The following is a 72,089-nucleotide window of genomic DNA, read 5'->3' as shown; positions in this document are numbered from 1 at the left end:
TGCTATTTACGCAACTGAGATCACTAGATGTTGCTGTTAACCCAGGAACAGCAATAAACACAGAATACCAATCAGAAGTTAAACCTGCCCTGGTGACTGTGAGAGCCCGCCAATGCAACAGGTCAAGGGCAAAGGAACAAACATGGCTTTTTTTATTGTTCAGTGCTCCATTATCTATACTTTTAAAATATATTTAGTTGTATTGAGATACTATTGATGTACAATAAAGTGTACAGTTTTACAATGATGTCTGCAAGTGTGAAACCACCACCACAATCAAAATTATGAAAATTTCCATCAATCCCAAATGTTTCCTCATGTTTCTTTGAAACTCATCTTCTCTTCGTTATATCTCCAGATAGCAATATATATATAATCTAAATGTCACTATATACTAGTTTGCATTTTCAAATATTTAATGCAAATTGAATCACACAGCCTGGCTTTCAAAAAAAAGCGCAGCATAATGATTTTGAGAATTGTCCATGTTGTATGTATCAATAGTTTATTTATTTTGTTGTGGTGAAAAAAGCATCATGAAAATATGGGTTTCTCAGTTCCACACAACATGAAATATAGCTTTTAACAAAGCTTTTGGGGTTTAGGACATTATTGCCAACTGTGAGAACGTTTTACAGCAGAAGTCTAGAACTTCATCAGTTTACATAGCTGAATAGTTTGTATTGCTCTGTAATATTTTTTCTTCTAAAGTTTCTAATATTCTGTTAAAATGTATCTTTAGCTCCAGAAGATTAATTTGGGAATTTTAATTTGTGATCTTTTGCTTCTGTCATCTTCAAACTAATACTTTCCTTCACCTTCTTAAACAGATGTAGTATACATTTAATAGCTTTCTTAATGTTTTGGCTACTACCTCTATAATCTCCATTATTTTTGAATCTGTTTCCAATAATTGATTTCCTTACCATGAGTTGAATATACTGACGTTTTCACGTGTCTGCTAATTTTTTTTTATCAGATGCCAAACATTATGTATTCTGCATGGCTGAATGCTGAATACTCAGTATCCTTATATTGTAGAACTTTGTTGTGGAATTTGGTTATGTGAGTAGAAAATGCTTGATCCTTAAGACGTTTGCTTTTAAGCTTTGCAGATACAACAAAGTCTAGGGCTACCTCCGTGCCACTACTAAGGCAATATCCTTTTCAGAACTTCACTTGATGCTTCTTGTGTAGGAGATATTTCTACTCTGACTTATAAGTACCTGAATTATTTGCAGGTCTTCTTGAGCTCTGAGGATTTCTCTATGTGCTCCTTTTTAGTGGTTGTTTCCCTGGCTCTGTTTCTTTTCATCCATGACCTGTTCACTATTCAGCTAAAGACTTGAGAGGAACTCTCTTTGGATCTCCAGAGTTCTCTCCGTAGTTTTCTCCCCTTTGGTACTCTAGCATGCGATCTCTGGATGTCTGGGCTTATTGAGCTCTGAACTTCGTGTTCTCAACTCTGGGGAACCTCTGGCCTTTTCTAGTGTTTCTACTCTGCATCAGTGTTACCGCTGCCTGTAATCTCTCTGCAGTCGGTTAGCTCAGCCAATTCTGTGGTTCATCCCAGGTACTTCCATTCTCTCAGGAGTAAATGTTCTGTATTATCTATTGTCCACTATGTGAAAACTCTTGTTTCACATGTTTTGTCTAGTTTGTTGGTTATTTAAGGTGCGGTGATAAATATACTCTATTTTACTACATCATGGAGAGAGGTAGAATTCTCAACATTATGTTTGAAAATTAATTTGTGAAAATTTCTCCTCTGTTTAGTGAAATAGACTTTGCAAGAAAGAAAACATTTCACACATATGTTCCTACTTCAAAAAATTTAAACACAGAGATTTTAGTAATGGCTGAATTTATTAAAACATCAGTTTATATTCATCAGTTAAACTTCACAAGATTTGTTAGCAAATTCAACCAAATATCCCTTTAGACAGATGATAATAAACAAATGACAGTTATATATAACATAAATGAATTTCATAACGTTGAACCAAAAAGCTACGTACAAAAGAATTTCTATTGTGTGAGTCCATGCATGCAAATATCAAAAACATGCAAGAGTAATCTATGGTATTAGAAGGTATAATCACAGTTAATTTGTACACACACACAAAAATGTGATGATCACACAGTAAGAAACTTCTTGGGTGCTGGTAATGTATTTCTCAATATACCTTGCAAATATTTTCTCCAGTTATTTTTAGCTTATGTGGATTTGTTATATTTTATTTGTATGAGAAATTTTCATTTATAGCTAGTAAAATTTATAAATATTATATCGTTTTCTATTTTAGCATTGAATTCTTCTAAAATATTTTAGATTCCATTTTTTATAATTGTATTTAAATATTTGCTCCATCATAGCAAAAATCTGTGCTCCAACAACATATGTTTTGAAAGCAGGAGTGAGATATCCTTTCTATTACATGTTTTTTGTTTTGTTTTGTTTTGTTTTTTGCCTATAGAAAGCAGCTACTTGGTTCAAAACTATTTTTTATATCTTAATTTTATAGACAGATTCTTGCTTTCTTGCCCAGACTGGAATGCCTCAGTCTACCAATTCAGATGCTTATCTCCTATGGAAACACCTTCAAAAACACACCCAGAAATAGTTTACCAGCTATCTGAGCATCCCTTAGCCCAGTCAAGTTGACATACAAAGTTAACCATCACAGTGATAAATTAAATGCTTCTGGAGCATTTTACATTGTGTAAACATACAGATATATATGAGGCGATACTATATACATACAGTATGTGGATGTGTATATACAGATCTGCATATATATTATATAGACAAACATACAGATACTATATATATATTTTATATATATATAATTGCCTCATGTGTTATGCTAGTTATGAGTTATGCTAGTTTCCCAGTTTCATTAAGCAGTTCTATTGTACTCTTTGTCTATTTTATTGTATTAGATGACTTTCAGGAAGGATGGTATGTTACTGTGTTAGTTTTAACTAAATATCTAATCAGTTTAAATGAACTTGATTTTACAAAATTATCTTCATTGCTTATAAACGCATGTACTTATGAAAAACCAAAATTCACTTTTAAAAGTTTTTCTTTATCAAAAAATGATCTAAAAAAGGATGGAAATCCAGGAGATAAAAGAAGAAAATTTACAAAGAATCCCAGTGTCTTTTTGAAGGTACAATATGATTTTTTTTAATCAAAAGGCCCTAATTCAAGTTTTGTGAAGTGTTACATGAGGCTTTAGCTGTATGATTCCTGATAAAGTCAGTGATCCTCATGGACTATAATGGGAATCACACAGCTACAACCCCAGGAATCACTTTGCACATTCAGTTATGTCTATAAAACTGTTTAGGCAATTTAGATATTATTTTGCTTCAGTAAGAAGAAATAATTTAGTGTTTTTAAAAGCTTTTAGTCTCCATCGAAAAGCACAGACTAAAACAGTTTAATATAATTTTAAAGAAAGAAATGATCAACATAATTAAATGTTGTGAAAATGTTTTGGCACTACTTAATTTTATATCATGTAATAAAATGAAGAAATGTAGTACAATGACATGAACATTTAAATGAGAATGCAGCATCTGCCATGAATACCTGATCTGGTGACTCCAGAGTCAAAGTACTTTTGGAATTTTATTATTTTCATCATTTGTCATCTTTTCCATGCAAATAACAGTGATCATAAAACAATGGTACATTCCCTTAGAAAATTTAGAGGAGAAAAAGAGAAAAAATAAATCCTGTGTTTAAAATTTATTCATTTATAAATGAAAAATTGGGCATGTTCAGTATCTCATTTATCAAATATCTTTTACTCCTTTTCAATTTTACTGTATTTCTTTCTTTTTATTTTCTCACAACACACACATATGCTCACACCCAAGCACACCTATGCACACACATGAATGACTGTGAAGATACCCAAAAACTTTTATTTCTATATATTTTGGTAGCTAAGAGGGTTTTTCTAAAGCCAGATTGCACAAAAGGAAATCTATCCCAGACCACTTTATACCTAAGTAGGCATCAATAACAGCCTAACCTCTTTGTATCTCAATTTTCTCTAATCTGTAAAATAGGGATACTATTCGATCTATATTGTAGCATTATTATGAAGGATATATGTGTTAACGTGTGGAACAGAGCTTTTACATATTATAAGATCTCTAAATAAAAGCTAATACATTTAGATTATTTACATCCACATTTCAACTAGACATTTTACATTATGCATACTTTGCCTTAGGGTAGTGGTAAGGTATTTAAAAATTTGGACACTAATCATAAGCATCAAATATTGTGCTTGACATTATATTGTGCATTCTGTAAGTGTGCTATAAATTTGTATATATTAATATCCTTATTTTGACATATGAGGAAACAAGTGCATAGTAGTTAAGTGTGTTATCGAAGGTCATGAACTTAGTTACTGGTAGAGCTGTAAATCAGACTTTGATTTTCATGCAGCATATTAATTCATGCCAAAACAATTTTGTATATGTTGGATAGGTGCTGCACAAAAGCTCTGAACAAAGATGACAAGGTCCCTTCTCTGACACTTCTCATGTTGTAGCAAGAAGTGAGAAAAAACAAATATGTTAATAAATACAAAAATATTTTAACAATGATAATTTTCCAAAGAAAATGAAATGAGATAATTTAGAAGAAATAAATAGATAAAGAAGGGTTATTTTAGATTAGAGTTATCAGGAAAAAGCTGTTAGCAGAGTTAACGTCTGAACTGAGAAGTTAATGATGAGAGGGACTTCCCAGTCGATCTAGGGGGGAGAGTGCACGGTCAGGTTCAAGACAATGAGAACTATAAGAATAAAGACCTTGGTGAGAGAAATAGTGGGATTAAGGATGCCATCTTGAGTGAGTGAGTGAATACTAGAGAAGATTATTGGGAGCCCGGTGGAGTAGCTCAGGCTTATAATCCCAGCACTTTAGCAGGCTGAGATGGAAGGATTCCTTCAACCCAGGAGTTCAAGACAAATCTGGGCAACATAGGGAGATCCATCTCTACAGGAAATTAACAACAACAACAAAAAAGATTACTGGGAAGGGAAAGAAAATGATTGGGAATTGAATCAACTATAACAATTTGATTTTGGACAAGTTAAGTATGCAATATCTGAATAGATTATTTAAATGGAAACATCAGATTGGGAATTGAAATGTACGTGTGATGCGTAAAAGCAAAGTTATCTTTGAATGTGTGATGTTAATTTCATTGACGGCACTGAATGAAGGAACTCATACAAAGAAGTGTAGGCGGAGAAAAGAAGAGGACACTGGGCCAAGCTTTGGGGTACTCTAAATTTTAACAATAATTTTTTCAAATGATCCAGCAAAATAGATAGAGATGAAGCAGTTGGATCTAGACAGAAAACAGATCGTATTGTCACAAAAGCTAAATGAAACTTTTTTTTCTCAAAGAGATAAGAGAGATCATGCTTACAAGAAGGAGTTAAATGGTCAAGGATGGTGAACATAGAAGATAGTTTACAACATGGATTTTAGTGGAATGATGTGGTAAGAGGTCTGATTTCTCTGGATTAAGGGAGGACAAGGAAGTAGGAAATTAGAGGGTGTTGTTTGGGACAACTCTTCCAACAGGTATTCTAGAACAGGAGCAGAGATCTGCTTTAGTGGCAAGTAAAGAAAGGTTATGCATTAAATGTGAAAACATATTAGTAAAAGTAATAGACCATGTTAGCTAATAAAAATGATCAAATAGAGAAAGTTAATTTGGTGATGCAGGAGAAAGACAGTAAGTGGAAGAGCGAAATACTTAAGATGATTAGAATATATTGAATGTTGGACACAAAGAGAGGAGTTGGCCTTAGATTAGTTCAGGAATGCATTATTCACTTGAAGAGGAGGAAAAGAAGAGAGTGATAGTCTAGTTACAGTTGTTAGGCTCATTTAAGATGTTTTCTAGCACCAACCACCAATTGTCTGAGACAGCAAGTACGTGCCCTGTGAATTATTAATAGTTGAATTCTGACACTATAATTGGAGTTAGAATCAGACTCAACAAGTCAAGGGCTCGGTATCAAAAGAATACCCCCACTTCAGAGGCCAATCACAAGTCCAGGTCATTTATACTTCTGAATGCCTAGCTATAAAATGAGGGTTCTTGCAATCTCCTCAGCTTCCATAATTTGCTAGAATGGTTCACAGAAATCAGAATAGCATTTTACTTACATTTACTGGTTTCTTATAAAAGATATTATAAAAGATACAGATGCACAGCCAGATGAAAATTATATAGGGTGAAGGTCTGGAAGGATCCCAGTGAGAGAACTTCTGTCCCTTTGAGTTGAGGTGCACCACCTTTCTAGAACATGGATGCATTCACTAACTCAGAAGCACATCAAATCTTGCTGTCCAAGAATTTTTGCAGAGTGTAATCTCCTGCTCTCCACATTCCTTCCCAGAATTGGTAGGTGGGGCAAAAAGTTTCAGCCCTCTCTTCACTTGGTCTTTTTGGTGACCAGCCCCATTTGGGTTTTATCAACGGGCCCCACACTAAGTCACCTTAATGACAAAAACTCAGGTATTATCAAAATGGAATTCTTAGACATAACAAAAGACATTTCTATTACTCAGGAAATTCCCAAGGTTTGGGGTGCTCTGGGCCGGGAACCAGAAGCAAAGACAAAATATATTTCTGATTAATACCATAGCTGATATATTTGCACTATGGGATTACAGAAAAAACATTTAATTATATCCCTTTTGTTAAGAGTAAAGTGAAGTTGTTGAATTCCTTTGGTGGATTAGACGTTGAAGGAGGTAAGAGAATGTACAAAATATTTGTTTAGCCAACTAAGAAAGTAAACATACTCATTGAAGTGAAGCAGAATTCCTGTAAAATGTCAAGTGCATGAGCTAAATCACAGTCTCAGATAATCAGTATTACTTGAATCAGGGATGAAGATAATGTTAAAAATTTCAAGTACTTGGTAATTAAAGGGGCTCAAAAAATTAAAGAGAGATCTAGGACATTGGGGACAACTCCCTAGGTCCTGTCTCTCCACATCAGACATGTGCTATCAGGCCCAGAATAACAAACTGAGTCTCTAATTATGTCTGCAAATCATTTCACACAGAAAGCAGAATTTTAGGGAATGAAATGTATGCATTTTATATTTCACACAATCGTGTAGGTTATGATATTATTCAGAATGTTCCATTTCAGAGATTCTGGGGTTTATTTAGTATAAGAAATCCTTTGGGGAGGGAGCATCTTGGTAAGTTTATTCAATAGATAATGGTCTTTTCTCCTAACAAATATTTACCTGGAAGTTCAGTTGCCAAGGGTCTGGATCTGTGCCTACTTCTCTTCCTTTTCCCTCAAAGGGGTTCCACCACTCTCCCAAAAGGAGCAAGACAAACATAGATCAGCTGTTTTAACTCCTGATTTTTCAGTGCTCATCTTCAATTTGTGCACTTAGTGGTTTTTAAATGAGATAAGTCATTAAGATTTTGCTGTTGTTTGTTTTATAAGAGGAGTAGGGTTAATGGACTTGAAGCTTTGAAAAGGTTTAGAAAATATTAGAATGGGGATAACAGAGAAAACTGCTTAGGAGGTAGTGGTCTAGCAGTGGAGTGATGAAAGCTAAAACTTTAAAAATGGTATAGTTATTGGTAACAAAAAATTTAAGATATGGAAGTGGAAGGTAGAAGTAAAATACACAAGAATACTGTAGAAGGTTAGTGAAAATTGAGAATCTGATTGAAGAGAAAGATATATATATATATTTCACTTAAAACTTAACTGCTATAGAGAAGTTAAAATGGCATGCATTTACATTGAACTCTTGTGAAATATTTTGTGAGTTAAGTGTCTGAAAACTATTGTGTTCAGTGTTATTATTCTAAAGGCATAGACCTTTTAGGGCTGAACCATGTTTTTTGCTAATGAAATCTACCTTTTAATGTTTATTCATAAGGTCCTAATTAATTGTCAAGTGCAATCCATCAAAACAAATTGAGATACATTTGCTGAACATTGTGCAGAATCTGACCTTCACTAAATTTTACCTAGCTAAATCTTCTTTATACTCCTTTGAAAATTCCGTCATTAAACCAAACGTGTTTCCCAATTGGCTTGGATGTAAAGGAAAAACATAATGTGAGGAATTGAATAAGTTTATATTACATATTTAATAATCAACCCTCTTCTACTCAACAGCCAACTCTGGCAGTCCTACAATTACTGAGAATTAATAGTGGGGATAACATTATTTGCTCCCCATAGAACTAGAAGATTTTCTCCCTTTTAATCAGTAAAAAACAAACTAGGTTAGAATCTGTGCATGACACATACATGCATTTCATTCCTGTGACATAACCACACCATCAAAAGAATAGAAAAGAGTATGGGGCTATGTGTTATAATTGGTGAAATATTCCAATAGCAAAAAAGTTACACCGGGCCTACTGAGTTAATAATAAAAATATATCAATTAAGTTGTATGACAAATACCTATTGAACTTAAGAACAGCTTAGGCAATTCTAGTAAAGCAGAAATAATTTTGACCAGTAAAGCATTCTAGATACTACTTTAAGTAGTTTGGCATTAATTGCAGATTAAAGTATGTAATAGTATATTAGGCAGTTCAGATTATTAAAAATGTCCTGTTTTCCCCCAGTGCTGAATTAACCTGTAAAGTATAAACTGCATGTTTACTTGCTTCACCTGTAAATATTCAATATTAAGTACTGAACTAATTATTGATCAGGTATCCTAGGGAAAGAAAAATGATTAAGACAGTAACTATTAATATATTTGTATTTACATAATTTGCAATGTCCTGGGAAAAGAGACAAGTATAATATTAGCAATAGTAACATCTGTAGATCATATCACAGATTTTAATGGAAAAAAAACAGTCATGGCGGAAGCTCAGATCACAGCAAGGTCAACGCTCTTAGAGTCTTGAAGAACTATTTATTTTAGGAAATGGTATCTGTATGTAAGATTAAACTTTGTTAGCAAAATTCCCTGAACCAGTCAAAACATGGAGGGAGTTATACAGTCATGTGCAACATAGTGATAGACTGCATATACAATGTGGTCCCATCAGATTATAGTGGAGCTAAAAAATTCCTATTGCTTAGTGACATAAAAGCCATCATAAAGTCCATCTGAAATAGATTACTCACATGTTTTGTGATGATGCTGGTGTACACAAACCTACTGGGCTGCCAGAGGTGTCAAAATATTGTAAGTACAATTATATAAAATATGTAATACTTGATAATGATAATAAATGATTATGTTAATGGTTTGTGTGTTTACTATCGTTTTTATCACTATTTTACACTGTACTCCTCTATTTATTAAAAAATAAGATAACTGTAAAACTAGGCAGATTCTTCAGGTGGTATTCCAGAAGACATTGTGGCTCCATGCATGTTATTGACCTAAAGGCCTTACAATGAGAAAAGCTGTGGAGGTGGAAGGCAGTGATATTGATGTCCTAACCCTGTGTATGCCTAGGCAAATGCATGTAGTTGTGTCTTAGGTTTCTGCAAAAAAGTTTAAAAAGTAAAAATAAAGAATAAAAAATATTAGAAATAGAAAAAAAGCTTACAGAATAGGGATATAAAAAGGGAAATATTTTGTATAGCTGTAAAAAGTGTTTGTGTTTTTAGCTAAGAGCTATTACAGGAGTCAAAAATTTAAAAAAAATAAAAATGTTTAGTACTTTGGAAGGCTGAGGCGGGTGGATTTCCTGAGCTCAGAAGTTAGAGACAAGCCTGGGCAACATGGTGAAACCCCGTCTCTACTAAAATACAAAAAATTAGACGGGCATGGCGGTGTGTGCCTGTAATCCCACCTACTTAGGAGGCTGAGGCAGAAATGCTTGAACCCAGGAGGCAGAGGTTGCAGTGAGCCTAAATTGCACCACTGCACTCCAGCCTGGGCGACAGCGAGACTACATCTCCAAAAAAATAAAAACAAATAAAAATGTTTTTAATGTTTAATTTTTAAGCAAAAACATTATAGTAAGCTAAGATTAATCAACGAAGAAAAATTTATTTTTAAAATATTTAGAGTAGCCTTAGTGCATAGTGTTCATAAAGTCTACAGTAGTGCCCAGTTATATCCAAGGACTTCACATTCACTCACCGCTCACTATTGACTCACCCAGAGGAACTTCCAGCCCTGCAACCTCCATTCATGGTAAGTTTCCTATACAGAGGTTTTAAAAAAATCTTTTATATCGTATTTTTAGTGTACCTTCTCTATGTTTAGATACACAAATACCATTGTGTTATAGTTGTAATGGTTTGTATCTTCGTGCAATACAACATTGTGTACATTTGGTATCAGTATTCAGTACTGTAACATGCCATACACGTTTGTAGCCTAGGAGCAATAGGCTTTACTCTATAGCCTAGGTGTGTAGTACCATATACCATGAAAACTTGTATAAGTACACTCTATGTTGTTCACACAGTGATGAAATTACCTAAGGATACGTTTCTCAGAACATATCCCTTAACATTGTTAGGCAATGCATGATTTATTTCAGGTTGAGACAATGTGAACTGATTCCCAGAGAGTACATGAAACATTTAGGGTGATAATATTAAGAAGGTGGGTTGGGCCCATAATTTCAAGCATTATGAAATATACTCATTAAATTGCTTTATATCAATTTTAAATATCATCACAAGTCAGAGAGAAATAAGATGCCTACTGAAAATTGTAGACTTTTGTAAGTAGTCAAAATAATGTTTCCTTCTTTTCTAGATATAATAAATGTTATTTATTTTATAAATGATATTATAAAAGTAAAGTATACCTTAAAACATTTAATTAAATATTTACAAATGTGCTTCTCTGTAATGAAACAATAAGATGGTGGGAAAACAGAATTCTACCATTTTTATAGTTAACGCCATTAGGAAAAATGAAATGTGACTAGCAATTGCAGCAAGGCAAGGTATTAAGGGTGCAAGGGATAGCAAAAGAGGGAATTGCTCAAATGTAGAAATAATACTTCCTCATAGAAAATCAAATATTACACTTTTTCAATGTACAGAATATATTACTCTAATATAAAATAATTGTATTCTTTGATTCAAATATCAGAAATAGGTACATTAAATCCTTAAGTTTAGAAATTGAAGGGAAAATTGATCAAGATAATTGATCATTTTGACACTGAAATAAATAGGATTTTAAGGAAATATTCATTCACTAAAGGATTCAGATTCTGAAAGGTATTGATAACTGTTTAAAATAAAATGAATATCTATGAGACAGTTCCAGTGCTAGGTTGGCAATAAAAGGAAGAATTCAATAGAGTAAGATTTATCACCAGAATGAGGAAGATCATTGACAGGAGGGCAATGGAAATATAATTGTGTTAGATGGTGTAATAATAAAAACGTAATAAAAAGGTCAAAGGCTTATAGGCTCATAAAACATTTTGAAAGGTGAACAATTCGTATTCTATTAGCCAGACAAGAAAAAATATATATATGATATAGCTACTTTTCCCCATAGTTTAGGAAAATGTTCTTTGCTAACCCATGCAAAGCTTAAGAGATTTGTACGCTAGAATATTATCCTGCAAACCTATTTCTTCTGTGATAGAAATAAAGGCAACATTGTTTACCAATAGATGTTGATAAAATATAAGAAAGTACTAGCCTACTATAATATTGTATTATAATTTTTATTCTGTATTTTTGATGCATTATCTTGACCACAATGGTGGTTAGCAAGTATTTTCTTTTGTTTTATTACTAGCAGTAAAGAATTTCAGTCCTGGGGCAAATTCACATGGAAATTTATTATAAGGATAACTCCTATATTTAGCTAAATAATTTTAGATATTTAAGGCTAATACTAACAGTAGCATAGAAAGACTATGCACAGTGATGCAACAGGGAAGATCTATTTGGCTTCCCCACTGTCACTTACACACACACACATACAACATTACATGTTCATCATATATACTTTATTTCGTGTTTTATATATTATATTTCATGCATTCAAAGTGACAGAATATGTCAGTAATTAATTCCAAGAATAATAAACTCCTAGAAAGCAATAATACAAAAAAATAAATAACGAGTGAGAACTGGAAAAAAATAAGTCATGGAAAGTAGTTCATAGAAGAAAAAACACCAATTGCCAGAAAAAAAAAAAAACAAAAAAGATATGAAGAAAGCCTAAACCTCTTTGATTATAAGAGACATAAACATCAAAATTTCTTTTCAAGTAAGTTTTTACATGCTGTCCATTGGCAGAAATTCAGTCTGACAACACCAAATATTGGAGAAGATATGGATCAGTAGGATGATTTGGTCATTGTGAACGGATAGGGAGTATTGAACACTTTAAAAACAATAGTGGTACTGTCATCTGTATCAGAGGACAAGGACAATAATGTTTATAGCTTTGATCTGTTGGTGGTAGTTTAAAAACTAATTATCTGAAAACAATCAAAATGTCTTGATAGGAAAAATGTATACATAAGCTGTATTTTCACACAATGGCATATATTAGAGTAGGTGTAATTATGCAATGATATGAAAGAATCCTAGCAACTTAACCATGAGTTGCCAAAAAGAAAGTCCTGAAGTAATAACATGATATTTTATAATGTCCAATCAAAACTAATCTTATATCATTAAATCATACATATATGTGTAATAAAAGTATAAAAATTTAAATAGGAAAGAAATCATGGTATCCTCAAACAGGAAAACCTCTGTGAAGATGGTAGATTGAAGAGTTAGGGAGAAAACCATGAATAGACATAAGAAACAGGTCATTTCATTGTTGTTTGGTTCGAAAGTCAGTTTATTCAACTGAATCATGCTATAGTAAGTTCTTAATTGAATCGTTTATTTTTTAAAATAACAGAAGGCCATATATGGAAAAAAAAAGCTTAATATAATTCAGTGCATCAGGAACAAAAACAATCACCATAATAAAACCTGTGATATAAATTCATATTGTATGTATAATTAGTAGGTAAATAAATAGTGAATAGAAGAGTCAAATTTGTCAACACTATTTTTAAGTTGTTTTAGTCTGTAAAAGTAAAATGTATGAGTAGGCCTCCAACGGTCATGGCTCTACTTTTCTATAAATCAAATTCCTCAAACCTTCTTAACTCCACATTCTGCATATAGAAAATTGACATAATGATGTCAATTTGCACAGTTATTTGGGGAGATTAATTGCAGTTATATGTGTGAAAAAACATGGGGAAGGATATTTCCTCAATAAATATTAACATTAAAACTCCTAATGGTGGCAGACTTTCCCCTCTACTAATATTACCTGGAGATGTTCCATATTAAAATCAGATGTTTTGGACTGGCAGCAGACACCATCTATTATGTAAGCTCATCTTTCTGATCATATCCTCAGAAGAAAATCACAGACAGCCCAGTTGTTTGTAGTGGGGATCATACCACATGTAGTGTTGTGGAAGTTCTTACTTTTTACTCAATATTAATGTTACCAGTATTCACCTAAAATGTTGTATGTCTCTTTAGTTCATTCCATTTTTATTGCTATATTATCAATCATTGTATAATATATCAAGATATGTTTTCACTTTCCTGTTGGTAGGCATTTTGTTTGTTTTCAAGCTTTTTAATATTAATAACATTATTACCATAATAACAATTTCTTGATAATGTCTTCTGTTGTTTCTGTGCAAAACATTCTCTTGAGTGTTTACCTCAAAGAATGCAGGCCAGAAGGTATACACATATTTATCACATAATGTAACTTTTTTCCAATTTTGTTCTGTCCATTTTGACTCCTACCAGAAATGTGTAATAGATATGATTAATTTACATTCTTTCCCTTGTGTGTTTTTCTCATATTTCTTATTTAGCAAATTGAATATGAATAAGATAGTATTGCATTATAGTCTTTATTTGCATTTTCTTGCTTAATAGTAAAGTTGAACCTTTATTTTAAAATCTGTTAGGTATAACTGTTTCACCTGTTAAATTCCTGTTCATTTTTTTCTACCGATTTGTCCATTGGATATGTATGCTTTCAAATTGGTTTTACAGGATTTACGAATATTACTTCTTTGTTGGTTACATACGTTATGAGTATATTCTCCTAGTTATTATCTTATAGTTTTAAGATGTCATTTTATAAAACAAAGTTTTAAATTTTAATGTAGTTAAATGTTTCAATCTTTGGGTCTTGTCTAAGCAATTACTTCTTTCTTGATAAACAAATGCACCTGTATATTCTTAAATTTGTTAAGTTTACACTTGATATATAAAACAGCTATAGTTAATTTTTCACATGCAGTTAGGTACAGATCTAATTTTACATTTTTCATGTCTTTTAATAGATGGCTCATGATCTATATTCCAGTTATTCTATACTCCTTGCTTTGCTCAGTGGTCTTCCAGGACATCTTTTGTAGCAAAGTTTCATATACATAGGGGTCTATTTCTGGGCTTTCTACAGTTTTTACTTTTTATTTTTATTATACCTTAAGTTCTAGGATACATGTGCAGAACATGCAGGTTTGTTACAGAGGTATACATGGTGGTTTGCTGCACCCATCAACCTGTCATCTACATTAGGTATTTCTCCTAATGCTATTCCTCCCCTAACCCCCACACCCCCAACAGTCCCCAGTATGTGATGTTCCCCTCCAAGTGTCCACTTGTTCTCATTGTTCAACTCCTACTTATGAGGGACAACATGTGGTGTTTGGTTTTCTGTTCCTGTGTTAGTTTGCTGAGAATGATGGTTTCCAGCTTCATCCACGTCCCTTCAAAGGACATGACTCATTCTTTGTTATGGCTGCTTAGTATTCTTCTGATACTTTTCCTTCAGCTTATTTTACTACTCTCCATCCCATTTATTCTTTTCATTCACTTTCCTGTATTTCTACAATACTACAATAATTTTTTCAGAAAATGTTAATTTTAACTTTATTTTTTCATAATTAATTAAAAACTTTATTCAATAGTATGATCATTTTAAATATGTCTGCTTGTCTATCAGTTAATAATAAAATTAAATACCACCATCATATTTATATTATTATATCAAATTTGTCCCCTGAGCAGAAACAAAAATATGATCTTATCTATTTTATTTCACAATTTGTTTTTTTCTGAATAATATTATTATTTCTCTATATCTTGCATGATTTTAATGTAGACAGCTTCAAAGTCTAATAGACACTGTTAAATATTTTTAATGCTGTTCCTCCCCAACACACACACAAATATCTTCCTCCAGAAAAAATCTGTCCATCTCCTTGCATCTCAATGGATGAATCTTTGAGCCCCATGCACTTTTATCTTGTTATCATGTCCTGTTCTGTTTTTCGCTTTTGTTAAATTTGGGTTTATCAAGGGCTCTGTGAACTTGAAAGTGGCTTTGCAAACTGCAAGATTTACTTTGCACAGCATTACCTGAAAGCAAAAATATAATATGCTTAAATATCATGGTACATGCTATGTCTATCAACCCACCCATAACAGCACTCTTAAGCCTCCTCTCTAAGTTGCTTTAAGTTATTTAGAAAAAAAATTCTTCAATTTGTATTGCAAAGAATGGGAATGGAGAGAGGATACAGTGCTTGGCTGCTAAGCACTTAAGTTTAGATATGCAATAGGTAGGTGAGATAATTATCTGCAAAAGAGATGATATAGTAAGATAATTATGAGATTGAAACGTTATCCAGATTAGGAGGATACTATTTAAATCAGAGCTTTATAGAGTAGTAAAAGCTTGGCAAGACCTATAATTTTCAAAAGAGTAAATGTTCTTAGAGTTGGTGGGTGCTAAACTTGAGCATCTAAATTTGTACTTGGAAAGACACATTTATAGACCCTATGCAAATCATTTTAAAAATTTATTCAAATTATTCTTTTAAAGTTATTTTAATTTTTTCCAAATACTTGGAGGATTCACATTGAGTTAACCAACTATTGAGCAGAAAGAGTGTAGGAATATCTTTCAGAAGATGTTAAAACATGTTTTGCTTTGTCAGGTAAAGGAAAGTTTTGTGAAAGAATAACATTATTTATTTCTCAATTTCTTCAAAATTTTTAGCAAAAATTCTTAAAACAGGTGTCTATACAAGCTGTCTGCAATTTATTTCTCACCTTTTTTTAATCCAAAATACTCCATTTATCCTCCTCCTACAGCCACTCATATAAAGATGAGCAATGAGCTCGGCATGCCAAATTTAGTGGTCAATTAATGGACTAAACTTATGAGAATTGTTTAATACATTTGATCATCCTTCCTCCTTGAAACACAGGTTTACCAGGGCACCATATATTCCTATGTTTTTTTGTTTGTTTGTTTTTACTCATGTAGTCACTGTATCTTAGATTTGTTGATAGTTTCTTTCCATCACTCTAAACTCTACCATCTGGAGATCTTCATGAAAGACAAGTCTCTAGCTGGCTTTGGCCAACTCAGTTCTTCCTCCTTTCTCACCTGTAGTTCTCAAGAATAACTGTAGAATATGCCTGGAATGCAAAATTCTGAGATGAAAAGACACTAGCTTGAAAAGCCCAACATCTGTTTTAGTCTCTCCTAGAGTAGGATGTCCTTTAATGCTATAGCCCAGTACAGGTTGTCCCCTGGTATAAAACCCAGGGCAGATTATGCTTTTACCACCTCTCAGCTGTGGTGCAAAGTGGGGCATGTACAGACAAAACTTCATCCACAGTGGACAGCTTTCTTAAGTCTTAGGGAATTGGCTTACCATGAACCCTAGGCTTCTGTTGTCCCTTGCTGCCTGTCTGTGAATTAAAAGTTGCTTTGCTTAACTTGTTATGTGAGTGTTCTGTCTCACCAGCCTCATGCAAGTGGATTGATACTCGTGCCTGGAATTTAGAGAGGTGTTTAGAGCCCTGGTATTGACACTGGCACATAGTAAAGGACTTCACATTGAGGGTTCATATTGAAGCCTGTGGTATCTTTAAGAAATTTTAAATCTGATGTTAACAATGGTCAAATTTCTATCTACACTTGTGACTTCTGAAGTCTAGATTTGTACATCCCATGAACCTGCTATTTATGCAGCTTTTTCCCTCTCTGCAAAATCAATACTTTTCTTTCAGTTACTCAGATCCAAACTTTTGATTCTTCCTTGATTCTTTGTTTTCTCTCACAACCCACTTCAAGTTCATCAGCAAATTGTGTAATCACTACTATTGGAATACAAAATAAAGAGGAGAGATTTATTTTAAATAATTGTTTCACATGACTGTTGGAGATGTCTGGAATTCTACTGGCTGGAGGCACAGCGGGGAGTTGATGTTGCAGTTTGAGTCCAAAGGCTGTTGGAAGCAGAATTTCTTCTTTCTCAGTCTCAGTCTGAGTGGTCCTCAGTCTTTTTCTCTTAAGGCCTTCATCTTATTGGATGAGTCCCACCCACATTATGGGAATGTAATGAGCTTTACTCAAAGCCTACTGATTTAAATGTTAACGTCAACTAAAAATACACTCCCAGGTGACATATAGACTTATATTTTACCAAATATCTAGATACCATGGCCTAGCCAAAGTTGAAACATAAAGTTAAACATCACATGAAGAGGGAAAGTTCATCTGCCTTTATTGAATGTCCAAATTTCAACTAGTTAGTACTACAGTGGTCTAGATATACACTCACAGATTATCAGACCCATTCATGGGAAGACTAGAGGTGATGTCACCTCTTTCCTCTCTGAAAATCATTTCACATAAACAGCACATTCATCTGGAACACCGAGAATGAGAATTTCAGACACAGCACAGGACTTGACTTGAAGGCAACATAGGTTGAATATTTTTCAGGCTGAGGATCATTGCCTTTCCCAGAAACAAATTAAGAAAATACAATATGCAGATTTAGATTTCTAAAGATAAACTCAGTGCTCTTTTCTAGTCGCCTGCTCCATTGTTCTAGACTTGATATGAAGATATACATTTTAAAGATGGTTCCAGTTTACAAACCTTTAAGTGCTAGGTTTGGGTAACAGAATGTAAAGAGCTGTAATCATGAGAGAAAAGGTTAAGTCTCTTAAAGGTGATCTCTTTACATTTCTTTTTTGTCTTTTCTTAGTCATGTGTTTTACTAATATCTTGGGAAACTCCTCTCTCTTTGTACCTCCTCCCAACACACACACACACACACACACACAATGTACATTCAGACTGGTGGAAAATAGATGTATATCATACTTTCATTAGGCTTGTAGGAAAGACTTTGCCTTTCCTTCCTTATTTTCTTAGTTATTATACATTGAATTTATCTTCAGTTGTGGCAGAGTAGAATTCAGGAAACTCAGGCAAATGCCACCATTTCTGTCACAATGATGCAGATAATTTATAGGAATTATTAATATGAAACAATTTAGTGATGAGCTATTGATGTAGAAGTTGTGGGAAACACCTGGTAAGAAGAAAAAGTAGAAGCAAACGTGGAAGAATTATTTGGTTAATGAGAGGGAAAATGTAATATTTGCTTGTAAGTTTCCTGCAAAATTGAGATGAGCATAGAGGAATCCTTAAAAGCAGCAACTTGGGGGAAGATATACTGAGAAAACTAGCCTACTTTTTATACCTTTGTTCTAGGATACAATGTGTTGAATGATAAAACACATCACTCGAATTTCTTGAAGTTCTGGTTCAAGCTTACAGCTGTAAGCACAATAACAGTAAGTGTTAGCTACATTAATGAAATAAGTAGAGAAAGAATTTATGCATTTTTCAATGGCTAGATATAGACTACATATGTTTTTCTTTTTCTCATCACTGCTGATCTTTGAAACTGTAGTTCATATCATTTTAGTTTTAATTTTTTCTAGCTAATACCATAACCCTCCAGGTTCTTCCCTGTTCATAATTCTTATGATTAGTTTTGATCTTTGGTCTTATTACTGAACATTCTCATATATCTAATCATATTAGCTACTTATTTAGCCTGTAAACTTCACCTAGGAGATTTGAAAAGATAACATAAATTGAAATTCACAGTTTCCCTTTGTGGTAATTTGTGTCTACTATAAATGCAGGGGCTACATGTTATTTAATTTAGTTTTTATAATTATATACAGCATTATTTTGCTCTGAGAAGTCTCTTTTGGTTCATTTAAATCAACATTTTAATTATTTTTCTACATAACAAGTTCTTTAACTTTTGGTATATTAAAAACTAACAGTAAATTGAAACATCATAGCTAAGTTATGGGTTACAAGAATTAAATGGAAGTCACAAAAATAAGCACAGAATTGCATGTCTAAATTTTATGAATACATAAAGTTACTTAAAAGTCATCTTTGATATGTGTTCTAATTAATCTTGCATCATGACAAATTGCTTATCAGTAATTTCTTGATTAGTTAATAACCCTCACCCAACCGCTTCATTATATTTCATGTGTCCACAAGGCATTTTCTTGTATCCGTCTCATCTAAAATTCACTAGCAAATATTCCACCAATTTATTCTTAATATTTAAATTTAAAGAAGAATTCACCAAATCCTAGCAAAACTAATCTTAAAAAGGAAGCAATTAAATAATTAGAATTTTTAAAATTCTCAGTGTAAAATAAATCAAATCATATAGCAGTATTCAAAAGTCATTTGATAGAGTTGATTCTTCACACTCTGCTATTAAAATAATATTCCCTGACCAATCAGTTCACCTACTATTGTTGATTATAATTCAGTCTATAATGTTTTTTTCTCTCAATAGTAAAAAACTAGAGGTTTCCTATTAAAATAAGGAATAAACAAGATATCTGATAACACGACATAATTTGAAATTTTTGCTGACTTTATATTAGTGCCATAAGGTGTAAAATAAAAATATAATGAAATTACTTGTACTTTCCTAAACTGAGGCTGTGTTTACATTCATTCTCTATATACTTTTTTTCTATTCATTTTGTATAATATTTATTGTCATGTTTATAATCTCTTACAGGACAATGTCTAAATCTACAGTGTTTTGTTTGTTTTAATTTCAAATATTTTAGTCTTTATTACAAAAAGTTTCAGTTAGTTCCTTTCTATATTTTCTATTTCTCTCATCACTGTGTTCATGCATTTCTTTAAGTACCTGTTCACAGTAATAATGGCATTTTTAATTTCTTTGTCTGCATGTTCTTTCATCTAATTTACTTCTGAGTCCGTTTCTATTGACTAATTTTTTTTCTTATTACAGATCATATTATTTTTTGCTTCTAGGTATATCTAGTAATTCTTTAGTGTGATGATGGACATTGTATATTTTACATTGCTAAGTGTCTTGATTTTTTGTTTGTTTGTTTGTTTGTTTAAAGCAGGGATATTCAGTCTTCTGGCTTCCTTGGACCACACTGGAGGAGGACGAATTGTCTTGGGCCACACACTAAAACTAATGATAGCTGATAAGCCAAAAAATTATTAAAAATCTCATAATGTTTTAAGAAAGTTTATGAATTTGTGTTGGGCTTCATTCAAAGCCAGTACAGGTTGGAAGAGCTTGGTTTAAAGAGTACTGGTCTTTTTTCTAGGAAGCAATTAAATTGTACTTCAGTTTTATAGATTAAAATCTTATCTTAAAATGCTTTATTAGGGAGGGTCTAAGCTAGCTTTTACTCTAGAGATACTTCAGCCTCTGTACTAAGGTTTGACCTTTATTTAATCTCTAATAAATACCCTGATATTCCCTCTAGCTTGTCAGAACCTGCAAAGTTATCAGCAATTTGTGAATTCTTGAGATTAGTTAGCTTATAGCTCCCCACTCATGTTTTGCTTAGACTATTGATTCTGTGTTCAGGCACATCTTCATACTCTACAAAGATTCAATTGTGACTATATGCAAATTTCTGGAGCTGATTATTATTATTCATAGTTCCCTTTTCTCTGGGAAACTGCCTTGCAAATTCTATAATTGGAAATCAATTTCAGTCTCATGCACTTAGAGAAAACTTTATGCTCTGCTTGGGGGTCTTAATCTCTACTAAGAATTCCGTAATGTGGTTCCAGACAGAAGAAACAGAGTATCATAGGAATTACCTCATTACTTTCCCTCTCTCATGAGTCATAGTCCTATGCTGGCTAGAGTTCAATGATGAAACAATTGTTTCATATATTTTGTCTAGTTTTCTCACTGTTTAAGGGGCTAATTTAATTTTGTAATAGCTGAAAATTTTATAATAATTTGGGAGCAATTATGAATACCGAGAATATGTATATATGTAAATGTAAAAAAGTATACATACACACACACATACACATATATATTAAATATTGTCACATTTCAAAAGATTGAAATTTTGCTACTTAAAGAACAGATTTTTGTGTACTTGAATTATGTAAAGTTAGTTCAAAGGATATATATTTAATCTAATATCTAGCATACATATTTAACAGCTTTGGCAGAAGCTGAGGTTAGTAATTAACTTTTGCATCTTTATGGAGAAAATATTATTATAAAGGTCTAGATTCTATAATATTGTAAACTAGAGTAGAGGGATTAAGTGTTGATAACTTTTACAGTGCCTGCTGTGGCTTTCAAACACTGGACCAAGATATAGAAAGAATTGAGGAACCCTAGAGTTGGAATTTTAAATTCAACTTATTTGTGATATATCTTGAGAAAAACAGTGACATAAAAAATTTTCAATATCAACATATATCAAAAAAGTCAGAAAAATCTCATGAATACATGAGTGAATATTAATAAATGCAAACCACTTTGATTAATCTTGATCCAACCAGGTCAATACTAAAACAATAGAACTAGGAGAATGGAATGTTATGACAGACTGTGGAATCATTCGCACCATTTTTTGACTAAGCAGGAAAAAAATCCATTAACAATTTAAAATAAAACATAGAATTAGTCCTACTCTAAATTTAGAGAACTAGATTTCTATAAATAATTTTTCATTGTTGTATTATAATATTAATAAATTTTTACTTCATAATAGATGTTGACTTAGGTTCAATTTATTTTACAATAAGGAAGAGTTTTTAATCCTGATAATGGCTATTGTAAAAAAAATATAAAACCATATATTCAAGATTTGCTCAAGCTATGGACTATTGATGTTGGAACCCAAAGAAAATAACTGTGATGTTATTGAAGCTCTATTATATTGTGCTCTATTGAAGCAACCCATTATTTTTTTCAAATAACACAGGAAGGACAGTGCCTTATATATATATATTTTCCTTAACTGCCCCATCCTGACACCATAGGAAAAAGAATTGAGGTAAATGAAAAAAGGGGGAGTTTTATTTATTTCCTAATATGTCAGTGAAACAGGAGAAGGAAGTTCCCTTATCCCCCTCGCAGGGCCTGCAACGGGGGTGTGGCTTGCTTCTTTGGTGCCCGCTGCCCAAACTTTCAGGTCTTGGGGAGTGTTTTTTGGTCTCCAACCCCACAGCAGTGTCTAGATTGAGTGCTTACAGCTCCCGAAGCCCCAGTGAGCGTGTTACAGTATGCTCTTCTAGCTGCGCCATCTGCAGACGGTTTGTGTTAATCACCTCAATTAGATCCTCTACCTTATCGCAAGGACAGAGGGCTTTCTGTATCCGGGGTTCTTGCCCTGGAGTATCGGAAAAATCGGATTACACGTGGGCTCGGAGAATGAGTGCAAGATTTTATTGAATAGTGGAAGTAGCTCTCAATGAGATGGATGGGGAGGCAGAAGGGTGATGAAGTGGGAAGGTGGTCTTCTCCCGGAGTTGGGCCATGCAGCCGTCCGACTCTCTTCTGACTGCCCCCTGCTGAATTCCCCTTGGTGTCTGCGTCGTCGATGGCCTGTCAGTGTCTGCTGGTGTCTGTTGGTGTGTTCTTCTGCTCCTCTAGATGCCCAGCCACTTGTGTGTGTGCCTGCTAAGGTCTCTCAAGTTTATATGGGCACAAGATGGGGAGCATAGAGGGCCAGAGTGGTCTTGGAAAATGCAACATTTGTGAATGAAAACAGAAGTGCCTGTTCTCACTTCGGTCTGTGGGCACAGGTCTGAGGGTGGAGCCCTCGCCAGGGACACTACCTTTCTCTACCCAGCACTTCCCTGCCCTGCTCCCATATTATTAGTCTTGTTCTGTTTAGATAGGGCTTCAAAATGGCTCTACATGTAAATAGTGTCCATTAGTGATAATGCCCTAAATAAATGTTTATTGTTAACAATCAAACTGGTATGCAAACCAGTTAAATACCACTATATTCCTGGGTTCGTGGAAGGAAAACTCTTTCTAGAGAAGTTCCATCCCCATTTCCCTCTGTCTCCTTATCCAGAGGGAATGTGACCTATCTTACACTATAGGTTATGTATTTGCAGTATTGCTAATATTTTACTTTATAATTTGCTCTGTTAACACAACCTAAGATCTTTCCCTCGTGAAAGAGTATTTATTCAGGTATATCTGGTCTGGATAAGTCAAAGATCTCTAGGAGTTAAAATAATACATTATAAGGTCTTGATTTTCAGGTAGCTGTTTGGGAAGAATTTTAGCCATATTTAATGAAGACTTATGATGGGAGGGAGACAGAGCAAGACGGTGGAATAGAAGACTCCACCATTCATCATCCCCGCAAGGACACCAATTTAATAGCTAACTACACAGAACAAAACACTTTCATAAGAACCAAAAATTAGGTGAGCCCTTATAGTACTTGGTTTTAACCATGTATTGCTGAAAGAGGCACTGAAGAAATAGAAGAAGCACAGTCCTGAATTGCAGATGCCACCCTCCCCCACCTCCAGATGGCAGCCTGGTTCAGGAAGCTCCTGTGGGCACTGGGGGAGGGAGAACACAGCGATTGTGAGGCATTGAAGTCAGTGCTGTCCTGTTAGAGCAGAAAAGAAAACCGGAGCAAACTCTTCTGACACCCACCAATGGAAGGAGCATTTAAACCAGACCAGAGGGGAATTGCTAAGTCCAGTGACTGGAACTTGAGTTTGTGCAAACCTTGCCACCAAGTGCCAAAACGCTCCAGTTCTCTAAATAAACTGGAAAGGGAGTCTAGGCCATAAAGACTGCAACTCTTACGCGAGTCCTAGGTCTGAACTGGGCCCAGTGACAGTGGACTGGGGAGGTACATGACCTATTCAGACACGGCTAAGGGAGTGCAGGCATCACCCCTCCCCGGACTCCTGGCTGCACAGCTTGCATCTCCAAAAGACACCCCTTCCTTCTGCTTGAGGAGAGGAGAGGAAAGGTTGGGGAGAACTTCGTCTTGCATCTTGCATACCAGCTCAATCAGAGAAGGATAGGGCACTGGTCAGACTTGGGAGTCCCTATTCCAGTCCCTAGCTCCTGGAAAACATTTCTAGACACACTCTAGGCCAGAAGAAAACTCAATGCCTTGAAAGGAAGGACCCAGTCCTGGAAACATTTATCACCTGCTAACTGAATAGCCCTTGAGTCCTGAACAACCAGCAATAATACTCAGGTATGACATTAAGGACCTTGGGTGAGCCTCAGAGACTTGCTGGCTTCAGGTGAGACTCAGCACATTACCAGCTGTGGTGGCTATGGGGCAAAACTCCTTCTGTTTTAAAAGAGCAGAGGGAAAAGTAAAGGGGACTTTGACTTGGACCTTAGGTACCAGCATGGCTACAGGGGGTTGGAAGTAGAGCACCAACTAGGCTCTTGTTGTCCCTGAATTCAGGACTTGACTCTTGTATGGCATCTTTGGAGCTTGGCTGGGCCAGAGGTGAACCCAAGGTCTTGAAGGGTGAGTCCGAGGCAGAGACAATACACCACAAGCTGACTTAAGAGCCCTTGGGCCTAAAGAGAACATTGGCAGTGGTCCAGCAGATCTCCTCATGACTTGTGGTGTCAGTGGCTATGGGGTGATGCTTCTGTGCCTTTGAAAGGGAAGGAAGAATGAGAAGGACTGCATCTTTTGTGTGAGTGCCATCTAAGTGGCACTACAATAGAAAACTAGTAGGTATCTAAGGTCTTTGACTCTAATCACTGACTCCCAGACAGCACCTCTGGCCCCACCCGAGCCTGCGAGAACTTGCCACCTTGAAGGGAAGGACACAGGCCTGGCTACATTTGCCACCTGCTGATTAAAGAGCCCCAGGGCCTTGAGCCAAAATAGGCACTTGCTAGGGAGTGGTAACAGCAGGCCCAGGGCAGGACTCAGTGCTGTGCTAGCTTCAGGTCTCAACCAGCACAGTTACAGTGATGATGTCCACAGCGGGTGCTCATGTCACTCCATTCTTAGCTTTACATAGCTCAGAAAAAAGAGAGAGACCATTTGGGAGTAAGTGATGAAAGAACACAACAGTCTCTGCCTGGTAATCAAGAGAATTCTCCAAGATCTTTTCCAAAATCATCAAGACCAGAAGAAAACTCAATGCCTTGAAAGGAAGGACCCAGTGCTGGCAACTGTAAGTCTCTGAAAGTCTTCAACTTCAACTGTAAGGCAACAGTCCCAGCTCTGTAAGTCTTCAAGAACCATAACATTACTGGATTTTGGTTGCCACCTAAAGCAGATATAGCTTAGATCACAACACCCAAGTCCTTTCAAGTATTTGGATACGCTCTACAAGAAGGATGGGCACAAACGAGCTAAGCTGATGAAGACTAAAATAAATATAAAACTTTCTAATGCCCAGACAATGAAGAACAACTACTAGGATCAATATCATCCAGGAAAACATAACCTCACCAAGTGAACTAAAGAAGGCACCAGGTGCTAGTCCTGGGGAAACAGATATGTGACCTTTAAGACAGATAATCCGAAATAGCTGTGTAGAGGAAACTCAAAGAAATTAAAGATAACACATAGAAGGGATTCAGAATTCTGTGAGAGAAATTTAACAAAGGATTGAGATAATTAAAAATAATAAAACATTTTCTGGAGCTGTAAAATACAATTGGGATACTGAAGAATGCATGAGAGCCTATTAAAAGCAGAATAGATCAAGCAGAATAAAATAATAGTTAGAAGACAGTCTATTTGAAAATACGCAGTAAGAGGAGACAAAAGAAAAAAGTATAAAAAAAAAAATGAAGCACACCTACAGGATCTAGAAATTCCCAAAAGGGCGAATCTAAGAGTTACCAGCCTTAAAATGGAGGTAGAAAGAGATACGAGTAGATAGTTTATTCAAAGCAACAATAAGAGAGAACTTCCCAAACCTAGAGAAAAATATCAACATTCAAGTAGAAAAGGTTTAGAAGACTACCTCAAGACATTTAATAATCAAACTGCCAAAGATCAAGGATAAAAGAATCCTAAAAGCAGCAAAAGAAAAGAAACAAATGACATAAAATGGAGTTCAAATAAGTCTGGGAGCAGATTTTTCAGTGGAAACCTTACAGCCAGAAGACAGTGGCATGACATATTTAAAGTGCTAATGGAAAAAAAATACCCACACACAAACGCATACACACACACACACACACACACACACATTTACCCTAGAATAGTATATCCAGTGAAAATATCCTTCAAACATGAAAGAGAAATAAAGACTGCCCTAGACAAAGAGCTGAGAAATTTCATCAAAACTAGACCTGTACTACAAGAAATGCTAAAGGGAGTACTTCTATCAGAAGAAAAAAAAAAAGAATGTTGATGAGCATAAGTAATCACCTAAAGGTACAAAATAGTAAGTACACAGAAAAACCTAGAATATTATAACCCTGTATGTAACTGTCATATGTAAACTACTCTTATACTAAGTAGAAAGACTAATGAACCAATAAAAAATTAGAACTACAACATTTTTTCAAAAATATAAACGAACAATTAAAAAGTGGAGAGGCAAAATTGACATGTAGAATTTTTATTAGTTTCCTTTTTCTTTGTCTATTTGTTTATGCAAACACTGTTAAATTCCTATCAGGTTAAAATAATGGCTTATTAAAACAGTATTTGCAAGCCTCATGGTAACCTCAAAGCAAAAAACATACAATGGATATACAAAAAATATAAAGCGCAGAACTAAATCACAACACCAGAGAAAATATCACCTTCACTAAAAGAAAACATAGAGGAAAGAAAGAAGAAAAGAGAAGACCACAAAACAAAGAGAAAAATAATAACAAAATGGGAGAAGTAAGTCCTTAATTATCAGTAATAACATTAAATGTAAATGGACTAAACTCTCCAATCAAAAGACATAGGTTGGCTGAATGCATGGCAAAACAAGACCCACTGATCTCTTGCCTACAAGAAAAAACACTTCAGTTATAAAAACCTGTGTAAAATGAAAATAAAAGGATGGAAAAAAATGTTTCACACCTATGTAAACCAAAAAAGAGCAGATGTTTCTATTCTTATATTAGACAAAATAGATTTCAAGACAAAAACTGTAAGAAGAGACAAGGAATGTCACTATATAATGAGAAAGGCATAAATTCATCAAGAGGATATAACAATTTTAAGTATACATGTATATGTGTGTGTGTATATATATATATACACACACACCAAACACAAAAGCACCCAGATATATATAGGAAATATTATTAGAGATAAAGACAGAGATAGATCCCAATACAATAAGAGCTGGAGAATTTAACACCTGACTTTCAGCATTGAACAGATCTTCCAGCCAGAAAATCAACAAAGAAACTTCAGATTTAATCTGCACTGTAGACCAAATGGAACTAATCAGTATTTACAGAACATTGTATCCAAAGGCTGCAGAATACACATTTTTTTCCTATTCACATAGATCATTCTCAAGAATAGACTATATGTTTGCTTACAAAACAAGCTACAAAACCTTAAAAATGGAAATAATATCAATCTTCTTCTCTGACCACAATGGAATAAAACTAAAAATTAATAACTAGAGGAATTTTGGAAACTATACAATTACATGAAAATTAAACAATATGCTTCTGAATGACCAGTGGGTCAATGAAATAATTAAGAAGAAAATTGAAAAATTTATTGAACTAAATGACAATAAAAACACAACATACCAAAACCTATGGGATACAGTAAAGGCAGTATTAAAATGGAAGCTTATAGCTGTAAGTACCTACATCAGAAAGGAGGAAAATTTTCAAATAAAAAACTAATGATGCATCTTAAAGAACTAGAAAAACAAGAGGAAACCAAATCCAACATTAGTAGGAGAAAAGAAATAATAAAGAGCAGAGCAAAATAAATAAATTTGAAATACAGAAAATACAAAAGATAAATGGAACTAAAAGTTGTTTTTTTTTAAAGTTAAGCAAAATTGACAAACTTTTAGTCAGACTAAGAAAAAAAGAGAAAAGATCCAAATAAAATCAGATATGAAAAAGAAGACATTCCAATTGATATTGCAATAATTCAAAGGATTATTTGTTGCTACCATAAACAACTATATGCCAATAAATTGGAAAATATAGAATAAATTGGCAGATTCTTAGTTACATACAACCTATCCAGATTGAACCAGGAAGAAATCCAAAACCTGAACAGACCAATAACAACTAATGAGATGAAAGCCTCAATTAAAAGTCTCCCAGTAAAGAAAAGTCCTGGAACCAATGGATTTTCTGCTGAATTCTAGCAAACATTTAAAGAATGGCTAATATCAATTTTACTGAAACTATTCTGAAAAATAGAGGAAGAGCAGTTACTTCCAAATTCATTTTACCACTCTTTTCTCTTCCTTCCTTTCTTCCTTTCTTCCTTCCTGTCTTTCTTTTTTCTTCTTTCTTTCTTTCTTTTTTTCTTTCTTTCTCTTTCTTTTTCTTTCTTTCTTTCTTTCTCTCTTTCTTTCTTTCTTTTTCTTTCTTTCTTTCTTTCTCTCTCTCTCCTTCCTTCCTTCCCTCCTTCCTTCCTTTATTTTTTTTTTTTTGAGACAGAGTTTTGCTCTTGTCACCCAGGCTAGAGTGCAATGGCTGTTGAAAGAAGTGGTAAAAGTGGACATCCACTTTTCTTGAGAATATTACCTTGCTCACACAAGGTCCCTCTAACTGCTCCCTGTGCTTGAGCTGTAGTAGTGGGCACCATACTGGGTGTACACCATTTTTTTTTAGTTTGTTTTACTAAGGGATCTTCCACACTTGTGTCTTCACATCACTGAATCCCTTGCAGAAAATGCCCAGACACCAATGAACAACACCCAGATACCAAAGAACTTTCACAAGCATCAAGATCATCTAGGAAAATATGAATTCATCAAACAAACTAAATAAGGCAGTAGGGACCACTTCTGGAGAGAAGGAAATTTCAATTTTCAAATAGATAATTCAAAACAGCTGTTTTGAGGAAGCTCAAAGAAATTAAAAATAATATGGAGAAGAAATTCAGTAATCTGTCAGATAAATTTAACACAAAAATTGAAATAATTTTTAAAAGTCAAGCTGAAATTCTGGAGTAGATTAATGCCACTGGCATACTGAAGAATGCATTAATCTCTTAATGGGAGAACTGATCTAGCAGAGGAAAGAATTAGTGACCCTGAAGACAGACTATCTAAAAATACACACTTGAAAGATACAAAATGAAAAAGAATAAAAGACAATGAATCATGCCTACAAGATCTAAAAAAATTATCTGACTCATAATAGACTAATATTAGAATTTATAAAGTCTATATATAGACTATCTAGTATATATAAATATATATCAGATACATTTTTATCTAATATAGATAATAGACTATTAATAGATAATAGACTCATAATAGACTCATAACCAAAGCAACACGGTGCTAGTACAAAAGCAGACACATAGTCCAATGAGACAGAATAGAGAACCCAGAAATAAGGCCACACAAACACAACCATCTAATATATGACAAAATTGAAAAAAACAAGCAATGGGGAAATGCCTGCCTATTTAATACGTGGTGTTGTGATAACTGGCTAGCCACAGGCAGAAGATGAAACTGGACCCCTCTCACCATACACAATAATTAACTGAAGATGGGTTAAAGATTTAAATGTAAGACATAAAATTATAAAAATTCTAGAAGAAAACCTAGGAAATACCCTTCTTGACAGTGGCTTTGGCAAAGAATTTATGGCTAATTCCTCAGTAGCAATTGCAACAAAAACAAGAATTGACAAGTGGGACCTAATTAAAGTAAAAATCTTCAGCATAGCAAAATAAACTACCAATATATTAAACAGACACCTACAGAATTGGAGAAAATATTTTCAAACTGTTCATCTGTTAGAAGTCTAATACTGTCCAAAATCCACAAGGAAGTCAGCAAGGGAAAAAAAAAGCAGATAATCCAATATAAAAACAGGAAAAGAACATGAACAGACACTTCTCAAAACAAGATGTACAAGTGGCCAAAAAACATAAAAACAAGCTCAACTTCACTAATCATAAGATAAATCAAATAAAATCCACAATGAGATACCATCTCACATCAGTCAGAGTGGGGCTGATTAAAAAGTCAAAAAATAACAGGTACTGGTGAGGCTTGGAGTAAAAGGACCACTTATACAGTCTTCGTGAGAATGCAAACCAATTCAGCCACTGTGGAAAGAAGTTTGGAGATTTCTCAAATAACTTAAATAGAATTCTTACTAGGATCAGCAATTCTGCTATTGGGAATATACTCAAAGGAAAACAATTCTATCAAAAAGACACATACACTCATATCTGTATCACAGTGCCATTTACAATAGCAAAGACTCAATCTAAGTGCCCTTCAAGAGTGGATTGGATAAAGAAAATGTGATTCATATACACAGTGGAAAACAATTCATCTATAAAAATGACAAAATCAAGTCCTTTGCAGCAATATGGACGGAGCTGGAGGATCTTAAGTGAATATATGCAAGAAGAGAAAACTAAGTATCACATGTTCTTATTTATAAGTGGGAGCGAAACTCTGAATACACATGCACATAAAGATGAGAACAACAGACACTGAGGACTAATAGACGGGGTGGAGAGAGAGGGGCATGGGCTGAAAATCATCTGTTGGTTACTATGCTCACTACTTGGGTGAAAGGATCATTTGCATTCCAAACCTCAGCATTATGCAATATACCCATGTAACAAACCTCCACATGTACTCTTTAATCTAGAATAAAATGGAAATTATAAAAAAGTATTAAACTCTATGTCCCTCTCTCTTTGCTCATTTCTGCATTCTACAAAACTTCTAAGCACCTCATCCATTGAGGACTTTGATGCCAAACATGCCGTAATCCCTCATGCATGATATATAAATGTAATATATCATAAATGATGCTCAATTCTTTCACCTTTTTCATTCCCAAGCTCTATTTTTTTACCACTTGGATATGTTTTATATGTATTTGTTTTCTCTATGCCTTTCATATTTCAACATATTATCAGCTTTTGCCTGGACTTTCTTGGAAATTTCTATTTTGATTTGAAATTTGTTTTCCCCCAAGATATCTTCCAAATTACAGAGATAATATTTTCGGTGTAAATCTATTTAATGCTTAAGCTCCTTTAATTAATGTCTCTTCTCTTAGGAAAATGACTGAAAATGCTATTTAAAATGGTCTAAGGAACATGCATGTTTTCCTTCTTGTTTACCTATACAGTCTTATAATTTTTACCTTTCTTCATCATTATCTGGACTCTAATACCACAATATCTTTGAGAACTTCGAATAGGACATGCTTTTATTTCATCACACATATTTTCCACATGCTACTCTCCATGCCTAGACTATATCCACCATTGTATTCTACATAGTTCGCTTCTATACATCCATCTCTCAACTCAATTTTCTAATCTTCAGAAGGGCTTCCTTAACCTCTAAACTATGTTGAGCTCTTGTAGTACTGTTTACACTTCTTTTAGACTACTTAACACTGCTTGTAATTAAACAGTATATTGACTAATAATGTCTTATTACTGTCTCCATATGATAAGCTCTATGACAGCAGAAGTTGTGTTTGTTCTAGTTTACCATTTTGTTCCAAGTGCTATCACATAAAAATGATTGTTAGTTATTTTAAAATTAATTCATAAATGTTATGCTTTTGAGCTGCAGTTTTCTTTTCTATGATGCGTAAGTTGTAGCTAACTCAAAGCTTTCTTATGATGACTACATTTACCCAAACTACCATACTACATAACATACAGCAGCTCAAAAATATGTGTCAATTTTCCTTTCTTTCCTTTTTAATACATTATCTCTCAGTAATGACAGGCATATGGTGAGAAAATACTGAAATGAACATTGAATTTGAATTTATTTAAAATTGAATCCACATTTATAGATACCACCTTTTGAAGCAAGTGCTTATAATATTCTGCTATTTTGTATGCATATAGGAATTCTTGTTAATATTACCCTTTTGGAATCTTAACTTTTTAGGAAAAGAAAATAGCCTCAGCTGATTCTTTACAACACATGCTGCGTTAAATGTAAGATCAGAGAGATATTTTGGAACTTCATTTTGCCATAAAAATGAATAAACAACTCCAGTGTTTGAGGCGCTAAAGCTATTAAAGAAACCTCTGAAGACCTCTTGATTTTATCATCATTCAACCTTTAGAGTTAATAAGAGATGTTGTTATCAAACATCCATGAAGTTGAGAAAATATATTTTCTACATGGTTTATTGTAATGTGAAAGCCAGTATGTTGGAAAAGATAGCTTGCTGAAAATAAACTATTCTGCTTAAAATATTAACTTTTCAATTCTGAGCTCATTTATACAAGATGACGTGAACAAATTTAAGTAGCATGAGATAAGAAATTCACACTTAATGCAAAGGTGAGAATCATGGTAAAGCATGTACAAATTTGATGTTGTACTTTGTCTTTCTTCTAACTGAAAAAGAAGAAGAGGAAGACAAGGAGGAAGAGAAAAGAAACAGTTTCATTGACCAAATGACTTTTCTTCCTACCAACTTCTGCTGTTACACATTGATTTGTATTTAAATAATTTATTCAATCATCACGTATTTATTGAGAACACACAACATGTCAAAAGCTATCCTAGAATTTAACAGTGGACAAGATGGACAAGATCCCTATCATGGTTCTAATATTTTAGATCGGGGGGATGTTTATGCTAAGCAAAGCAGCTTCTAAGATAGCCCCTCCTGATATTTATGACACTGTAATCTCCCCCTACAAATTAAGTAATTTCAATTTGACCACTAGAATATCTCAAAGTAGAGATGCTATTTCTATGATAATATTTATTTAGTTTTGTAAGAAACCACCAAATGCCATTTTGCATTCCTAATAGCATTGAGTTAAAGTCCCAGTTTCATATTCTCACTATCATTTGATGTTGCCAGTGTTTTGAATTTTTGCCACTCAGTCTAGTTTTTGATTTAATTTGTAATTCTCTGATGACATACAATGGGAGCATCTTTTCAAACACTGATTAGTCATCCATATATCTTCTTTGATGAGGTGTCTTTGATATGCTTTGGCTCTGTGTCCCCACCCAAATCTTATCTGGAATTGTAATTCACACATGTTGAGGGAGGGAGGTGTTTGAATCATGGGGGCAGTTTCCACCATTCTGTTCTCGTGATAGTGAGTTCTCATGAGATCTGATGGTTTTATAAGTGTTTGGAAGTTCCTCTTTTGTGTTTTCTTTCTCTGGCTGCCTTGTGAAGAAGGTGTCTGCTTCTCCTTCTCCCATGATTGTAAGTTTCCTGAGGTCTCCCAGCCAGGCAGAACTGTGAGTCAATTAAACCTCTTTCCTTTATAAATACCCAGTCTCAGGGAAGTTTGTTACAGCAGTGTGAAAATGAACTAATACAGTCTGTTAAGGTCTTTGTCTTGTTAAGGTCTTTGTCTTGTTAAAGTCTTTGTGCCATTTTTTAATCGAGGTGTTTGCCTTCTTATCGTTGAGGTTAAGAAATCTTTGTATATTTTGGAATGCAGTCCTTTATCAGATGTGTATTTTCAAATATTTTTTCCCAGTCTGTGCCTTGTCTTCTCAGGATATTGGCACTGTCTTTTGCAAAGCAGAATATTTAATTTAATGAAGTCCAGCTTATCAATTAATTATTTTGTGGATTATTTCTTTGGTTTTATATATAAAACATCTTTGCCATTCCCAAGGTCACTTAGGGTTTGTCCTATGTTATCTAGTAACAATTTTATAGCTTCTTTTTGTTTGTCTTCCATTTGGGTCTGTAATCTATTTTGAGTTAATTTTTGTGAAAGGTTTAAGGTCTGTGTCTCTATTTACTTTTTTTGCATGTAGCTGTCTAGTTGTTCAATCACCATTTGTGAAAAAGACTATTTTTGCTCTATTGCAGTGCCTTTGCTTCTTTGTCAGAAATCAGTTGACTTATTTATTTGGTTATATTCCTGGGCTTTCTTCTCCATTGATATATTTGTCTATTCTTTTTTCAACAGCACACTGCCTTGATTACCATAGCTGTAGAGTAAGTCTTGAAATCAGTAGTGTCAGTTCTCCAACTTTATTCTTCTCCTTCAAAATAGTGTTGGCAATTTTGGCTCTTTTGCCCCTGCATACAAACTTCAGAATCAGTTTATCAATATTCACAAAATAACTTGTTGGCAATGGCACTGGGTCTATATATAAAGATGGGAAAAACTGACATCATGAAAATATTGAATCTATCCATGCTTATGAAATTTCTCCTCATTTAATTAGTTCTTTGGTTTATGTAATATGAAACTTTGTTTTCCTTATGTAAATTTTATACATATTTTATTAGATTCTATCTCAGTATTTTGTTTTTGGGGATGTTAACATAAACCGTAATGCATTTGAAATTGCAAATTCCATTTGTTCATTGCTGGTATGTAGGAAAGTGCAATGTATATTTGTATATTAATATTGTAACCTGCAAACTTGTTATAATTATCAGTTTCAGAAAATTTTTGTCAATTATTTTGGATTTTCTACATAGATAGTCATGTAATCTGCAAACAAAATAGTTTTCTTTCTTCCCAATCTGTATACCTTTTGTTTTCTTCTCTTGTCATATGAAATTAGCTAAGGCTTCCAATATGATGTTGAAAGGAGTGGTAAAAGTGGACATCCTTACCTTGTTCCTAATCTTAAGGGAAAACACTCTAGTTTCTCACCATTAAGCTTAATGCTCCCTGTAGGTTTTTGTAGATATTCTTTATCAATTTGACCAAGTTTTTCTCTATTCCAAGTTTACTGACAGTTTTTATTAGGAATGAGTGTTGGGTTTTGTCAAACACTTTTTCTGCATTTATTGATGTGATCATGCACTTTCTCATTTTCAGCCTGCTGATGAAATGGTTACTTGATTTTCAAATATTGAGCCTGTCTTGCATACCTGGGGTGAATCACACTTGGTTGTGGTACATATTTCTTTTTATACATTGCTGGATTCAATTTACTAATATTTTGTTTAGGTTTTTACATATGTGTTACAAGACTAGTTTTCTTGTAATGGCTTTGTCTGGTTTTGATACGAGGGTTATTCTGGACTCACAGAATGAGTTAGGAAGTATTTCTTCTGCTTCTTTCTGCTGAAAAATATTATAGAAAATTGGCATAATTTTTTCCTTAAATGTTTGGTAGAATTTACTCTGACTCATCTGGCCCTGGTACTTTCTGTTTTGGAATGTTGTTATTAATTATTGATTAAATATCTTTAATACATACAGGTCAATGCATATTGTCTATTTTAATGTAAATTTTGAAAGATTATGTTCTTCAAGAAATTGGGTTATTTCATCTAGGCTTGCAAATTTGTGGGCATAGAATTATTCTTGGTATTCCTTCTTTGTCCTTTTGATATCCCTGGAATGTGTAAAGATGTTCCCTCCTTCATTTCTGAAATTAGTAAATTGTGACCTCTTTTATTTTTTCATAGTTAGCCTGACTAGAAGCTTTTATTTTTTCATAGTTAGCCTGACTAGAAGCTTTTAAAGTACTCGCTTTTTATTTGGTTGATTTTCTCTTGATTTCCAGTTTTAAGTGTTATTGATTTTTCTTCTAGTTCTTATTATTTATTTTCTTCTGCATACTTTGGGTTGGATTTACTCTTTATTTTCTAGTTTCCCATGTTGAAAATTTAAATTACTAATTTTATATCTTTTCGCTTTTCTAATACAGTATATGCATTCATCGTGACAATTTTCCTTTAAGCACTGCTTTCTCTGCATACCACTAACCTTGATAAGTAGTGCTTTCATTTTTCACTTAGTTCGTAATGTGTTTAACACTTAGATTTCTTCTTCTACTTATGTGTTATTTAGAAGTGTTTCGTTTAACCACTATGCATTCTGAGATTTTCTGTTACGGATTTCCAGTGTAATTTTATTGTGGTCTAGAAGAAGACATATGATTTATATTATTTTACTTTTGTTATCGTGTGTTTTATGGGCCAAATTGTTGCCTATCTTGGTGAATGTTCCATGCCAACTTGAGAGGAAAATGTATATTCTGCTGCTGTTGGATGAAGTAGTTTATAAATGTCAATTATATCCAGTTGAGGGACAGTGCTGTTGAGTTCAATTCTGTCTTTTCTGATTTTCTACCTGGTGGATCTGTTGATTTCTGATAGAGAGATCAGAATAGATAAATTTATCATTACAGTTGAAGTCTCTGTATAAGTGTGTAATGCCCTTTATCTTTTTGACTTTCCTTGCTTTGATGTCTGCTCTGTCTGAAATTAAGATACCTATTCCTATTTTCTTTTTATTAGGTTAGTATGGTATATTTATATTCATCATTTCCTTTAAGCTGTATGTGTCTTCATGTATTTTTTAAATTTTATTTTATATTTCAATAGCTTTAATGATACTAGTGGATTTTGGTCACATGGATAAATTTTATAGATGGGTGAATGAATGAATTGTGAACTCTTGGCTTTGTGTGTACCTATCATGCAAACAGTGTACATTGTACCCAATAGGCAATCTTTCATCCCTCATCCCCTCTCACCTTCCCCCTTTCTGAGTCTCCAGTGTTCGTTACACCGCTCTGCATGCTTTTGCATACCCACAGCTTAGTTCCCGCTTGTAAGTGACGACATGTGGCATTTAATTTTCTGTTCCCGAGTTACTTCACTTAAGATGATGCCTTCCAGTTACATCCAAGTTGCTGCAAAATATATTGCTTTTTTTTTTGTGGCTGAGTAGTATTCCATAGTGTGTGTGTGTGTATACACATATGTACATACACACACACACATACACACACATACCATGGAATACCATATTTACTCATATACATGAGCAAATGTGATATATATGAGCAAATGTGATACTTACTCATATATAAGTAAATAAATATCTATATTCAACTTCTGCATGTACAATAAATATCTATATTCAACTTCTGCATGTGCGTGTGTGTACACATACACACACACACACGCACTCTATGAAATAAATATCACATGGTATGTCCTTCCACTTTTTAAAGTAAAGAAAGTAAATATCAATAAGTACTTTATCCATTCATTGGCTAATAGGCACTGAGGTTGATTCCATGTCTTTGAAATTGTGAATTGTGCTATGATAAATATGCACACAGGTGTCTTTTTATTTTTTTAATAAAATGATTTCCTTTCCTTTGGGTGGATACCTAGTAGTGATGTTGCTGGATCAAAGGGTAGATCTGCTTTCAGATTTTTCAGGAACCTTTATACTGTTTTCCATAAATGTTGTACTAATTTACGTTTTCACTAACACTGTAGAAGCATTCCTTTTCACCACATCTGCACCAGTATCTACTGTTTTTTGCGTTTTTAATAATGGTCATTGTGGCTGGGCGAGGTGGTATCTCACTGTCCTTTTAATGTGCATTTTCTTTATAATTAGTGATGTTGAACATTTTTTCATTAGTTTGTTGGCCTTTTGTATATCTTCCTTTGGAAAATATCTGATCACGTCCTTTGCCCACTTTTTAACGGGATTATTTAGTTTTTTTTTTTTTATTGATGATTTGAGTTCCTTGTGGATTTTTATATTATTCCTCTGTCAATGTATAGTTTGCAAATAATTTATTCAATTCTACACTGCCTCTTTACTCTCACGATTACTTCTTTGGCTGTGCAGAAGCTTTGTAAGTTAAACAGGTCACATTTATTTATTTTTGTTTCTGTTACATTTGCTTTTGGGGTCTTAGTCATAAATTCTTTGCTTAGGCCAGTGTCCAGAAGAGTTTGTCCTAGGTTTTCTTCCAGAATTTTTATCATTTTGGGTTTTTGATTTATGTTTTTAATCCGTCTTAGGGTAATTTTTGTCTACGGTGAGAAACAGGGATCAATTTTAATTATTCTACATGAGGCTATGCAGTTTTCCCAGCACCATTTATTGAATATTGTGTCCTTTCCACAGTGCATTTTTTGTCTGCTTTGTCAAAGATCAGTTGACTTCCTTCTTTCCTTCCTTCCTTCCTTCCTCCCTCCTTCCTTCTTTTTCCTTCTTTCCTTCCTCCCTCCCTCTCTTCCTTCCTTCTTCCTTCTTTCCTTCATCCTTACCTCTCTTTTGTCCTTCCTTCTTTCTTCCTTCATTCCTTCCTCCCTTTCTTCCTCCCTCCCTTCCTTCCTTCCCTCCTCCCTTCCTTCATTCTTCCCTCTTTCTTCCTTATTTCCTTCCTCTGTTCCTTCCTTCCTTTTTCTTCCTTCCACCTTTCTTCCCTCCTTCCTCCTTCTTTCCTTCCTTCCCCCTCCTCTTCCTTCCTTCCCTCCTTCCTTCCCTCTTTTCCTTCCCTTCCTTCTTTCCTTCCTTCCTTCTTCTTCCTTCCTGTCTCTCTCCTTCTGTCCCTCCCTCCCTCCCTTCCTTCCTCTCTTCCTTTTTGTGATGGATAGTTTCTCTGGTGGCATGCTCTAATTTCTTGCTTTTTATTTTTGTGTATCCATCCATTGTATATTCTTTGATTTAAGGTTACTGGAATGCTTGCAAACAATATTTCATGGCCCAGTATTTTATACTGATGAGAACGTAACACTGATTGCTTAAACAGACAGGCAGTCTAACATAGGAAAACTAATAAAAACTCTGCACTTTAACTTAGTCCCTCTGCTTTTTAACTTGTTGTTTCTATTTATATTTTTTTGAACTGTCTTATGTCTTTAAAAGTTGTAGTTATTTTTGATAAATTTAAATTTTCACCTTTCTGCTTAAGATAAGAGTAGTTTATATACCACAATAACAGAATTATAATATTCTGTGTTTCTCTGTGTGCCTAATTATGACCAGTGAGTTTTGTGCCTTCAGATGATCTCTTATTGCTTATTAATATCCTTTTTTTTGGATTGAAGAATGCTCTTTAGCATTTCTTGTAGGACAGGTGTGGTGTTGATGAAATTTTTCAGCTTTTGTTTGTCAGGAAAGTCTTTATTTCTTTTCAATGTTTGAAGGATATTTTTGCCAGATGTTTTATTTCAGTGTAAAAGTTTTCTTTTATCCTTCCTCGCTTTAAATATGCCATGACACTCCCCCTTGGCCTGTAAAGTTTCCACTGAAAAGTCTGCTGCTATATGTAATGGGTCACCATTGAATGTTATTTATCACTTTTCTCTTGCTGTTTTTAGCATACTGTCTTTATTCTTTCCATTTTGGATTTGATTATTAAATGCCTTGTGGTAGTCTTCTTTGGCTTATGTCTGCTTTGTATTATATAACCTTCTTATACTTTAATATTGATATCTTTTTCTAGGTTTTGGAAGTTCTCTGTTATTCTCCTTTTGAATAAACTTTCTCTCTCTCTCTCTCCCTTTTCTTTTTGGGCAATATCTATTATGAGTCTGCAAAGTCTAATATTATCTATATTTGTCTAATATGATATATATAGACTAATATATCTATCTTTTATCTATTTTCTAATATCTATATTAGTCTAATATCTATTATTTATTATGAGTCTGCAAAATCAAAAGCAAGTTAGTTACTGTCTAGATAAAATGAGGGTATAGGCATTGGGCAAATACACCCACTCCAAATGGGAGAAAGTGGCCAAAACAAAGAAATCACAGTCCCCATGCAAGTCTGAAATCCAATAGAGTAGTCATTTAACCACAAATTTCCAAAATAATGTCCTTTGACTCCATGCCTCATATCCAGGTCATGCTGATGCAAGAGGTGGGCTCCCATAGCGTTGGGCAGCTCTGTTCCTGTGGCTTTGCAAGGTACGGCCTCCCTCCTTGCTGCTTCCATGGCTGGCGTTGAGTGTCTGCAGCTTTTCCAGATGCATGGTGCAAACTGGCAGTGGATCTATCATTCTGTAGTCTGGAGGATGGTGGCCCTCTTCTCACAGCTTCACTAGGCAATGTCCCAGTGGGGACTCTGTGTGGGGACTCCAAACCCACATTTCTCGTCTCCACTGTCCTAGCAGAGGTTTGCCATGAGGGCTCTGCCCCTGCAGCAGACTTCTGCCTGGATATCCAAGTGTTTCCATGCATCCACTGAAATAAAGGCAGAGGTTCCTAAACCTCAACCTTGTCTTCTGCACACTTGCAGGACCAGCCCCCCTTGGAAGCTGCCAGGGCTTGGGGATTGCACATTCTGAAGCAATGGTCTGAGCTGTACTTTGGCCCCTTTAGCCATGGCTGGAGCTGAAGCAGCTGGGACACAGGACACCATGGCCCAAGGCTGCAGAGGGCACAGGGCACCTGGGTTTGGCCCAGCAAACAATTTTTCCCTCCTAGACCTCTGGGCCTGTGATAGAAGAGGCAGCCATAGAGGTCTCTGACACGCCCTGGAGACATTTTCCCCATTGTTTTGGTGATCAGCATCTGGTGCCTCATCACCTACGCAAATTTCTGCAGCTGGCTTTAATTTCTCCCCAGAAGATGAATGTTTATTTTTTATTTCATCATTGGGCTGCAAATTCTTCAGACTTGTATGCTCTGCTTCCTCTCGAACACTTTGCTGCTTATAAATTTCTTCTGGCAGATATCCTAAATCATCTGTCTCAAGTTCAAAGATCCACAGACCTCTATGACAGGGGCAAATTGTTGCCAGTCTTTTTGCTAATGCAATTGTTAACAAGTTTCTCACCTCCATCTGAGACTACCTCAGCACTGACTTTATTGTCCATATCACTATCAGCATTTTAATCAAAGCCATTCAACAAGTCTCCAGGAAGTTCCAAACTTTCTCACATTTTCTTGTCTTCTTCTGAGCCCTTCAAATGGTTTCAGCCTCTGCCAGTTAGCCAGTTCCAAAGTGGCTTCCACATTTTAGGGTATCTTTATAGCAGCAGTACTCTCTGTGGTACCAATTTACCATATTAGTCTGTTTTCACCCTGCTATAAAGACATACCCAAGACTGGGTTATTTATAAAGGACAGAGGTCTAATTGACTCACAGTTCAGCAAGGCTGTAGAGGCCTCTGGAAACTTACAATCATGGGAGAAGGGAAAGCCAACACTTCCTTCTTCACATGGTGGCAGCAAGGAGAAGATCGAGAACTGAGGAAAGGGGAAAGCCCCTTATATAACCATTAGATCTCATGAGAACTTACTATCACAGGAATAGCAAAGGGGAACTGCCCCCATTTTTCAATTACCTCCTGCCAAGTCCCTCCCATGACATGAGGGGACTATGGGAACTACAACTCAAGATGAGATTTGGGTGGGGACACATCCAAACAGTATCATTTGTTTATTGTATTAATATAGTGGCCTTGTATAAATGGCATTATCATTAGACATGGAAAGGCAACACCTTTCAACAAAAGCATTCTTTTACAGAGAACATAAATGAATTCATCTTCTTTTTATATTCAACAATATATTATGCTTTGATACTTACAAAGAAATTACTCCTATCCCTGGCATTAATCAAGATGAAAATTCACTTATAATATTTTTAAAATAGGAAAAATGCATTTTCAGCTGTAATTGAAACTATAATTTGCTTAATTTTTTAAACTTCTATTCTTCATTTGGATAATTCTTCCCTTCTTTATTTCTCTATATCCCCATAATTGTATCATCTTTTTCTCTGTGTATAGTTCACAAGTATTGAGTCATACTAAGGATCCTAATAGGTATCTATGAGAAATACCTGCATTATTTTTTATCTTGCCAATCTCAAATGAATCATTCAAATAATTACCAGAAGAATTTAACCAAATATTTGAATATATTTTTCTATTTAATAAATGACAGAAAATCTTCAATAATACAAGACTTTTGTTATTTTAGTATCCTATCTGCTTAAATTATATGATATGCATTAGCAATATCAAAATTGTTGAGTGGTTCAAAAAAAAAAAACTCAGTACTCTTTTCTTCCTGTTTGGCTTTACTTATACCATGTTCTCTACCACCATTGAGCAGCTCTCCAAAATATTACTTTTGCCTAATTAAACTCAAATTCAGTTACCATTTCCCTCTGATAGTGAGGTATTCTTTAACTATCTCTTACCAAAAAAATATTGCTTAGATATTCTTCTGTCACCTCTAGAATTCTGTGTGGAAAATTGTAGTATTTTATTCATATCAAGTGTTTATAGTGAAACCAAATATCTCTATTAAGTTAAAAGTATCGGCCGGGCACGGTGGCTCACGCCTGTAATCCCAGCACTTTGGGAGGCCAAGGTGGGCGGATCATGAGGTCAGGAGATGGAGACCATCCTGGCTAACACGGTGAAACCCCGTCTCTACTAAAAATACAAAAAATTAGCCCGGCCTGGTGGCAGGCGCCTGTAGTCCCAGCTACTCGGGAGGCTGAGGCAGGAGAATGGCATGAACACGGGAGGTGGAGCTTGCAGTGAGCCGAGATTGCGCCACTGCACTCCAGCCTGGGAGAGAGTGCGAGACTCCGTCTCAAAAAAAAAAAGAAAAAAGTTAAAAGTATCATGAAGTTGCTCTTATAATTCCCTACATACCCCCCATTCCTTGACACTATGTATGAAGCATTCTTATTTAGTAGAGATTGGGGGACTAATTATATGGCTCTCCTTTGTTCAGGGAGAGGTTGTGAGAAACTGGGCCATTGAGGAAGAGCAGTGCCTCTAGAAGAATTAAGGAATTTGCAGAAAATGGTTGTCCACAGGAGCCAATTATGTATAAGAGCAGTGTATTGGCCTGAATGTTGCGCCCCACCCCGCCAAAAGAGATGTGTGTGACATAATCCTCAGAATCTGTAAATGTGAACTCATTTAGAGAAAGGGTCTTTGCAGATGTAATTAATAATATAAAGATAAGATGATTCTTGATGATCCAGGTGGGCCTAAGTCCAATGACAATGCCCCAATAAGGGACAAACAGAGGGGAGACACCACACACATGGAAGAAGTCCATGTGAGGATGAAGATACATACTGATATGATGCAGCTCAAAGCTAAGAAATACCTCAAGCTACTAGAAGCTGGAAGAAGCAAGGAATGATTCTTCTAGAGCTTTCTGAGAGAGCAAGACCCTGACAACACCCTGATTTCAGACTTATGGCCTCCACAAATGGGAGACAATACATTTCCATTGTTCTGAGTCACTTAGTTTGTGGTAATTTGTTACAGCAGAGCTAGGAAACGAGTACAAATTGTACAGTTAGATTTTATTTTCTAAAGATCATGATGGCAGATTTTAAAGGAGCATAAATGTAGCCATTGAGCAAGATGGCCCTAACATTTTTCTAAGCTGACTAAATTTTAGTCAAAGCTTCCTTCTGACTCTAGGCCCCTGACTTTCCTTCTCTTAGTAGTTACTTTAAAAAACATGTAATTGTAAATTATGTCTTTGTCACTTTGAGATATAAGTCTTTTAATAAGTTTATTGTCAATTTTAAAACCCCTGTCTTTCTCAAGAACCTAGAATCCATATCTTTGAAATGTAAATATTCAGGAAAATGATGCTCTCCTCTCCCTCTACACCCTTATCTTCCCTTTTTCTCTCGGTTTCTGTATGAGGGTAGGAGCCTAACTTCGGTGGGTGGTTATAAGTGCCTTGTTCCAATTTAAGAAAAGATCTCCCTTTATAAAGATATAAGAAGATTAGCTTTTCTTTGGATGAAGCCAATTAGCAAACTCAGATAGGCTAGCACCATCCAGTACTTTTTCACTAGTTCAGTCTTTAAAATACCTATTGCCCATTGTTTCAGCAGAATTGAGTTCCAACTGAATTCTGATATCTCTCCCCTATTGCTATAGTATTGAATAAAGTCCTCCTTGCCTGTTTAACATTGTTAGGTGCAATATTTGCTTTGAAACCAAGAACAGTATTACTTTTGTTATTGCCATATCTGAGCACAAACACTTTAAGGATATTAATTGTGGGAATTCAGAATTAAAGTCCTGTCCTTAAAGAGAAAACATCCCAATCAACCACTGGGACCTAAGTGAAATATAAAAACCCTGATATCACTTACCTGTAAGAAAATTCATTCTTTAAAATATATCAAATCAGAGATAGAAATAAAGATAACAAAGCAAGCTACAGCATCTGGAGAACACAGATGGAAACCAGTTAATATAGCTATAGGAGCCTAGGCTTGACATGTACCTGTGTTCTGTCTTGTGGCAGATAGTGGAAGCTCAGAGGGTGGCAGAAAAATGATGCGATTTGAAATTTGGATTGGATTTGCAGCAACAAACATACTCACTCTCCATGCTCACACGATGTTCACTGTAAACTGATCTCAGCTAAAGTGGAGCTCTGCCTTCATTTATGGGCACTTAAGGCAGTTGAGAATATCTCCTGTCATAAAGTCTTACCTTGCTCAAATTAAAAATCTCAAAAGGTATCACTCTCATATGCATGCTCTGCTTTTCCTGTGGCATTTATTATCTGTAAAATTGATTCTGAACATAATGTTTTTATATTATAAAATTTGGGCTAAGCATGTTGGGAGGAACCTAAATGCAAAATTACTTTTATTTTTTTACAAGAAATCAAAGATGTGGTAAAAAATGCAGAAGGATTATACTTTGAAAATATTAACCAATGTTTGTTTTTCATTTATTTGTTTTCTTTTGGAAAGGAAAAAAATTCATTAATTACAAGAGATTTAATTAGCTAAGAATTGTTTTTATGACCTTAGGAAGCAGAGTGCAAGAGAAATTCAGAAAGTAAATAAAACCACTGATTATGGAAACAGAGTTGATGATAATAGTTTTAGATTAGTGATTAAAATGATATGCTCCTAGATTAAACATACCCCAGATTTGGTGAGGAGAAGCTTGAGAGATTACCATGAAAACTTTCCATCAGGGCTTGTATAAGGGGTTATTCTGTGTTTATATATAAGTAGCATATATACATATATGCAGTATATATGTATATACTATATTGTATATACACAGTATCTAAGTATATACAACTATAATACACATATATATTATGCATATATACTATACTGTATATATTATACTATACATATAGAATACAATACTATATACAGTATAATATATACTGTATATATGAAGTGTATATATACTGTATATAGTATAGTATATATGATACTATAACATGTACTGTATGCAGTGTAGTATATATTTATATACTATATAGTACAGATATTTTATGTGGTATACATACAGTGCATAGATGGCATATATAGTATAGTATATTCTTATATACTATATGTAGATAATGTATATAGTACAGTGTATACTTATATATAATTATACTTACATATACTGTACTATGGTATATAATATAGTATAGTGTATATAGTGTATAAGTATGTACTATAAACAGTACACTGTATATATAGTGTATATAAAGTATATACACTACATACACTGTACTATATATGGTGTACATGATATACAGTATATACACTATATACTGCATCTGTACTATAGCATATATACAATGTATATGCATTATTCATATATACTATTTGTATATGTATGTATGTACAGTACATGTATACTGCATATGTATACACAGTATACCATATATACATAGTCTACACTGTATATATGGTATAGTATGGGATAAATAGAGTATATATACACATACTATTATATATACTGTGTATGGTGTACTATATACTATGTAATAGGACCTGTATATGTTATATAGTATATAATATATGTATAGTATATATGGTATCTAATGCTATATATAGTATATACAGCATAGTATATATACTATATATAGTATAGTATATAAATACTATACCATATACATCTTATACTATATATACAATGTATGTGCAATATATACAGCATATACAGTATATATACAGTGCACATACTATATATACTATGGTATAAATTACAGAATATATACACTGTACTATATATACTGTATATATACTATACACAGTATAATATTTATACTGTACATATACTATATATAGTATAGTATATATAATACTATATATACTGTATGTAGTGTAGTATATATTATACATATAGTGTATTATATAGTATATATACTGTATATATACTACATACACACTACACTATGCATGTTGGATATAGTGTATACAGTATGTATACTATATATGCTGGCATAAACTCGTATACTATACTATATATATACACTACACTAGATATACTCTGTATACTCTACATACAGTATAGTATACTATCTATACACTATACTATCTATACTATATACAGTATACATAATGTACTATATACAGTATATATAATATACTATATACTATACAGTAGGGCCTGTATATGTTATGTAGTATATAATGTATATATAGTATATGGTATATAATGTTATGTATAGTATATATAGTATAGTATATAAATAGTATATACATTATATGTACTCTATATACAGTGTATGTACAGTATATATACAGTGTATATACTGTATATAGTATGGTATAAACTTATATACTATATATACACTATACTATACATACTGTATATAGTTTACACTATACTGTGTACTATATTACATACTTATTTACTATAATATAGCATACAGTACTTTATAAGTATATAGTATATACTTATACAGTATACAATACCCTGTTAATCATACCCATAATACATTATCTACTATTCTCAATTTCAGTTTTCTAATGTTGAGCAGAAATTTAAATAAACTTCTATATCAAGCTGAGGATAGACATATTTAAGTTTGATGTTTTTTCTTGCCATTTTAAGTTGTCTAGAATCCTTGACACTCAAAGTTTGGTCCATGAACCAACCCTAGCAGCATTACCTTGGAAGCTTATTAGAAAAACAGAATCTCAGCCCTTGTCCAATATCAGGTCATTCCCTCAACATTCTGAATCAAAATCTGCATTAAAAAACCCCTGAGTAATTTTTATGAACATTAAATCTTAAGAAACATTATAATACGGATCTTTGCCAAATTTTATTCCTAGGTGCCCTAACTTAAAGCTTAAAGCCTTCTTTGGAAATAAAACTTATTTGAAAGCATGTTTTTTCAACAAGGAATGTATAACATATACACAATTTGTTATTCTACCACATCATATGTATATATTTCTAATAATCCAAAGTAATTACAGTGTCTTCCTTGGTGTCTAATAGTCTACTAAATGATGACCTACAGAAGTAGCACTTCCCTATTTTTACCTTCCTCCACACACTGGCTTTCATATTTATAATTAATAAGTTGAACAAAACCAGTAAAGCCTTGGAGGAGATCACCAACGCTGGAAGCTGAATATCTGTTTGCTTCCTAATAGGCCCATTATAGATGAGCTGAAGCAAATTAATATTTTGAAGCAGAACCCTACAAGTGTTAGCACTTTGGTCTCAATTTTACTTTCAACCTCGGATTCATGTTTTTAAACAAACTCGGTAACAATCCTACATTTGTCACAAAATTATTAACTGTACTATTACTGATTAAAATTTACTGCTTTGATCTATACTTATTCTATGTCATTAGTTTTAACAGACAGGTTTGAACTTTGGTCTACTATAAATCTACTCTGAGAAGTTACTAATTGCATAATAATTTACATAGGTATCATGCATGAAGACACAAAAATTACCCCAAAAGCTCAAGCACAGCTACATACTCTTAACAAAAACACATATATCTTAGAATTCAGTACAACACCAAGTTATATTTGTAAATGATTTACATTGTAAGGTACAAACACACTATGTAAGCAATTTTGGAAAAGCTCAAAATAATTTCAGCACATCTGTATTAGTCCATTTTCACATTGCTTTAGATAACTACTTGAAACTGGGTAATTTTTAAAGAAAAGTGGTTTAATTGACTCACGGTCCTGGAGGCTTAAAAGGAAGCATGACTAGGAGGCCTCAGGAAACTTACAAGGGGAAGAAAGCACACTTAACATGGCGGAGCAGGAGAGAGAGAGGGAGAGGTGGGCAGTGCCACACACTTTTAAAAAACCAGATCTCATAAGAACCCACTCAATGTCAGGAGAACAGCAAGGGGGAAATCTGGCCTCATGATCCAATCACTTCTCACCAGGTCTCCTCTCTGACACATAGGGATTACATTTCCACCTGAGATTTGGGTGGGTACACAGAGCCAAACTATATCAACGTCTCCATATTTAATTAATGAAACATTGCCATTTGATAAGTAAAAAAGAGAACATAAAAGGAAAAATAAAAGAATAGAGAAACTTTTCAAATTTTCTATTTTTATTTTAATAATCTGAATAAAATTAGTAAACAAAATTACTGAGTATTTACTATATGTCTTTAATTTTAAGCTGAAATTTAAGGGAGCTTCTATTTTAGCTGTAGAATATAATCCTTTGGTTTTTATAATCTCTTTTTCTAGTCTGCTGTAATTGTCTTCCATCTTAATACTCAAAGCATGGTAAAACTTTTACAGTTATTGTCTAATTTAACACAAAAAATGTTTAGATGCCAAATTAAAGCTACCATCAAGATATGTTCTGACTTTAATATTTTTCAACCCCTTTTGTGGTGACCCTAGTCCATGCATTCGTAATGAGCAAGACTACTTTGATAACCTTGTACCCATCTCCTGTCTAAATCCTCAACTCTCTAGAGCCTGTAATCTCTTCAGTGCCTCAAGGACTCTTCAATTTTTCATTTAAACTCCATTAGTCAATAGCACTGCTAAAAAGATTGCAAAGGTTTCCCAACACATTTGAAATAAAATTCAAATTACTTAGAATGGCTTAGGATTCATGAAATGTAATAACAACTATTCCATTTTTTTACCCATTCTTTTCTTTCTTTCTTTCTTTCTTTCTTTCTTTCTTTCTTTCTTTCTTTCTTTCTTTCTTTCTTTCTTTCTTTCTTTCTTTCTTTCTTTCTTTCTTTCTTTCTTTCTTTCTTTCTTTCTTTCTTTCGTCTTTCTGTCTTTCTTTCTTTCTTTCCCTCCCTCCCTCCCTCCCTCCCTCCCTCCCTTTCTTTCTTTCTTTCTTTCTTTCTTTCTTTCTTTCTCTCTCCTTCTTTCTTTCTTTCTTTCTTTCTGCTTAGCCCAAACCTATTATCCTCTCATGTCTTAAATATACTAAGTTTTGTCAAAACCTTTTGTATTTCTGCTTGCTGTTTGCTGTGGTTTGAATGGTTATTTCCTTACAATTTATGTGTTGAAATACTAATCACCAAGTAATGGTATTGAGAGGTGGGGCTTTTGGGAGGGATTTCGTCATGAGCGCCCTCATGAATGGAATTAGCAACCTTATAAAACAGGCTCCAGTGAGCTGCCTTGTTCTTTTCACCATGTGGACATTAAATTTGCCAACGTCTAGATCTTGAACTTCCCAGACTCCAGAAATGTAAGAAATAATTTTCTGTTGTTTGTAAGCTACCCAGCCTATGGTGTTTTGTTAAAGCAGCACACACATTAATACATGACTCTTTTTGGCCCAGATTTAGTTCCAGGACTTTCTCTTACATTTTGTTCCAGTTTCTCTTCAAATTTCATTTCTTAAGAAAGTCTTTATTCAACTACTGTAAAATGTCCCAGCAAATCTTAACCACTTATTTTGCTTTATTTTTCTTGAAAGCATTTTTCCTAACTAAAATTATATTGTGTATTTATTTAAGTTACAGATATTTCTGACTACTTCCTGAGAATGTAATATCATGAAGGCAGGGATTTGTCTCCTTTGTTTGTTAATATATTTTTAAAATGTTTGAAATTTTTTGAAAGGTTTGTAAATGAAATGTTTTTAAAATTTTTACTAATATGTGTGTATATGTATGTATATATGTGTATGAATATATATCGTATATGTATGTATATATGTGTATGAATATATATCATATATGTATGTCTATATGTGTATGAATATATATCATATATGTATGTATATATGTGTATGAATATATATTGTATATGTATGTATATATGTGTATGAATATATATCATATATGTATGTCTATATGTGTATGAATATATATTGTATATGTATATATATGTGTGTATGAATATATATTGTATATGTATGTATATATGTGTATGAATATATATCATATATGTATGTATATATATGTATGTATATATTTTATCTATGTGGACATATAGATATATACACTTGAACTTGGAACAGCATGGGTTTTAACTGTGTAGGTCCGCTTATATGTAAATTTTCTTTTACCTCTGCTACCCCTGAGACAGCAATATTACCCCTCCTTTTTCTCCCCACTCTCAGCCATCTCAACATGAAGATGATAAGAAAAAAGTCCTTTTTGGTGATTCACTTCCACTGAATGAATAGTAACTACGTTTTTTCTGCCTTACAACTTTCTAAATAACAATTTCTTTTTTCTAGCTTACTTCATTGTAATAACAGAGCATATAATGCATACGGCATACAGAATATGCATTAATTGACTGATCATGTTATTGGGTAAGGCTTTTGGTCAGCAATAAGTTGTTAGTAGTTAACTGGGGGAAGTCAAAATGTATGTACAGATTTTTCTACTGTGTATGGGGTCACTACTCTTATCCCCCGGGTTGTCGCTCAAGGGTCAACTGTGTGTGTGTGTGTGTGTATAAATCAGTTCTGTCTCATACAAATTGTATGATTCTGAACAATGCTTTCTTAATGCCCAACAATAGTCATTGGATATGAGCCATTCAGCTAAATTTGCTCATTCACAAAAGAGGGATTAAAATCTCCTTCTCCTAAGCTTGATTGCTGGAGTGTGAGAATTAACAAGGGGGATAAAAATATCCTTCTGCTAAACTTAATTATAAAAATTAAATAGAATAGGATCTTTCCATTTCCTTTAAAACTGTTGGAGCTCAGTTAATGATTTTCCTTTCTTATTCCTTCCTATGTGACTAGAAACCTTGTTAGCAACAGAGATCACATTTTTCTTTTCTTTTTTCCTTTTTCTTTTTCCTCCTACAAAACTTAGCCCAAGCACTGAATTAATATTTAATGATTTTGAGTTACTGGAGTTTCAAACTTTACTGGACCTAAAACACACAGAGTAAACAGAATTGCTGCTAATTACAAGTCATAAATTAGCACTTTGAAAGTCTGTTTTCTTATCTTAAAACACATGTTTTGATCCTTCTTTCCAAGTGACTGACTCATCTGTGTTCAATGAAAGAGGACCTGAAATTAGTACAGATTCTCTTGAAACCAAATCAGTAGGAAATATTTATCACACATTTCAGTTTTATTCACATGAATAGCCCAATCATTTGGTTAGCATGAAACTTTAATGGGATCTTAAAGTAGCACAAAATCAAGTCTTAGATAATGAACAAAGTGTCAAGTTTACTCTAGGGCAATGACTATTTCATTTCCCAATTAAAACGTCTGCAACAGCTCCACTAATGATTGTGTTGTATCTCTGATGCTCTGAGAACTTTTAATTTGAAAGGCTCATTCTATAATATTTTAGTTTGTATCACATATATAAGGATACTCTTTACAGACTTGAATGTAATCTCCAAATATATTCTGTCATTATAATTTATATTAATACTTGTCAAGATTCTATGTATTATTATAACTTTGAATAGTGATTAAAAATTTTCAAAATAAATTCATATTCATTATCTCATTTTTACCTTACAACAACCCAGTGATCAAGAAGTGACTCTTGTCTTCAGTTTTCAATGGCAAAACGAGTCTAAAAAAGACACAAAGTATCACACTATGAATTGTAAATCCAAGATTAGAACAGAGGTTACTGTACTTACTTAGATCACTTCTTGTCACCATGCAAACTATACTCTACTGTCCATGTGACAAATATAGCAGAGACATTTTATAAAGAGAAAAATAGAGGTAGAAGTTCCAGGAATGAATTTGGATTGCTTAGGGAGACCTACATAAAACGGAGGGGTGGAAATTGTAAAGAGATTATTAAAGATCAAATCTTGGTAGCTGTATTTTATAGGAAAGAGAGGGGGAAAGGGGGACACTTTCCAGAAGCAAGAGGATTACAGGGGCACCCTCTTGACTTCTACAAATGGAGGTATAAATGTTGGAGATGGAGTTGTCTTATCTAGAAGTCTAGGATCTCTGGTACTCCCTATTGCCCCCAAAAGAAAATACAGTGCATTGTTCAGTAGTCAATGTAAATTCATAGAACTCACATTTGCTATTTTAAGGAAGATACCTTTTTAACCAATGTAGAGATGACATCAATGTATCTCATAGCCCACTGCATTGTGAGCTCTTTGAAGTGGTCTACCAATATCAATTTACCCTGAAACTAATGGTGCATGGTATATATTCAACAAATGGTTGAATGAGTGAATATGTTGGCAAGTACTAATAAGAGGAAGATCACTGAAATCAGAGACTGAAGACAGAGCAGAGAAACTTCTTACTTTCCAATTTACCCCTCTAGTTGACTATACAGGAGAATCATTGCTTGCTAAAGCCTGTATCACTGTATTTTTCTGCAAAATATATTTATAAGAGAATGAGATTGTTTGAGACACACACATAAATATAATCCATCATCCTTTTGAGTAGAGTTCTTTTAATTTTTTTTACATTTCTGAGACATGACTTCCTTACAAATTGGTGAAGAAGAACTCATCATTTGCTTCTAAGTTCCCCCACAACATGGAGTATTCTGTATGACAGACACTAAATCAGCTTTACTCTTATAGAAAAGGGACAAATATATTTTAAAAAAAAATTGGAGATCAAGCAATTCTATAATGTTGGACTATTAAGCCTTTATTCTAAAGGAGCTCTCTGTAGTAAAAAGAATTCCAATTAAATTTCATTTATGATCAAGTCAATTCATTTTTAAAAAGCAGTTTCTTTTTCCTTATTTTAAGAGTACAGCAAAATATACAAAATATATTCCCAATACTTATTCTAAAAAGACAACTTTAGAATGAAAATTGCCTTAGACTATTGTTGGGAATGCAATATGGCATTATATTTCACATTCTGTCTTCTCCATACATGACCTGAAACATATAATAAAAATAAAATAAGAATATGAAATAAAATAATAAGAATAATCATCAACATAGAGACATATTGAAAACACACTTTGAATTAAAATTTTGGCAGATTATTTGCTATAATCTTGTGGTTTGTGTCTTTCCAAAATACATCTGTTGGAATCTGGACCCCTAAGGTGATGGTATTAGGAGGTGGGGCTTTTGGGAGTTAATTAGGTTAGGAGGGCAGGTCCCTCATGAATTAAATTAAGGCCCGTATAAGAGACCCTTAGCAAGTTTCCTTGTTCCTTCCATCATGCAAGGAAACAGCTGGCAGGTGCGATCTATTGACCAGACCCCAAATCAACCAGTGTTTTGATCTTGGACCTTCCAGTCTCTAGAATTGTGAGAAAGAAATTTCTGTTTTTTATAAGCCACCCCAGTTTATGATATGTTGTTAAAGCAGCCTGAATAGACTAAAACAATATTGTACTATTTATGCACAATTCAAAAGTATACTCTATATAAGTTATAGTCACTGAACAATAGGAAAAAATTATAAATACTTGTGAGGAAGTGATGTTCAAAGTCTTCAGGATATTATTTCTGTATAGTGAGGGAGAGGACTAGAATGGTTGTATTTTGGGAAAACCAAAAGTCTCAATGCTCTCTATAATACTTCATTTCTCAAATGGCTAATCATAAAAATGTATGCAAAATGTATACATTTGTTATATGTAGCACAAGTGGGTTTCTTTGAGCTTCTTAAAATACTATCTCCTTTCTTTCCTTTTGACATTGTTCATAGTTATTAAAATAACTGCACTAACTAATACAAAAACATTTTGGCAAGATGATATTCTAAATGTTGACATATTCATTCCCTATAACTAATGTTCACTGAGATAACTAAGAAAATATACAAATAATCATAAAACAGACAGTGTCTCAACAATATAAGCAAGATGTGCATATCATCTATATAATACACTGAATAACTGGAAGAAGTTCTGCTAAATAGTGTCCAAGAGAGCATTTTAGTAAAAAGTAATGAACTACTTAGAGGATCAGTAGGTTTCTGAAGAGGGACAGATCTTCAGGAAAAGATTCTTGATAATAAAAATTGGGAGAATAACAATTTTACGGATTTTTAAGAAACTATCTACCTCAGAAATATATTTACTGCTAGGAAAATTTATTTCTCAATAATATACAAAAGACTGCGTGAACAAAAATATAGGAAGCCTTCTGGAAAATATAACACCTTAAGACAAATATCTCAGGAAAATAAAAACCATGTTGGTGTAATTTAAATCACAGTGGTAGAGCTTTAAGATTTAACATATTAATATTGGGTTTTTTTAGATGGAGCTATTTCAAGAGAATTTTATAAATAATTCTGTATGTGTTTTCATGACATTTTGTAATAAAAATAGTATTTTTAGAGTCAGACATAACTTTTTTTCATTCAGAAGTAAATACATCTCTCACACAATTTTTCTATTTAAGATCAAGTACACTGATGTCACCAGATAAGAGATGTTCATTAAAAATATTTAATAGTGGTAAAAATGTTAGACTGTGCAGTTACAGAAAATGTAGTTCAAATCCAGGCTGTGTGTCTTCCTTAATATGAGACATTAGACTTGTGATTTAGTCTTTCTCAATATCATTGCTTCATTGGTCAATTGAGTATAATAGAATCAATGTCATTGGTTTGGATGAAGATTAAATACGCTAATTCTCATAAAACAGTGTCCCAACTGAAATGCTTAAAAATCAGTAACTATTAGTTTCTTTTAAATAATATATAGAGCTAAAACACGACACAAAAACTAGTACCTGAAAAAGGATAAAAATGTTTGTAAATTATTCTGTGATGTGAAAGGCACTATCAATCATTTGAAATCACTGAACCCTATGATAAATGAAATGGAAATAATTTAAACCTATTCTAATTTCATTGTCCATCCATTTAAAACAATTTCCTGTGTAATGTTCCTCTGACTTCCAGTCATTAGATGTGTTCGTTCACACAAACAGTATTCCTCTCAAAGATCTCATAGATGAATACAAAGTTTTTTAAGGTTAAAGCTTGTTACATTTGGTTATTTTGTAGTCATAAAGAGTGGAATTGTTTAAGTGGATTTTTAAAAATATTTTAGAGACAGGTCTTGCTCTGTTCTGCAGGCTGCAGTACAGTGGTGCCATCATAGCTCACTGTAACCTTGAACTCCTGGGTTCAAGCAATCTTCCTGCCTCATTCTGAGTAGCTGGGACCACAGGCACTTGCCACTTTGCCACTTGACACCCAGCTAACTTTAAATTTTTTTTCCTTTTTCAGAGATGGGGGGTCTTGCTATGTTGCCTAGGCTGGCCTTAAACCCCGGGCCTCAAGCAATCCTCATGTCTTGAACTCCCAAAATGCTGGGATTACTGTCATGAGCCACCATGCCTTGCCAAAATTTAAGTTATACATACAGGAGACTCTTACCTGCATTGTATACAACACTAGACAAATACTTGTATTAAAACAAATATATCTACATAGATAGATATTTTCCACACATATGCACAAATGTGTGCATATCTAAGTCAAGAAATGTGTGACAGTGTATATTGGGTCTATGGCCAATGAACTATCAGCCATGTTTTGTAATAAAACAACTAGTTGGGGAATTAATATCTTCCAAAAGCAAGAATATACATTTATGTTGTTTGATTTTTCCCTTCGGAACTTCATGACTCAAGAAAAACATCAACTATGTGTGACTAAAATAAATTCATAAGAAATAGTCTAAAAGGGGATAGATGCTGTTATTTATGTATTTAATGCTATTCTAATTTTAAAAAATGTGGTCTGCATTCCATTAAACCAATTTTATAAACCAATAATGTGTCATGTCTTATATTAATAATCCTGAGGTCTAGGTGTGTCAGTGTGTTCAAGGAGTTTTCAACTAAGAGGTATGTCTACTCCTTAGAATCTCTTTTGGAATAGTGGATCTTTGCTATTTATTTATTCAATAAAAACTGAGGCATTCAGGTGTAGAAGTCCATGGATATATTAATGGCATCAAATAAAATGAAGTATTTAAAAGAGCCTTCCTGTATGCAGCAATCGTATCTCCTATTTCTTTCATTTTCATTAGAAAGGTGATTATCAAGCTAAAATAACCTAGGTAGTAGTGGTGAACAAAAATAAAAGCTAGATTATCATTTATATTGGGAAAGAAGGTAATATGGGCCACCTAATTTTTCTCTAGTGATGAATTAGGATCTTCTGTAGGGCCTACAGGTGAATGAAGGGTGCACTTAGTTATCTCTCTTGATTTGTGAGCTCAATCCTGAGGAATTTGATGTGATCCTGATCAAATAATCTGCTTGAAATTGAAAGAATGCTAAATTAGCATTTAGAAAAATAAATATACATGAAGTAAAACTATCGTGTAGCGTTTGAATTCTAATGTTTATAAACTGCAACTCTATGAAATTTTGTCTTAATCTTTTCCTTAAATCATGTGATCATTTTGTCACAACTTTAACAATTTGGAAAGAATAATAGTAAGCGTTATAATATATGCTAGCAGTGTGTAACCTCACTGGTCAGCATAAAGCAGAGCATAAAAGTAACACAAGTTCCCAAAGTACTTATATTAAAAACACTTACTACTACGACTACAATTTATTAGGCTCCTACTATATGCTAGCAACCGAAGTGTTAAATTTACATAAATTAAAGTATAATCTCATTTTTGAACAAATCTTAAAGGTGACCAGTAAGTCATAGAATAACAAATGTATAAATGAAATGACAATAATGGAGAATAAGGAAAAATTTTTCAAAATCAGAAAATGTTATATTTAAGAATAATAAATTTATTTGGTTTCAAATGCACTGTATAGTATAGATTTCATCATTTTAACTTATTAATATATGATGCCATTGAGTTAATTCAAATTGTCAAGATTTATACTGATTATCATTGTGGCTGATTCATTGTAGAAGCCAAAAATTGTTGGCATTTAACAAGGAATGTTCTTTGCTAACAATTTAAAAATTGTATAATTTATTTCTTTAATTTTGGCATAGACAAATAAATCTGTCATTAATTTAATATTTTATTGTAAATTTGGAAATAATAGACTAGATTCCTAATTGGAGATATTATAAAAACATTGTCTACTTTTGTTGTATTACTCAGTTTTATTTAGTTCATTTTTAATGATATTTTTATTCAATTTTATCTCTTGCAGCAATGGAATTGTTTTACATATTGCAATTTATAGTCTAAAGCAAAATTAGAGGTGATGTCTTTATTTTTCCATATCTCACAATACTCATGTTATTATCTTTTAATAAGAAATAATTTAGTTAAATCATTTTTCTTGCTAGCTACTGATTATATTCTAAAAAGAAAATAGAAAAGATGGGGGAATGCAAGAATGTAGTTTTGTTATTATTTCTCCCATCATTTCAATTGCTAAATTCAATTATCAAGGTAAATGAATCCATGCAAGTTTTTATATTAATGAAACAAGGTTTCATCTCAAGATTACAATTGACTATTATAAAAATCGTTTATTAAAATGCAAGAAAATACAGATAGTCTTATATGTGTTCATTACCAGTTGTTTTATAAATATAGATTAGATATTGTTCTAAATTAAAGGACTCAAAATATTACCCATTGTTATATCTCGTTATTTCTTTTAAACATGTGGACACATTCAGTTTTGTATTCCCCATTGATTCAATGCACTTCAATATTTTAAGTATTTCTTCATTTCTTTCTATATTTCCAAAGAACAAAGATGCTACTCTTTCTCATTCTTTCTGTTAGGGCTCTTCGGCACAAGAGCAAATTTTTCATTGAGGCAAGAGGGTATGGATAGTTATAACAATTCATAAGTTCTGTGTTGACCCAAGTACCAGGATCATTACTGTAATAAGCATGCTGACATATTTTATATCATAGATCTATCTTAAATACATTCTACATGTTTTCATGAAAATATGTACATCACAGAAAATAAGAGTACCTGTTTAAATTACTGAATATACACTTTTGAATACGTAATAGAAACTACACAAAGTACAAGTGTTTAATGAATGAATGAATGAATGCTTGAAAGAATTATCACCATATGTATTCATTTTTATTGTGGCTGAAACAAATTACCAAAAAATGAGTCCTTTAAAAACACTAATTTATTATCTACTTTCATCAAAGTCAGAAGTCTGAGATGGATCACAATGGCCTAAATCAAGGTGTTGGCACATCTATGTTCCTTCTAGAGGCTGTATGGGAGAATTTATGACTTTGTGTCTTAAAGCATCAAGAGGCTGCCTGTATTCCTTGGTCCATGGCCCTAAACTTTAATTTTCCTCACAATACCATTTTTCTGATTCTTTTTTTCTGTTTCTATTTTCTACTTTTAAGGACTGTATTAGTCCATTTCCACACTACTATAAAGAACAATCTGTGACTGGGTAATTTTTAAAGAAAGGAGGTTTAATTGGATCACAGTCAATAAGGAGGAGGCCTGGCTGAGGAGGACTCAGAAAACCTACAATCATGGTGGAAGGTGAAGGGGAAGCAAGACACGTCTTACATGGTGGCAGGAGAGAGAAGGTGGGAGGGGGGAACTGCTACATAGTTTTAAACATCAGATATTGTGAGAAGTCACTCATTATAATGAGAACAGAATGGGGGAAACTGCCCCCATGATTTAGTCACCTCTCACCAGGTCCCTCCCTTGACATGTGTATATTACAATTCAAGATGAGATTTGGTTGGGAACACAGAGCCAAACCATATAATTCCACCCTGGCTCCTCCCAAGTCTAATTTCCTTTTCACATTTAAAAACCAATCATGCCTTGCCAACAGTACCCCAAAGTCTTAACTCATTTCAGCAGTAACTCAAAAGTAGAAATCTAAGGTCTCATCTGAGACAAGGCAAGTTCCTTTCAGTTATGAGTCTAAACTCAAAAGAAAGTTACTTCCAAGATGAGGGTACAAGCATTAAGTAGATTCTTCTATTCCAAATGAAAGTCTGAAACCCAGCTAGGCAGCCATTAAATCTTAAAGCTCCAAAATAATCTCCTTTGACTCCATGTCTCACATACAGGGCATGCTGATGTAAAATGTGGGGTCCCAAGGCCTTGGGTAGCTTGAACTCTATGGTTGTACAGGGTACAGCCCCCATGGCTGCTTTCATGGGCTGGTGTTGAGTGCCTGCAACTTTTCCAGGCACATGGTGCAAACTGTAAGTTGACCTACCATTCTGGGGACTGGAGGTTTGTGGCCCTCTTCTCACAGCTCCAGTAGGCAATAACCCAGAGGGTACTCTGGGGACTCCAACCAATTTCCCTTCTGAACTGCTAGAGTAGAGATTCTCCATGAGGGCTATACCCCTGCAGCAGACTTCTGCCTGGACATCCAAGTGTTTCCATACATCCTGTGAAATCTAGGCAGAGGCACCCAAACCCTAGGCTTCTGCATACCTTCAGGTCCAACACCACATGGAAGCTGCCAAGGCTTGGCACTCACATTCTCTGAAGCAATGGCCAGGGCTGTACCTAAGCCCCTTTTAGCCACAGCTGGAACTAGAGTGGCTTAGATGCCGGACATATGTCCTGAGACTGCACAGAGCAGTGGGGCCCTGGGCCCAGCCCATGAAACAATTTTTTTTTTTTCTCCTAGGGCTCTGGGCCTGTGATGTGAGGGGCTGCCTTGAGAAGATCTCTGAAATATCCTGGAAACACTTTTACCATGATCTTGATGACTAACATTGGGATCTTTTTTACTTATGCACATTTCTGAATTTCTCCCAGAATTTTTTTTTTTTCTGCATGGTTAGGCTGCAAATTTTCCAAACTTTTATGCCTTGCTTCCCTTTTAAACATGTTACAATTTCAGATCATCTCTTTGTAAATGCATACGGCTGTATGCTTTCAGAAAAATCCAGGTCAGCTCTTGAATGCTTTGCTGCTTAGAAATTTCTTCCATCAGACACACTACATTATCTCTCTCAGGTTCAAAGTTCCACAGATCTCTAGGGCAGGAGCAAAATGCCACCAGTCTCTTTGCTAAAGCATAGAAAGAGTGAACTTTGCTCCAGTTCTCAATAAGGTCCTCATCCCTATCTGAGACCACCTCAGCCTGGACTTCATTGTCCATGTCACTATCAGCATTTCGGTCAAAACCATTCAACAAGTGTCTGGGAAGTTCCAAACTTTCCCACATCTTCCTGTCTTCCTCTGCGCCCTCCAAACTGTTCCATCCTCTGCCTGTTACTCAGTTCCAAAATTTCTTTCATATTTTCAGGTATCTTTATAGCATTTCCTCACTCCTCTCTGTACCAATTTTCTGTATTAGTTTGTTTCCACACTGCTATACCCGAGACTTGGTAATTTATGAAGAAAAGAGGTTTAATTGATTCATAGTTCTGCATGGCTGGGGAGGCCTCATGAAACAATCATGGCAGAAGGCAAAGGGGAAGTAAGACACATCTTACATGGTGGCAGGAGAGAGAAAAAGAGTGGGGAACTGCTACATAATTTTAAATCATTAGATCTTGTGAGAATGCACTCACTGTCTTGAGAACAGCATTAAGGTAACCACCCTCATGATCCAATCATCTCCCACCATGCATCTTCCTCAACATGTGGGGATTACAATTCAAGATGAGATTTTGATGGGGACACAGAGCTAAACCATACTAAAGACCCTTGTAATCACACAAGGTCTCCTGGGATAATCTAGAATCTCTTAAGGTCAATTGAATAGCAACCTTAATTTCATTTGCAACGTTGATTTCCTTCTGTGCCATATATGCTAACACATTCACAAGTTCTGGGTATTAAGACATAGAGATCATTGGGGTGAGGATATTATTATTTTGTCTACCGTATCATTTCTCTATATAATAACTTAAAAGGGAGAAAGACTCTAGAAGGAAAAACTGTATATCACGATAATAATTTTTAGATTGTATATCAAATGGGAAAAATTAAATCATTTAATCGACAGAAAAATTAAATTTTCTTTTTCAAAGATCAGTTGTGTACAGTGTAGAAAATTAATAGAGAGGGTGAAGAGTGGATTTTCTGGTAAACTGGATGAAGGTATGAGAAAATTAATAAAGCATGAACCATAGTTCAAAGTACTTAATTCAAATTTTAGGTTCTCACTTAACTAGCTATGTCCTCTTGGAAAATTCTATCTGAGTTCTCGTTGAATAAGTCGAGGATAATAGTGGGACCCACTTCATAGTTTTGTTGTTATTTCTAATAAAACTATAGTAGTGTATAAAAAAACTTAAAATAATATGAATCTCTTAACAAATGCTAACTATACTAATAATTATTTTGGAGCTAGAACATACTAAATGAATAAATATAGATTAAGGCAAATGTTGATAATGACTCCAAGTTTCTGAAAATTAAGGGTATTTTTGTTTTGTTTTGTTTTAATGGTAAAGATTTGAGTTAAAGTAGATATGGATAAAGTATCCCAAGTATTTCTTTCTTTTTGTATATAACAAACTCACGATGCTTGAGATAAATCTAAGTAAAAAGGCTGAGAAGTTGGATGTAACTTATTTTACTCAAATACAGGTTTGAATTTGAGAGGAGAATCAGCATGTGCGGCATATGCTAATGCTAGCATACTTCACATAGAAGATGCTATAGATTGTAATATGCACTAGTATTGCTTATATACTGAGAAAACAGAAAAATAAACATTGTCAAGAGAAATATGACATGCAATTAATTTACAGATGAATCACTTTTTTAATGTTAATATGTGAAGAAAATTTTTAGCTTAGAGTCAATATAACAGCATTGACAATTTTTTAACAACTTGTAAGGAAATTAAATAATCCAGATAAGAAATGTAAAGTGAAAAGTGAAGACTTTGGGGGAAATATGACATAATATGGTTGAGGCTGTGAAATGGAAGACGAAGGAATAGAAATGATGGGTCTAGTCAATTCTGCTTTGAAGCTTTACTGCTAAAGAAAAGGAGTAGGTGGTAAGAGGACATAGTGTATTATGAACCTTCTTTTCTATTATTTTTTAAAGATAATAGCAGTCAGTACTGCTATTACATCAGCATGCCCTGTATGTGATATGTGAATACTGAGGAATGATTCAAAGAACCTCTAGGAAATAAAAACTTAATTATGTCAAAGAAAAAAGAATAACAAATTGAATATAATTCTGTATGAGGCAAGTTTTATGAAAATTAATGGGTAGATTCCAGGACACATATGGGGCAATTTTTTTCCCTGATTATGGTACAGGTTATTCTACCACTTCAACAGAGAGAAAAAAAGAGAGGCTGGAGTGAGGTGGAGTCAGGAAGGCGAGGAAGTTTCAGCGAATGACTTCAATTTGGTAAGTAAAAGATGAGGCAAGGTCATACACTGAGGGTAATGCAAAAGAGATAAGATTCAGGAGATCCATGAGAGAAGCAGTATACAAAAATTGTATCAGATTGTGAATAAATAAGTTTAATAAGAGAAATGTAGAAACACGGACAAGTAAAATTGAAAACTTTATTGAATGCAGTGAAAAAAAATACCTCGTAGAGATAAAGATTTACTGCCCTGGCATGCATTAAGTATAGATTATTAATAAAAATATGTAAAAAATTCTAGATTATATAATATTCCTCAGTAGCGTTAAGCTAGTTTAATGCAAAAAAAAAGCTTATTTAATATTGAGATTTAGCAGATAGAAAAAATAGTAATGGTTTTAAAAAATTTACCCCAGTAAAGATGATGCTGGACAATGGAGTCCAAGCTGGGCAAAAAGCAGAGCAAAAGCAAGAGTTTCTGTATATTCTGTCCATGTGGATGGGCATGAGTATACCCGGGCTAATTGCAAGAATCTGGATGAAGAAGTAGACTGCGAGCCATGTGCTAAAATAAAAATAAGTCAGATTATACAAGAGTCCAATAGGTGACAATACTAAAGTCACCTTCGCAATTAGATGACAAAAGCTTCAAAGGAGTCTACAATTTTATGAGAAGTTAGAAGGGTGATAGCCAATGGGTGGAAGTGTGAATATTCTGACAGTTTAGCAACATTTAAATTCTGTTTTGGATTGAAAAGCCTATAAAAAAGCAAAGAAAAAGGTTAAACAGGTGGCATGCCATGCGTAATGATGCATAGTTGTATATTATGTATTTATTCCCTCAGGGAACAAACATATGGTAGGAACTTCGTTATCACTAAGCTGGGTCTAGGAACACTAGGAAAGACAGGAATGGCAAGTTTCTAATGTCAGACATCTGCTTTGCTGGTGCAAAAACCAGACTGGAACGACGGCCATAGGAACGAGGGAGACATACCAGATTTTGTGAGGTCACATCAAGGAAGATCCTGAGTCTCCCTGAGATCTAAGGGCCCAGCAGATGTCAGCCAAATATACATTCCAAAATAGTGTCTTAGGCAGAGGAACACCATATGTAATGGTCATGAACAGGACAGAATGCAAAACGTTTACAAAATTAAAAGACATTTGGACAAGTGTGTTGAAAGGAAGAAGAATGAATGTTGAATAATTAGGCTGGTGAGGTAGACAAGGGCCAAGTGGCATAACACATTGCAATTTTGGTGAATATTTTGGATTTATACTAAAACCATTGGGAGGTATGTTATACTTCTACACAGCAAAGACATGATGAGATATTTCTATTAAAAATGTATATTACAACTGCTTCATTGTGAAGACTAACCTGGGGGCAGGTAACATTAGAAACCTGCTAAGGAAGTTTAGGCAGGGTGATGATGGAGACCAAGAGAAGAGAATGAGGTATGGAGTGTGTGTGTTTGGTGTGGTGTAAATATGCATAGAAGTATACACATGGGACATTTTCTTTCTTTGTGTATCTGTTTCTATCTATTTCTGTTCTATCTGTATCGCTCTCTTTACTCTTTTTCTGTCTATTTGCCATCTGTTTCTCTTTCTCACATAAACACACACAGTGTAACAACATGAATTGATGATTAATTGGAAGTGAGAGAAAAGACTAAAACTACAATGAGTCAGACATAGCAGACATTACCTGAATGGTAAGGATGAACATTTCACGTTTATCCATAATAAATAGAACTCAACTGAAATTAATATTTAACGAAAGGATATTGTAAGTATTTTTGAAAATATAAAGGGCAATTTTACATAGTGATATTGAAATCTAAGGAAAATTCCACCTCAGATAAGTGGAAAATATATCAGTTTAGATAAAAGAGCTGGAAATAAAGAAACTTAAGTATAGTTTACAGAAACACTCTTCAGCTAGTACTGAAAAAATAAACAACTTAACTTAATCAATAACAGCCTTTAAAGATAGACTTTGACAAAACACAGTTGCTTTTCTGCCTCTCTCTTTACTGGAAGGCTTTTACACCACATTCCTCTATACCTTTTCAACTTATTAAAATATTTATACACTAAAATGTCCATAAAAAAACTTCTTTTCATCCCATTTCACCCCAAGATCTATCATGAGACACTTCACTTCTGAAATGTATTATGATGCTTGGGTCATGTCCTCTTGCTCCCATATTTCATGTATGAGAGAATATTTTCTCTATTCCTACAGTGATATCTTCTATTAAAATATCATGAGGTGGGCCCAGTGCAGTAGCTCAACAAAAAAGTGCTATAATCCCAGCACTTTGGGAGGCCGAGGAGGGCAGATCACGAGGTACAGGAGTTCGAGACCAATCTGGCCAATATGGTGAAACACTGTCTCTATTAAAAATACAAAAATTAGCCAGACGTGGTGGTGGGCACCTGTAATCCCAGCTACTCAGGAAGCTGAGGCAGAAGAATTGCTTGAACCCGGGAGGCGGAGGTCGCAGTCAGCTGAGATCACGCCACTGCACTCCAGCATGGCGGCAGAGTGAGACTCTGTCTCAAAAAACAAAAAAACAGCTAACAAAAATCACGAGGTGTCCTTACTAGCTAGTTTCTTTCAGCCCAAATCAGTCTGCATGCTAGATTTTGTCTTGAAATCTTTCATTTAAATATGTAAAAATTGTTTTTACTAGCATGATAAAATTATTTTTACAACAATGCACAAGTCACTTTTTTTTTCTTTTTTTTAAACAACATCTGGCGATGTCACTCAGGTATGACAATGGCTCATTGTAACCTCTGCCTCCCAGGCTCAAACAATCCTCCCACCTCAGCCTCTTGAGCAGCTGGGACTACAGGAACATGCCACCACACCTGGACAATTTTTCTAATTTTTTGGTAGAGATGGGAGCTTCCATCAGGAATCCCTGGGCTCAAATGATCCTCCTACCTCAGCCTCCCAAAGTGCTGGGATCACAGGTGTGAGCCACCCTGCCTGGCCCAAACCACATTTTTTCATATTTTATTTTTTATACATTTCATTCAGATCATAAACTGATGCTGAGAAACAAATGTTTAGTTGATGAAAACACATTTATAAAGAGTAAACAATGTGAGGTTCAATCTCTCACCTACTTCTCTGTTTCTCCAGGCAGTCAGACTTTGAGTAAAATTAACTTATTTTCAAAGTTTAAACATTTATTAATCATATTTTATCAGCTTCATCACATTTTTTACTAACATTTCTAAATATTTCAGGAAGAGAGGAAGATTATCTTCATGGACTGAGCATGAGAATCAATAAGTCCCATCTTTTAAACTGCACCATGTTCATGATTCCTGACAGTGAGGGCAAAGAGTGGCAGATTACACTTCTATCAATAATGCCGGTAGAGAGCTTATAGAAGAAGAGAAGAAAAGTCAATGAAAAATCTGCTCTACTCTGAAGATGGAGTTTTAAAATTGTGATGTACCTTGATGAGTCCAGTCACTCTGACATTACAAGAGGTGTTCTTAAAAATAAAACGTACAAGGTATACAAACACATAAAGACCTAATATATTTACAGACTGGAAGAATCCATGTACATTTTATTTAAAAGGTATGTAGGGTCAACTGAAGCAGGTTACATTTGACAAAGGAATGCATTTATGTAGTAATTCAGATGGCTGCAGGAGCAGGCTTGTTGTCTTCCCTATAGAAATATCCTGATTTGAATTCTCATTAAGCCCTGTAAAACTTCACATTTTCTAATAACATGTATTCTAGAGATAAAGGCTATTAAGTTTTCAGAAGCAATGGAAAGCCTATAATTTATATCATAGATGACGAGTCTTCTGATGTCTAGAAAACTGATTATATTAACATTTTTTAACTTAATCATTTCTGTTAGCATTACAAAATGATACTGCATTGTTGTATACTTAAAAAGCTATTCTTTCTGACTTATGAAAAATAATAGTAGTAGAAAGTGCCCCTTGTTATGCTTCCTTCTGTATTAATGTAAATACCTGAAAGTGTATACTATTTATTTTGAAACTTGCACCAATTTTTTAGTCTTAAATTCAGTGCAATGGCCATGAACTTTACAATTCAGCATGATTCTCATCGTAAAATGAGAATACAATGATATAGTATTCAAAGATAGATGAAACTAAACACTGCAAAGCTAGTTTATCATATAGTAACTTAATGGATTTAGATTATGAAATGTTTAGATTATATGTTTAGATTATGAATTGTTAATTCTGTAACACCAAAATAACACAAATGTGTCCTAAATTTCTGTTAAAAGTATGATTGTATACACATTTTATGTATTTGGGATAGAGAACTCCATTTAAAAAGTTTTTAATGTTTTCTGGATGTTTTACATTTGAGGGTGTACTATGATGATTTCCCAAATTGAGAACATATAACCAAGAGAGCATAAATAAAAGCTATTGTGACTTTTAACAAAAATGCATAAATGTCAATCCTACTCAAAAAATGGGCATAGTGATGTTAATAAAACAATTGTGTTCATTTTTACATATAAAACAAAACTGAATGGGTCCATACAGACACCTGAGTTTTCATCCAGCTAATGACTATGTGAATATTCACAAGAAGTTTAATTCAACTTCACCCTCTATTAGAGGTGAGATGAAGTGCATTTTTTTTTGTATAGTATTAACAACATACTTGATCATTGTTCTCTGAGAACCATTTCATGCTGGCCCCTCTGTGGCCAATATGTAAGAGATAAAAGTGGAAAATGGCTCATGATTTTTTCTTAAAATGCTCTAAAATCTTCCTTGCATAATTAGAAAAAAAAAGGCATATTCCTTACTATCGCCTTCAAGGCAGAATACGAGCTGTCCCTAGACTCTCTCACTCATTTATTTCCCTACCACATTCCCACTTACTCCCAACTAACACCACACAATGTCTTTGTGTCCTATTCCAAACATGCTCAGCTATTTTTAGTCACACAGTCCTGACACCTCCTCCTGTTTTCCTTTTTAAAATTTGCATAAATTTAAGAGATACAATTGCAATTTTGTTACATTGCTATATTGCCTAGTGGTGAAGTGTGGGCTTTTAGTGTATCCATCACTGGAATAATATACATGGTGCCCACTAAGTAATTCTGCATATGTGATGTATTGATTTGTGTATTTTGAACCATCCTTGCATCTCTGGTATAAAACCCACTTGATCACGGTGTCTTCTTCTGTCTGTAAAGTTATCACTAAGGATCTTCACAACCACTTCCTCTTCCATTTTAAGAGAACTCAGTGCAAAAATTGCTTCTTCAAAGAGGCTGTACCTGATTAATCTAAAGTTACATCCCCAACATCATTTCTTCTTTGTTACTTTGCTTAAATTTCTTCAGAGTATTTATGACCAGATACATCTATTGTATTTATATTCTTATTGTATGTGTATTACAGAATGGTTGTGCTGACTCTGCTTTATTTACTGTTGCCGTTACCAGTATTTAGAAGAGTGCCTGGGGGCTAAATGGCAGTTAGTTTTGTGTTGAAAGTTTACATGAAATGAAAAATCACTCTTACTTTGTTCAACAAAAACACAACTACAAACATTAGATCATGAGTATATTTCTATAGGGCTATGAATACGTGTAATGTTTTACTTAAACTTTATTTTTTTTATAATTTAAAAATAAAAGGGAAGTTCTTTGGAGACATCGGATGAACCTGAATCCTGATACCTGTGGTGGTGTCTTACCAATAAAATTCACCCTAATATGTATTTGTGAGTTTTTAAAGCTTAATACCACAAAGTAATTCTAGTATTCAAGATAATACATGTCAGTATCGATGAAATTAATTGATAATATCAACTTTCAATAATTGGCCTCTTAGCTTCAGCTGGTTTGACTGAGTCGAAGAAGCCAATTTATTCATGAATACTTATTAAGCATATGTTGTCTGAATAAACAATAAAACAAAATTCTACCAGCTTTGTAGAAGATAACATACATGTACAAAGCATAATTTTTGTTTTTGAAAAGTGAAACTAGAGAAGACAAAAAAATGTAAGTAACATCTAAATAACAATATATCTGAACACTTACTCCTTAATTTCATTCAACAATATATTCACTGAGCAGTCATCATGTGTCAGTACTGTTTTAGGCCCCTTTCTACACGGATCTTAAATTCAGTTTGGTAACATATCAATAAGCACAAAGACAAGTAAATGATTAACTCAATTTCATAAAGTGAGAAGTATAATGGAGAAAAGAAAATAGCACATGAGAGGAGAATGTAAGTTTGGAATGCTACCTGGAGATGAGTGGAGTTACATTGTCTTTAAAACTGTGAGTTTCTTAAGGAAAGACATGTGTATTCATTATTACTGATTCTTCAATGACTGAAATGCCAAAAAGTAATATTAAATTATATACATATTGGAACTGTACTATGTATGTTTTTATTGTGTTGCACTGTTACATCCCCAATATCTAGAAGAGTATTTGGAATATTGCAGGTGTATTCATTGAATGAATGAATAAATGAGTGAAAAAAGCACATTTGCTAAAAGAATGAATGAATAAACATATGAGAAGAAGGCTGAATCAATCTGGGGCCAAATAGAGAAGATTTGATCTGTAAATTTATAAATTATATTCAATTATTCATCTTAATAGAAATACTTAACATTTACAAATTGCAAATATTTCTTAACTTTATATTTATTTTCCTATTTTGTTTATGATATTTATATTCATATTGGTATAACTTTTGCTTTAGATATGGTAGAACACACTGGACTCAAACTATACATGCACACACATACAGATACACAAACGAATCATGTCCTTGAAGACAAGAGACACATTTTATTCAACATTTTAAGTGATTTGTTAACTAAATGAGTAGATATCATTAAAATTTAAAGTGTCAATAGTAGCTTTATTCTAGATTTTGGGGTCTAAATGAATAGCATAAATGGGATATAAAAATTATTGACAATGTTAGTGAACATTTTCATCAGTTTGAGATTAATGATTGTACCTCATACCATAATCCACATTAAGTCAAAATATACAGAAACACACAGGTGTTGAGCCAGGAAATAAAGTAGAGAAGACTTTTGAAATTCAATTACCATATATACAGAAGCAATCGGTAATTGATGCATAGCTAGCAGTAAAGACCACTTAGAAACTTTTGAACTAGTCTATTAGTAGTAAATTTGGGAATCAACAAAAATATTCAAAAAGTATTTTGATAGAAGTTATGACAGTACTTCAAAATAGAACATTGAAAATAGAAGAGAAGAAAGAGAAAAAGTGACCTCCAACATGGTAACCAAACTATTGATCATGGGTTTCATGGCAGATTGATGGTTTCATCCATTAAAATGGGGAAATAAATATAGAGCACAGTTATTATCAGACAAATATTAAGTATAGTTTTGCCTAATAAGAGTCATGAGAACAATTTTTCAAAAATTTAAACTGCTTAATGCAACCACACAACTAATAAATTGTGTGGTGTAATTTCCATCTACCATGTTTCAAGTATATAACTCTGCCTCTCCATGCCATCTGGGAGACTGCAATTTAGATTATCATAGCCAAATACAAACTCATGATGAATTGTAGATTAGCCTATCACAAAGCAGAAATGAATTATTTTTAAACTGAACATACTCAGTTGAAGAGATATTGACTAGACTGGTTCAAAGCAATGCTATCTCTATTATTTAAGAACACATTTCGATTAAGAGTAAAAGGCATCTCAAGCTAAACACATTATATAATGTATTTCACCTGGGTATTTTCTTATAAATATAGTGTTTCACGTTCCTAACATTTTAAAAATAATTTATAAGCCAAAACTTTCTTCAGAAAAAAAATGTTAGTTTAAGCAGAATTTATATTTTTACCCTGGAACTTTCTCTTTGTTATTCTCATCTTGCTAATTTGTAAGCATGATAGAAGTAGTAAGTTCATTTTGTAAAAAAAAAAAATGCAAGAACTATAATTTTATACTCTCTGCTAAGCATAAATTTAGTAAATGTAGTGCCATATGGCTCATCCTTATAAAAGTTAGTATTTCCACTTGCTTTGTAAATCTCTTCAATTTTATGGAGCATAGAAAGAAAACTAATTGCTAAGTGAGGTCACAGCATTTCTCTCTCTGAAGCACTAAACATTCATAATCTTAGTGTATTTTTTTTCAAGAGAAAAGTAAACTACATTTGTAAATGAGATATTATTATGATGTAATTATTATTCCAGCTTTTTATAAGACATGTTTACTGGGCAACTATCAAACAAGTTTCATTACTGTCCTTTTCAGCCAAATAAAATGGATTTATTAAAAAATTACAATGATGAGCCATTTTAGTAATGCAATGTAAATTAGTTTTTATATAAATGAGGACTTTCACAAGGCCAGAATTAAACTCTTTATAAAATTTATGTAAAGTGATTTGGTAATGTAAAAATTATATCATCTTAATTTTTTTAAATCTGCAATTAATTTGATTTTACAAATTATACTTCTTTTGGAAGATAATTTTTCTATTTACTAGTTTTATCAGTACATGCAGATATACTTTACAACAAAGTAAATAACATCGCATACAGTTTTTGACTTAAGGAAATAAAAAGCTGTTTCCATTGCTCCCTAAATATTATTGATGTGATTCTAGCTCCAAGTATGGTCAACAAGAACATTGTCATAATATTTTAGGAACATTGCAATATAACTTTTCAATATCAATCTTAAATAAGACTGACTTAAATAGATTTATTCTTAACTTCAGGTTTTGATGGTAGTGGTGGTGGTAGTTGTGTTTGTGTGTTTGCGTGTGTGTGTGTGTGTGTGTGTGTGTTTTGAACAAAATTGGCAATATCACCTCATCTAAAATTTAATTAGCCATTAATTGTGTTACAAAGATTTACAAGTATTGATTGCATGTTTTACACAATGTTATTTAGAAAATGTGCCATGTGTTGTTCATGATGTTAAATAGCAAAAATATATTGTAGTCAGTCAGCTTTCAACAATTTCATTGTAATTTTATGTCTCAAAAGACTGTTATTGTCTTTGTATTATTTGTTTTAAAGAAAGTGTGTATCTGTATATTTGTGTGTATATAAGTACATATATATATATATATATCCTAAAAATTACAAGGATTAAGTAGTCTTGTGTTTGATCTGCACAAGATGCTTAAAAAAACTTTTTTCTGAATCATTGAGCAAATGAATGCATTTTTTAAATTATTATTATACTTTAAGTTCAGGATACATGTGCAGAACGTGCAGGTTTGTTACACAGGTATACATGTGCCATGATGGTTTGCTGCACCCATCAACTCATCATCTACATTAGATATTTCTCCTAATGCTATCCCTCCCCTTGTCCCCCACCCCTCGACAGGCCCCAGTGTGTTATGTTCTCCTCCCTGTGCCCATGTGTTCTCATTACTCAGTTCCCACTTATGAGTGAGAACATGTGGTGTTTTGTTTTCTGTTCCTGTGTCAGTTTGCTGAGAATGATGGTTTCCAGTTGCATACATGTCCCTGCAAAGGACATGAGCTCATCCTTCTTTATGGCTGCATAGCAT

This window comes from Pongo abelii, chromosome 3, assembly GCF_028885655.2.
Source record: "Pongo abelii isolate AG06213 chromosome 3, NHGRI_mPonAbe1-v2.0_pri, whole genome shotgun sequence".
In the NCBI taxonomy this organism is placed as follows: Eukaryota; Metazoa; Chordata; class Mammalia; order Primates; family Hominidae; genus Pongo; species Pongo abelii.
Note: the sequence above shows the minus strand (reverse complement) of the source record.